Source organism: Medicago sativa, chromosome 2 (assembly GCF_051527215.1).
Source record: "Medicago sativa cultivar Bolivia chromosome 2, Bolivia_mono, whole genome shotgun sequence".
Lineage (NCBI taxonomy): Eukaryota > Viridiplantae > Streptophyta > Magnoliopsida > Fabales > Fabaceae > Medicago > Medicago sativa.
This window is the reverse complement of record NC_140750.1, coordinates 14,797,814-14,849,107: the sequence shown is the minus strand read 5'-3', so window position 1 is coordinate 14,849,107 and position 51,294 is coordinate 14,797,814. Positions and strand designations below refer to the sequence as shown.

General features: G+C 33.3%; 5 protein-coding genes, 1 long non-coding RNA gene and 1 pseudogene across 44 annotated transcripts; 3 read left to right on the top strand and 4 right to left on the bottom strand.

Annotated features, from left to right (window-relative positions):
* Positions 1-8,550: 8,550 nt before the first annotated feature.
* On the bottom strand, positions 8,551-15,631 carry LOC146944852 (uncharacterized). 34 transcript variants are annotated; one of them, XR_015026129.1, is made up of 14 exons: positions 15,406-15,631; positions 14,880-15,087; positions 14,688-14,718; positions 14,518-14,605; positions 14,290-14,435; positions 14,073-14,111; positions 13,809-13,931; positions 13,284-13,364; positions 12,916-13,064; positions 9,896-12,768; positions 9,744-9,810; positions 9,592-9,649; positions 9,405-9,517; positions 8,551-8,948 (listed from the first exon to the last, which is right to left on the bottom strand). It is a non-coding gene; the product is annotated as an uncharacterized LOC146944852 (long non-coding RNA). The 34 variants fall into 34 exon arrangements; XR_015026119.1 differs by having other exon boundaries at positions 9,377-9,517; positions 12,598-12,768; XR_015026131.1 differs by having other exon boundaries at positions 9,377-9,517; positions 12,598-12,768; positions 12,993-13,064.
* A 2,285-nt stretch (positions 15,632-17,916) lies between these two features.
* LOC146944851 (F-box/kelch-repeat protein At3g23880-like) lies at positions 17,917-19,124 on the top strand. The gene is made up of 2 exons (XM_085743196.1): positions 17,917-18,022; positions 18,060-19,124. The coding sequence occupies exons 1-2, from the start codon at positions 17,917-17,919 to the stop codon at positions 19,115-19,117; spliced, it is 1,164 nt and encodes a 387-aa protein (XP_085599322.1). The 3' UTR covers positions 19,118-19,124.
* Positions 19,125-20,038: 914 nt separating this feature from the next.
* On the bottom strand, positions 20,039-22,306 carry LOC146944850 (uncharacterized). The gene is made up of 2 exons (XM_085747994.1): positions 22,154-22,306; positions 20,039-21,004 (listed from the first exon to the last, which is right to left on the bottom strand). The coding sequence occupies exons 1-2, from the start codon at positions 22,304-22,306 to the stop codon at positions 20,039-20,041; spliced, it is 1,119 nt and encodes a 372-aa protein (XP_085604120.1).
* Positions 22,307-26,405: 4,099 nt separating this feature from the next.
* LOC146944849 (F-box/kelch-repeat protein At3g23880-like) lies at positions 26,406-27,566 on the top strand (annotated as a pseudogene).
* A 3,893-nt stretch (positions 27,567-31,459) lies between these two features.
* Positions 31,460-36,429, bottom strand: LOC146944848 (protein PHR1-LIKE 2-like). Of its 3 annotated transcripts, none has more exons than XM_085743200.1 (7): positions 36,328-36,429; positions 35,898-36,233; positions 33,401-33,477; positions 33,265-33,319; positions 32,853-32,931; positions 32,678-32,747; positions 31,460-32,170 (listed from the first exon to the last, which is right to left on the bottom strand). In XM_085743200.1, exons 2-7 carry the CDS (start codon positions 36,088-36,090, stop codon positions 31,700-31,702), a joined length of 945 nt encoding a protein of 314 aa, XP_085599326.1. In that variant the 5' UTR covers positions 36,091-36,233; positions 36,328-36,429; the 3' UTR covers positions 31,460-31,699. The 3 variants fall into 3 exon arrangements, with proteins under 3 accessions (XP_085599326.1, XP_085599325.1, XP_085599327.1); XM_085743199.1 differs by having other exon boundaries at positions 36,333-36,429; XM_085743201.1 differs by having other exon boundaries at positions 33,307-33,319; positions 36,333-36,429.
* A 6,997-nt stretch (positions 36,430-43,426) lies between these two features.
* LOC146944847 (uncharacterized) lies at positions 43,427-44,714 on the top strand. 4 transcript variants are annotated; one of them, XM_085743193.1, is made up of 5 exons: positions 43,427-43,541; positions 43,735-43,774; positions 43,880-43,927; positions 44,132-44,220; positions 44,338-44,714. In XM_085743193.1, the coding sequence occupies exons 1-5, from the start codon at positions 43,533-43,535 to the stop codon at positions 44,494-44,496; spliced, it is 345 nt and encodes a 114-aa protein (XP_085599319.1). In that variant the 5' UTR covers positions 43,427-43,532; the 3' UTR covers positions 44,497-44,714. The 4 variants fall into 4 exon arrangements, with proteins under 4 accessions (XP_085599319.1, XP_085599321.1, XP_085599318.1 ...); XM_085743192.1 differs by having other exon boundaries at positions 43,455-43,541; positions 43,717-43,774; XM_085743195.1 differs by lacking the exon at positions 43,880-43,927 and having other exon boundaries at positions 43,430-43,541.
* A 1,146-nt stretch (positions 44,715-45,860) lies between these two features.
* Positions 45,861-49,841, bottom strand: LOC146944846 (putative E3 ubiquitin-protein ligase WAVH2). Its single transcript, XM_085743191.1, has 3 exons — positions 49,517-49,841; positions 48,837-48,953; positions 45,861-47,469 (listed from the first exon to the last, which is right to left on the bottom strand). Exons 1-3 carry the CDS (start codon positions 49,673-49,675, stop codon positions 46,081-46,083), a joined length of 1,665 nt encoding a protein of 554 aa, XP_085599317.1. The 5' UTR covers positions 49,676-49,841; the 3' UTR covers positions 45,861-46,080.
* Positions 49,842-51,294: the final 1,453 nt, after the last annotated feature.

Sequence of the window (51,294 nt, the reverse complement as noted above, 5' to 3'; positions counted from 1 at the left end):
TTATGAGGTGGCATTGACCTCATTTATACCAAGAGATAATTAGAAATTTAAAGGTACGAATTACCCTAATTATTAACCATCTCTTATCTTCAATGAAGCCAAGATACGATACGACATTGATACGGAAAAATTTTCAAATTTAAAATATGATACGGCTGGAACACTTTAATAAAGAATTAAATTTAAACTACAAGTTAAAACTTAAAATACAAATTATGGACTAATACTCAAAAACAAAAAATATGCGCAAAATCTAGACCAAACATATATATAACAACGATAAGGCACAACAATGAAATTGCCTTCACACAACAATCAACAATAACAACGTCTCAAAAGAACACAAAATAGACAATGGGCAATAACAGACATTTAAATATAAGTAATATTGATAATAAATAAAGTAACAATTGGTTGATACATATATTATATATCCCTAAAAGAGAGCACTATTACTATTACATATCTCCCAAAAATAATAGAAATAACGTGTATCCCGCGCGTATCAATTTTCTACTGTCTATCCCTCGCGTATTTTCGATGTATCTAAAAAGTATATGACAATTATTTTTTTAAATAAAATTTAACTTTTGAATACTCTCATGATACGTATCGAAGAGTATCGGGCAGATATCAGTGCAGGATACATATCAGATACGATACGTCATCTATTTTGAAGTATATGAGCTTCAGAGCTTATCTTCTAATGATGAAGATTCAATTAGGGAGAAATATGAAGAAGACACAATTTAAAGGATACTGATGCTATGAAATGAAAATGTGGATATCTTTCTCAGGTTGATTAACTTATGCATTTTCTGTGAACATAACTCAGTTGATACGAATAATACTGAAGTTCGAACTCTAGACACCCTAATAGAAATACATGAGAATCTAATTTTACCATTATTAATGACCTCTATCAAATGACAGAGTAATTTGTTTGTTGTCTGATTCATCACTAGCTCTCCGACTGTTATCCGGTTGTTAATTGGTAACTATGATATTCCAATTCTGGTAGCAGATGTTGATTATTATTGCACACTGCTTTATTCCATGTTATAAATTTATCAAGGTGAATCTTCAATAAAAAAATAAAAGCAAGTTTCCCTTTCTAAATATTGAGAAATCTTTCATTTTGAATCTAACATTATTTGCTAGATTTTAGTCGTTTAATTGACGAAACCTATGTGAACTTTATATGATAACGTACTTATTAGAAAGTTTATTATGAAAGGGATGTATCGCAGATGGTGAAATACATTCAATATTTATTTATTTTTTTTATAACTTTTATAGGTACAAATTATTTAACTATCATTTAATAATAATATTTATTTTGAAGAAGCCAAAATGAAATTTATTCAAAACGCAAAGAATCCTAGCAAGCACAAGAAATGCTTGGCTAGGAGACTTAAATAACAACATACAAAGGAAAAGTGTTCCGTATATATGCGGAACACCCAAACAAACATCCATACATCTCAAACCAAAAACACCCTCCACTAAGGGCCCCCGAAACCAATAAAAACTAAACACCAAAATCATAAAGTCATCTCCAAAATCCAAAGTCTAAATGCCCGGGCAATAGCGAAAACAAATCTTGTGCCAAACCGTTGCAAAACACCTCTAAAATAACCAACAAACCTACCAAAAACTCGTGTAACCGCACCGTGCTTCTCTTTTGCAGAGCTCAGTTAAGCACAGGTAAATCATCACCTAGAAAACACACCATCCCACAAAACCACAATGAACAACTCAATTCTTGAAACAAGCTACAACGTCTAAGTATTTGAAAAGCAACAAAAAAAACATAACCACCACCACAAAAACCAGCACCAGCCACCACGATCACCAACACAAAAGACCTAGTATCAACACCATCATAGAAACCACCACAAAGCACCACAAACCACACAACCAAAAATCCTTACCTTTCACCACCATAACTCCAACACAAAACAACTGCCTTTCAGCACCATATCGCCATCACAGAACCACCACTCAATCACCACCACAAAATCACCTAAACACCACACTTCACCACCTCCTCACTACCATAGCAACCACCGCCCCTTCGCCACACAAGATGGACAGATACTCCTCCCAACAAAATTGTCTTCAAATGTAAGAGTAAGTATGGAATAACAGACCATTTATTTAAAGTGTTTGAATCCTCTTACACATATTTACGTTGTATTTTATATAAAAAAAAACATATTTACGTTGTATTTTACTCAATTTTCTCCCTTTTTTTCATGTTGACTTCCCCAAAACATTATATCATACTACATTTTTTCCACCCTTAATCCAAAATTAAATAAGAAAACAAAAATACGCGTGTGATTGTTTTTCTATTTTTATTTAATCAAGAAGAAATATTTATTAATTAATTATATCAATATTAAATCGAAATTGAAGAGCCTAAGAAATCTCTTCAATTCAGACTATGTTAAGCTAACTTAAAGCATAATGGGTCAGCTCACGAACTAACTTATTAGCCTCCCTCCTACTATGTGTAAACCAACATTTATCTTATATTATATCCACATTCCTAATGTCTGAAACGAAACTTCCTAGATAAGTTATGGGTGTCTCATCATCACCATTGTTCTGGCATGGGCCGAAGTTTATTAAATGATAAGTTTCAAAGGGATCATCCCTGAAGGATTATGAGGGACTAAGATATGTGAGCGAACAGACCCGCAAGAAGACAACCTAAACCATCAATAGCATTGAAGAACCTGGACCGAGGTGAACAACCGATAAGGTATGATGCACTAGAAAATGTGATTCGAGGTGAACTGCCATCATAGTCCGCTCAACTAGAGAACCCACAAGCTAAGGGTGAACAACTGATAAGGTTTGTGGAAAATGTTACTAAGATTATATTGATTACACAATTTTCAAGTTTATATATGACTTTTTCTGACTTTCAATTATAATATCTTAGTTAATACTTACCGTTCTCTCTGATATTTTGGACAAGATTTACCACTGCCCACAAACACCTTAATGAAAGTGACACTACAACGTAACGGAATAACCGCAACGCCTGCTACTGCATTGTTATAATCGATTATGAAAGCACCGACACCAAGGTTTACTTGGGCTAATAAAATTACTATTACTAGTATTATATGAAGCCTTTGATTCCTCCATTTCCATAGAAAATGACATGTATTAGCTCATATTGCATCACATTGAATGTTTTTATTCTGACAAATGTGTTCATACATATTAATGTCAAACTAATTGCTCTCACTAGCCAAGAAAAATCTGCATCGGTGCTCAATCTTAACAACCATATGTTTTCAATCATGTGAAGTTAGAGGACACTCTCTAAAAATAGGCTTAATTGCACTTTTGGCCCCCTATCTTTCCAAAACTTGCGGTTACAGCCCCCTAACTAATTTAAATACAAAACAGCCCCCTAAGTATTGAATCTTTGGCAGTTTTGGCCCTCAACGCTGACGTGGCACCCTAAATGAGGTGCCACGTGTCATTTTTATATATTTATTTTTGCCTTGGGGGGCTAAAACTGCCAAAGATTCAATACTTAGGGGGCTGTTTTGTATTTAAATTAGTTAGGGGGCTGTAACCGCAAGTTTTGGAAAGATAGGGGACCAAAAATGCAATTAAAGCCCTAAAAATATGAAGCAAAGTTTCCTCTAACTGTCCACAATTAATGCAAAAAGTACGGCCAACTATATTAGAGTGTTAAAGTTCCATTAAAAAAAGTTATAATGTCGAAAAATTATTATTCTCTTGAGTTTAATATCCATAATAAATTTCATTCTATTTTTTCAAAATTTAATTAAGGTATGCTTTCACTCCAAAATTATATATACCTTAAAAGTATATACTAATGGTTGACTTTTCACAATGATGAAAGCATACTAAATCTCAAGTAATTAAAAAAAAAAAAATGACCACATCAGGATTTGTGGTTTATAATTGAATTCAATTCGTTCTAGTGTTGGTGATTATTATGTTTTTACGGTAAATAACTTCAATCAGTGCAAATGCAAGCAGATTGAACAAGTTGTGTCGGAGTATTTCCTCGTCAACTTGAATATTACTTTGGTTTTTCTTATAAAAGAAAATTCACTTTTTAGATTCATCCAATAAGTAATAGATCTAATATATATTAGGAACTCGATATCATATTTTGAATGAATTTAAAAAAGAAGTTCTCTCATAATAGAGATGGGAGGGAGTAGCAAATAGAAACATAATACCAAGATCATAACAACCCACCTATCAATATCTTGCCGCACAATTTTGGGGTTGTGTAGCTCAACTGTTTTAAGATAAAGGAAAAGAAGTTGAAAGATTAATCTAACATATTAACTACTAATATTTACCGTTAAAAAAATCAGTCGCCATATAGAAGTAAAAGTCTGTCATTTTACCAATTTCAATTGTTATCATTTCTTTGACTTTTGTTTTTGACGATCATTTAATCTCAAAATAGTTTAATTTAAACTCTATTAATACTTGGAGGGAAAGTTGAATTTTGTGTCAGCCTCAGATAACTATTTTGCTCACAGCTGTGCCAACACACACACAAAAAAGCTGTTTAAAACGACTCAAAAACCATAAATATATATATATATATATATATATATATATATATATATATATATATATATCACACAAACACCAACATCAACATGCTACAATTAGAAATCGTGTTACTATCAGACAATAGTAATAAGAGCCAGTCATAACATTGCCACAGTGGCTTTGGAGGTGGGCAAGAGGGTTCTAAATCATGAAATGGGGACACTACCAAGGCGTTGGGAGGCCAATGCTCGAGGGCATGCATGGTAAAATCAATCCACATATTTGATGGTATGGTTGAATGATAACATATATAGTTTGAGTCTTAAAATGAAAAAATGAATAAAAATTTGAAGTGGGTCAATGAATGTGGTTCAATTAATCAACAGCTATTATGGCGAGCTTTTAGATTGACAGGCTAGAATTCAATCCACACAAAAACACATCTTTGAGGAGGGAGATGATATTTAGATTTGACTGAACTAACTTCATACCAAGAATTAGTCCTAGTCAACTCCAAGGAAAATTATATTTGTACATTTATTATCCATTATACATCAAGAGAGAGAAATAAAGAGGGTGATGCGAGAGAAAGAGAGATAAAAATAAAATGAGATATTGAATGAGTGTATCGAAAACACATGAATAAGGGACCTTCATATGTCTCACAAATATGCATTATAGCAATTTGTATATTGTCTTGCTACTAAATATATCACATTAGTTCTAAAATGGTCCTATTTTGAAAAATTCCTCCACATTGCACATGCAACCATTCTCCTTCATGATATTCCTATTGTTTATAATGTGATAATCAATTTTCTCATTTTAAAAAATAGAATAGAATATGACTACTACTGGTTGTCAACTAAGCCCTCTTCACATTTCACCTGTCCCTAGCTAGCATCACATCACATACAACCAATGCCAAAAATTCTATATTGCAATTCAAGTTGCAAATTTCGTTTTCTTTGACTCATGCCAAGATTATGCCCACAACATGTACCATATAAATTAAACATTTAATTAAAAATCCACAAAATATCAAATATAGTAAAAAAAATCAAAACGAAAGTCAAAGAACCACTACACCTAGAGCATATGAATTGGCTATAAACAAATATTTTGTTTAGGGAATGCATTGATTTTTAAGTGAAACTAGTTACAAACCCGTGCTTCGCACGGGGTGCATTGCTTTTTTCCGGATAATTTTGTTTGCAAACACGTATTTATTAATACTTAAAATTAAAGTGATTGCGAAGATAGATATTATATGCATAACGATATTCTTACATTGATATAAAACTAAAAAGCATAAATCATAGCATACCATGTTCAAGAAGGGTCTATTGTGCTGAATAGCTAAAACAAAAGTTATACAATGCAAATTCCAAAGTAATTGTTCATGACGGATTAGAAATAGAAGCACTTGTTGTGCGTGCTAGCCTACCTAGTTTCTAAGATTGTTTCGGACAATCTCAACAAATAATGACTTCGGAGGATCCTCTAGTTCAAAGAACAATCTATCTCCTTCACATAATTTGCTGTCTTTTAGAAATTTGTTCCAATCCTCTCCTATATATTTTTCATTAGGACCCCTGTTAGAAGTAATAAGCTTGCATTCATATTGTTTTCGGGTATTCCATTCCACTAATGTGATGTTGTGTTGTGTATCTGGAAGCACGTTGATGGAAATTTTATTGGGGAAGTGCTAAAGAGGGAATAATAATATGAATCAGTTAATGGTTAGAATTAGAAAAATTGAATATAAAAGTAGTAGTGTAGGTGTAACTTACCATCATCTGAGATGTCAGTCTGTTTTCCCAAGGCTTAGTGACCTTTTTTGCGAAGTGATACAAATCAGGATCATAATAGTCTTCATCGTCTTCTGAATCTGAATCAATTTCAATGACTTCCTGCTTAATAGTTTTGTTTTGAGAAGAAGCGTTGTTCTCGTTGACCACAGCTGTCTTGAACCTATTGAATTTACCGGTAAATTCGAATGTAACTTTCGTTGGTTTGTTCCACTGAAATGTTGTTGCAACATTTATACCAGATGTGATGAAATTTTGGTTTTTTGATTGTCCGAACCTTACTCTTATACTTATTTCATTTTCATGTATGAGCCATGCATAAGGATGTTTCTTTAGCTTGTTGAAGTAGTGTTCAAAGAATTCATGGCAGACACGAATTTTTCTCTGAAAATGTTCAGAGATATATAGATATTTTAGAACATAACCCTTGGAAAGAAGTAGAATGTATAAAGTAGTTTATTTCTATAAACACAATTTTTGTTGCCAATAATCTTGTATAAGTACACAGCTGAATCTAATTACCATTCATATCATATAAATATTAGAAGTGCAGCAGATGAAATGATCAATTCATACAAAAAAAATTGAACTATTACAAAAATATTTTGTCATATATAAACAGAGCAGGATCACAGTTTTCAATAATTTTGTGAATTGTCTTTAGTTGATTGCAAAAAGCTAACTCATGACATCATATGACCTCAAACACATGATAATTTTTCTTTTAAATGAGAAACTGATTTACTTAGAGATTCTATTGAGTACCTGGTATGGATAAACAATCGATTCAAAGCATCTCCTGAAAAGAAAGAGACAAAAACTTCTGGTTTTTATAAATCATATATAGTAACTTAAGAACAAATAAATAGAAACAAAAAAACATTTCTATACCCAAAAATGAGCAAATTAAGGAATATTGCACAAACATTAGAAATATTTATCAAAGCCTAACCAAGTTTTGATTCATGAAAAGAGCATATATTTTGTTCATGAGACCAGGAAAACAACGTAATAATTAAGATGAAATTACTAATTGGAACCAAGTTGAATTATTTTTTAAAAAATTTGCTCTAAAGGAGAGATGTTCAAATTACGGAATATTGTTATTCTTCGTAAATTTGAGAACGAAGGTCGCATGCTTTGCACGGGTTGAATAATGTATTTTTCAAAAATTTGGCTGTGAAGGAGAAATGTGCAAATTTTGGTAAATTGTTGTCCTTCATAAATTGTATTGTGAGAATTATGTGACTGTAATCAAGCGCAATTACCACCGAAATACAAAACCATAGCTCAGACTATCCACAGACCTGCAAAGACTCCACTGAGCACCCAAAATCGAATATTGCACAAATAAGAAGATAAAATCGAATAGCAGCTTGTCGCCCTCTTGTCGGTGATTGTCCCTAACAAATTGGAACCAACTTCCTCCCAAGGATTTTTTAGCCTTGTTACGCTCAGTGGTAATGAGGCGGCAATTGTATTTCTGACCGGTAAGCACATCAAGCAACCACATTGTCTTTCTTGTAGTTGTATTTTTCAAAAAAAAATAGCTGCATTTTTCACATTCTAGCAAATCAAGGGAAAGAGCAAAATATGAGTGAAAATGCAAACTTAATATTCATAAAAAAAAAGGTCAAAAAAAAAATGTAATGACAATTATTTTTTAATCTAATATAACAATAAAAAAAGGGTCCTTAAACGCATGGTTATTTGATTTTTTTTCTTTCAAAAATGATATAAAGGATGGAAAAAACCTAGAATAAAAGAAAATTGTCAAAGAATGGATGATAATTACTATAGCCATTTTGAACATCAAAATTTACTTGAATCTTGAAATAAAGGGGAATGGAGAGAAGTTTCTTTGTAACACTCTTTAAGGTTCTCATGCAATTTTTTTTTATGGTTCAAGCAAACGTTATAGTTCAAGTATCCGCTAATAAATACTGTTACAAACCAAGTATATGATATCTCATATAATCCATTAGATATTAAGTTGTTAACTATTAGTTACAACAAAGATGTATGATGACCAAGGTTTTTCTATATGTCCCTGCAGCCAACATCATTTTTTGTTTACCTTAAATAACAGTCCAAATTGTGTACTTTGCATTTTTAAAACTTCAATAGTCTTAGATTAATATCTAAAGAGTGCAATATTAGATGTAGTTAGTTGATTATAAGGAGTATTATCTCATCAATATGCAAGAGTACATGGTTAAACATAATTGAATGCATAGTTTGTTAGTTTAACACTCATCATAGATTCTAAAGTCGTGATACATAGACCAATTAACATTTTTTTGATATGTTGCCCTGCACTCATTTTTAAAACTATATGTGTAATTCCAATTGTACTTTGCATTTTTTCATCCGCGAATATGTCTAGATCGCTTTGTCCCGGTAAATAGTAGGGTTTGAAGTAATCCGGCAATAGTTGGTGCCTTAACCATCCTTTCAATTGCAGCTGAACCTCCACTCCGGCATAACTCGAGCAATGCTGCAACTGCATTCTCCTTACCCGTCGCCACTCCTTACTCGAGCAATGCGGTGTTCCACAACGCATCATTCCTATCAATCCAAACAAAGCAAACAAAAAGATGTAAATACAATGATATAAAATTACGTTATTCAACCCGACTCAATAGTCCTGAACAAAGAAAAAAATTGATGGTTCTAGTTAACGACACATTTATAAGAAGCACAAAAAGTTTATCACTGCAAATTAGGAATTGTCTAATTAAACAATAAGTTAGTTAAGTCCTAATACTGCACTAATGGAACATGTTTTAGAAATCTTGATTGTCTGGTATTATTCCCTCAATCTCAGCTTGCAAAAAACAAAGAGAAGAAACCAGAATACTGATCTAGGAACATAAATCATCAAAAAATTTGCTTCAAAATCAATTATAGGCAATAATGTTAATGTATTAAACCACATTTTATTAAGATCCTCTGAAATTTAAAAATGAAAGTAATTTGCTCTAAAGGAAGTATACATGGCCTTAGGTATCCATTTCGCACTACATTTTAGTGTGTTGAATTGCTATATTGGTTGAATGAATCTATTCCCTTGAAATCCATTTTAGTAACATGACTCTCACATTCATTTCCTTTATTACATCCTCTAGAGCAGAAACCTGAAAAATAGATCATGTGTAAGTCTACTGAAACGAACAGGTCATACATTGAGAAGGACTATTGAAATCTGTACCTCGATGTCACCAGATTTTATTCTATTCAGACAAGCTGCCTCAATTTTCCAAATCCTCCTGTAAAACATTTAAAATTTGAGGAGCATAAAAATTTAGCTTCATTTATAACTACCTAAAATCAGGTTTCTCAATGCAGGCACATTAACTACACCTTTCTGAAGAGAAGTGGACGATATCTCTTACTCTGGCTCTTCTCGCCACGACGAATTTCCTTCAAACTGTCACACAAAAAAATACACCAAATCTCAATCAAATTAACACCAACAACCATAACACATCACAACAAAATTCGCGTTCACTTACTTCAAAGACCGAAAGCACACCATCACAGACTCACAGTTACATTATCTTTTGTTCTATGAGAATCCAAAGGCACAATTTCTGGATAAATTTCTGGATAAAGTTCTATGAGTATATTTATTGTCCACAAACCAATAGTTATTTTGTTCTCCCAAAGTTGATATTCAATAAAAGAAATGTTAAAATATGAGATATATTCCATGACAACAATGACAAAAATAAGCACACTAATAATAATTATTTGGAATTGTAAGCTCAATTAACTCATTTGGTCTCCAGGATAATGAGGAAAAATTCTATCACTAATAGTTCTCAAACTGTGAAAATGTAGAAAAAAACAATTAGGTTGGATTTCATTGACTATGTCTCTTCAAATATAAATTCCAACGGGAAAATTTCAGAACTAATCAACATTGATACCGAAGGAAGTGATGCATAGCACACGAAGAATGCCAAAGTTTCTGCTGCTAAGAATGAAAATGATGGAAGAAGAAAAACCATATTTGCCTAGCTTGTGATTTAAGGCAAACTCTATATCTCACAATATCAATGTGATTTAAGACAAACTCTATATTTCTCAATATCAATGTTAGCTTGAAATATAAATAAGGAATCATGCAGCAAAATATTTACCTACGATAGAAAAATAGAATGTGATATAACAAAAATAAGATTTGATAAAAAAAAAAAAGAAGGTCCGGCAATAAACTATAAACTACTCAGTCATTAATAATCAACCATGTATCAAATTTCTATGAGAGAAAGATAAGATGTGGTAAATTGTAAACTAACAGTAAACAACACAAATCCATTAAAGTCGCTTGAATATGCTGCAAATAACTACTTGAAAGTTGAACATGCATAGTGGAACTTCCACTTTGAGTCCAGTACAAATTTGAATTCTAAAAGCATTAAAGCCACTTTAATATGTTGCAATTACGTGCTTGCAAATGGAATATGCATAGTGGAACTTCCACTTTATAGTTTCTAAACCATTCACTATTAAATAAATTCTAAAAGTATCACGGGTAACAGTTCCAGCAATTGCAGAAAAATGAAGAAAACAAAGCTGATGGAACTTTCAATTGGGCTAGAATATGGTTGTGGCTGCTGCCGCATCAATATTGTGGCTGCAATCGCCGCTGCAGATCACAACTTCTAATCTTATTTAAAGGTTATGTTTCATCTCATAATAATCACATAGACTCTTAATAACAAATGCACATTTAATTTCCAATGAAAATTTCTGGAATCAATTTTAAAATAATAATTTAAATTAAGTCTCACTCATCTCTTATCTGTAACAATAGAAATTTTAAAATATGATGGCTAGAATAATACATAATGTTTTCACAAATGAATGCAAAACAATTTCTAGGTTCTGACTTTCTGATTGAAGCAAGTATTTACCAATTCACTGTCATGCAGCTTCTACTCAACTGGTGCTTCATATAAATCTTAGATCCACAACAGAAACAGATTTTACGTAGTAAATGAACATCTTACTATTTGGAAGCTGGTATTGTCAACATCTGACAAAAATAATATCTCGAAGACTATGAAACACTGACACAAACATAGACACAAAAACCAAAAACGACACTGACACATCGACACCACTAATAATTTGAAAAAATGATATGATTTAATGTAGCCACATCAACATGTGTGGTGTTGACGTGTCGTGTCCGACACTCTTCAATCGGAAGTGTCGGTACTAAATAGCTCAAAGATTTACCATTAACTAATTGGAAGACACCGTGAGCTTTGGAAGCAATGCAGGAAAATTTAATGCTTAAACATATAAACATTTATTTTTGTATAGTTTAAAATTGGAAATTTATTAGGGTCCCATATAGCATATTATCCACAAAAATGAAAATTCTGCATTTCATGAACACGACGCATTTTCACTTCTACACTTGTTTTTGGAAGCTTAAAATACCATTTAAACCATTTTTGCAGAGAAAGCGAAGGAAACCAAATGAACACAGTAATGTCTCTTGACAATTGATAAAAGCAAAGCTTCGAAGAGAATCCAAGGACACAAGCTTATCCTAGAAAGACATATCAAAACACCTACATTCTTCTTCAAGTAAATACACCAGAAAATTGTTAAGACAGCTACTTCCATAATACAGTCTACACCCGAGAAAATACTCATTTCTCACAAACCAAAAAACGAAGAAAATCATATTCAGGACTTACACAAAGAAAACTCCTTTGAGGTATCTAACAAACACTTGTAAATAGAATCTGTTCATCCCAGAAATTAAAAACATTGAAAATCATAAATTCTTGAAAAAACCTTCTACAACATGAAACAAAGAATTTGGTTATTTCCTTTTCTTATACCTTAGACAGATCAATAGCTCTTTTTCTAACCACATTTTCATATCATACGCATCAAATAATTGATTGTATAACTCTAAGGTCTGTTGAAAGCAAAATTTAAAGTTCATGCATACATCACTGTCAAATCTCCACTCTCACAACTTATTAATCAGACATATGATATGATGAAAAAGCTGGTAACTTCCCCTTTTCTTTCTTCCTAAACTAAACATTGCATCAATTAGCATCCTCAATAAAAAGCAATCACTTGTCCCTCATTCCTCAGAAAAGGTCACCAATTAAGTACTATTAAGTAATAATCTCAAAGTGTCTACACTATACATCAAACACTCATAGCAATAAAATCTTACCTATCATTGGTTCCTTTCCAAAAACAGATAAACTATCTAGTAAGATGAAGCAAATTCTCTTCTTCATACTTTTAGTACTCTTCGGTCATATCTTTTTTACCACTACTTTAGCTCATTCACCTGCTGCAGCACCTAAAGCTCCGGCAAAACCTGCCCCTGCCACACCAGCTCCTGCAACAGCACCAACAAAACCATTAGTCCCTTCATTACCTCAATCACCCTCAGTTCATGTTCAACATCAAAGAAGGACTATGCTTAAATTTTGGTGGAGGAATTTAGCACTGATAGAAATAGTGAAGGAGACTTGAATAATCATACAAAATCCTCATCACTTCACAGTTTGCTAGCTGACATATTGCTTCTAAAGAAGGCTACCACAAAATGCCAGATCAAACCTCTCCTCAGGAGGATCACCAATGAAGTCAAATACAGCGTCTGCATTTAAGAAATCTTCATCTGCCGTATACCTGCATAATGCATTTGAGATTAAGAAAAAGTCAAATGAAAAGTCACTACATGTTTAGAAGTCCCACACTACGAAGGCAGCTCGGTTGGTGAGCTAAGGGACATTGAAGGAGTTTAAAGTCAGAGATCTCGGATTTGATCCGGGAAACTAACATAACTTACTATTGTCTGCCTATAAAAAAAACATAAAGCTGCTTTCCATTCAGTAAATAGAAATATACCGGCTCTTTGTTACTATACACTTCATCCCAGCTGCTTTAGCGGCTGCTAGACCTATAGCACTGTCCTCGACCACGACACATCTGTAAATAAGAAATAACAACATTTCATATTCAAAAGTTGCACACTACATGCAGTTCAAAAACAAAATTAAGAAATCATATGATTCTAACTTGCTCTCATCCAAATAAAGTATCTGATTGGTTTATTTGTTTTTGAACTTGCACTCCATACACTTCAAATAGGGTTAATAATAAGTTGCTCTAAAATTTTGGTTCAAATAAATGCCATAAAATTCTACTGTTGGTGAATAGGTTTCAGAATGTATATAACTTTCATATCCTAGAATACTCAGCACAACTAATTAACTAATCTTGCAAACAAAATAGAATGAATTCTATTCTATAATGTCTAAATGACGATGACTTCACAAGCAGACAAGCACTATCTTACAAACTAACAGAGATTTGCCATAATCTATATCCTTCAATTCATTAAAACTATCAAGGTTTAAAATAGTTAAATACCATATCCTGCATGAAGTCCCTTCCTCTTGGCCTCCTTCATGCGCCTAGCACGGGAGAGGGAGTGAATCTTAGTTGGCTTCCTGATAATGAAGCCATCCTTAAACAACTTCCTGATGTTTTGGCCTGCAAAGAGAGAGCCACCAAACCATTTAAATAAATTGAACAAAGTTATTGTATCAGGAAAAAGTTAATGTATCAGAGCTGGAACAGGGTAACCATCATCCTCCAGGAAAGAAAATGAATAGAAAGGATGCAAGAACAAACCATCATCTTGTAGATTGCATCATGTAATGCAGCAATTCTCTGTTATATCACAGACCATGGCGCGGCCACAATTTAAAATGTTACACTACATTAGCTAGATACATGATGTTTCAATATCAAGCAAAACTATACAAATCCAATATAAACTAAACCGTACACAATTTTGTTGGTAAGTTACTTCTAAATAACTTCAGTTAAATTAAAAATAGGTTCTCACTTTTTACCAAGGAATTGACCCATTCGAGCTTCCCAACGGCCACATTTGTGCAGTGTTACTCCTCTGTACTTCGAACTCCCTCTTGAGAAAACATTGCTTTGTAGACGAAGTGTTTGCACAAACTCCTCTTTCGATAAATTCTTCGTCTAAGTAACAAAACATCGAAAAATTACATGATATAATCCATCTAGTTTCACATTCATCAAGTATACTTGAAAATTCTCTAACCTGTTAAAGATCATCATCATAATCATTCAAATTGAAATTTATGTCAGCACCAACTCCCCTGAATTTAATCGCAGGTCGATCATAGGCTCTGATATTCAAAATTTGGAATCAACTCAACCATAAAAAAAATTAATTACACAAAAAAATTGAAAATATGTTCAAAGATTTACCTAGCAGCAACATGAGCTGTGTTAAATCCACCTACAAAAATCAAATACAAATTTCAAATTTCGTCAAAAACTAAAACAATGCCTAAAATAGTAAATCATATAATATACTAATTAGTTCCAAAATCAAAGAAATTCAAAAACTCAATCATAAATTACAACCAAAACCATAAAACACATATTCAAAATAACTACCTGCCAGTCTCCGAAAATCACCAGACCGATTAAACTCATGCGGCCGTCGATTATGATGAGAAGGTGACGGTGAACCTCTCCATCTTCCTACTGATCCTAAAGACTCTGAACTCCCCTGCTTCCTCTCTCTCAATGACGAACTTTTTCGATTCAACGGTATCGGTTCCAACGACATCAATAATCAAATCCAAACAGCATATATCCACTACTGCCACAAACAACAACAACAACAACAAATAGATCAAATACACCTCAATTTCACACCAAATCTACAATCATAAACTCAAAAACCAATGCTCACTAATAATCAAAGTAACCTAGGGTTTTAAAACCAAATTCAAATCAATCTAACACCATCTACTCACTATCACCACCACCAAGGCACTAACAACAACATCAACAATAACAAAACATATGAGGACCCGTTTAAACCTCACCATCGATTAAAAACAAAGAAACTAAAAAGAATATCACAGAATATCACAGAAAAGAAACATGCATGAATTAGGTAAGTATATAATCTCACCTTCTCATTTTCGCCGATCACCTTCAATCCAATCCCACCGCCGTTGAGTTCTTCGCCGATCACTCTTCCCTAAACATGCAAGCTAATAGTTTGATGAATTGGTGACCCGTTAATCGGCGTCGACCCGTTAATCGGCGGTGATTTCTCCCTTCGTCCCTCTCCTCTCCCGTTCTTCCTCCCGTCCCCCCTTCTTCCTCCGTTCCCGTTTCTCTCTCCCTTTTCTTTTGTTTTTTTCTTTTTTTCTTACAGCTTCTTATATATAGTGGGGAGATGTTTATTTACTAATTTACAAAAATACCCCTCTAAGGGCAAAATTGTAAAAAGCACAGCCATGGATTTTCCTATTTGGTTTAGACCAGTTATAAAATACTTTTGCAATTTTCCTTGGATGTCCTACCTCTAACTTAGTGTGAGCAGTGACCCATATAATTATTTAAAAATTATAATATATAGTTGAAAAATTATTTTCATGTCTTTTTCCAAATGCGGCCATAGCTGGAAAAATGAAAAGCTACATCTTAGATTTCTTCAACGTTAGTTTTGAAATAAAAACAAAAAGCTAAAACATCAATAGTTATATTATGAAACAAAACCATAGAGTAGTTTGAATTTAATTTATAAACTGGATAACGGATTCACCTTTGTTCTCCACTAACTTACTAGACAAGAAGAGGTAAAATATGAGAGAGGAATGAAGAACAATGGATATTGAACCATGAAGTAGTTTGAATATTTATTTTTTGAGTCATGTTAACGAGTGGATTTTTTTTTTCTTCTACCCCTGTCACCAAAAAGATTGATATGTTTGCCTCTAGTTGAAAACTATTGATACAAATACCCCTCTTCTTCATTATATAGTTGGTGAGCATGCCTATTTTTTCAACATTCTCTGCAAAATTGCAGGCTTTACATTTCACTTGGCGAGCATCATATTTTTTTTAGTTTTTCTTCTTCTTCTTCTTCTGTTCTTAATATCAAATGGCGAACTAGCCATTGTTACTTTTTTTATTTAATTTTTACATGTTTGACAACTAAAATGACGAGCATGCCCATTTTTTTTGTTTTTTACGGCCTTACTTTTGTTTTTGTTTTTATTTTTATTTTTATTAAAACAACCACATTTCTTTAATTTAAAAAAACAACCTAAAATATTTTTTTATTAAGCATTTAACAAAAATACATTAAAATGAAACATTGTCACAAACTTAAAACATCTATTACCTTTATCTATTCCTAATTTTGTGAAAAAGCACCGAGAAAATGTGGATTGTGTTCCAGGACCGGTCATATTCATAGGAATTGTCTACCGTTTCTGATAGAGGCAATGTTGTATTAATAGTAGTAGATAAAACAAAAAAGGTGTACCAAAAAAAGTAAAAAAAATCAAATGGCATGTTTGCCATTTCAAATGTAGAACACAAAAAAAAAATAACTAAAAAATAAAAAATGGCATGTTCGCCATTTCAAATAAAGAACATGAAAAAAATAAAAAAAAAAAGAACATGCTCGCCATTCCATTTGTGTGACACACATATGTTCAGCTAAAAGCCTGCAAGCTTGCAGAGAAAGTGGAAAAAATGGTTATGCTCGCCAAGTAAAATGAATAACAAGGGCATTTGTATCAATAGTTTTCAAATAGGGGCAGACATATCAATTTTTTTGGTGATAGGGGTAGAAGAAAAAAAAAATTCTTAACGAGTGCCCCGAGGGCACTAGTTAAGAAAACCATAAAGAGAAAGTTTTAATTTAGAAAAGACAAGTTATTGACTTTTAAGAGATTGAAAACACAATTTCCAATGCAATACATTACTATATTTGCTTCTTAACTAGTGTCTGACCCTGGTTAACATTACCCTTATTTTTTAGGGAAGATTATTGTTGGAACTGAATCACCTGTTACCACGAGACGGTTGCCCGTGTGTTTTTTTTGAGTGAGAAGAGAGAAACCGGAAATTAATAATGAAGAGAGGAGGATTAGAGAAAGAAACGACGAAAGAGATATAAACATAAATGACGGCAGGAGATCCAAATCCAATATAATAAAAAGATGTAATCTCCTTATAAAATTTATCAATAAATAGAAAACTCCCACTTAAATGTCTAAAAAAATAAAAGAAAATGTTTTGTGTGCGGTGTATACACCTTAAAACAAAGAGAGTGAAAGAAAAACAAAATAAAATAAAGTGATGTTTATGTAAACAGATGTGATATTTTGGTGAAGTGATAGAAGAGAGATAGGAAGAAAATAAAATGTTGAATTAATGGAGAAAAATAAATAGTGTCTATATATTTATCACTGTTGAAAAATAAAATATGGCTCCTTTACAACAAAAAAAAATCGTTCCTTTCCACCTTTTGCAACTATAAAACCTAAAATTGTGCACTATTTTAGCGTCTCGCATTCAATTCACTTACAAAAGCAGCAGCAACAAATTGGAAAAATAATAATTCACTTACAAAAGCAGCAGCAACAAATTGGAAAAATAATAACCCTACAGAGATATCGCATTCATGAATCTCCCACCACCTAAGTTGCAGCTTCGGCCTAAGGCGGCATCATTGCCGATAATCCTCCCTGACGAACTTATCATAGAAGTGCTTTCTTTCCTTCAAAGAGATTGGTAAAACACGACTGCACTCTATATATTGCCGATAATCTCTATTGCGACTGAAGTGCGTGTGTAAGTCATGGAAAACCCTAATCTCTAACTCTTTTTTCATCAAATTGCACCTTCAACGATCTTTACGAAAACCCCAGCTCGCACTAGTATATATAGATGCACAATATATAGAGTGCAGTCGTGTTTTACCAATCTCTTTGAGTTGTTTGTTGGAGAGTTCGTCCATCACCCTTACCGAGGATCCTTACTATCAATTGAAGGATAAGAATTGTTATGTGGTTGTCGGTTCCTGTAATGGATTGCTATGTTTGCTCGGTCATTCTTACGAGCTTAAACATATGTGGCTCCGTCTCTGGAACCCTGCTACAAGGACAATATCAAATACATTAGGGTATCATTCTGGTATCCCACTCTATCCTTTGCAGATTACATTTGGTTATGATAACTCAACAGATACTTATAAGGTGGTGAACTTACATGAGGCGAAAGTTTTTTGTTTAGGCGATAATGTTTGGAAAAATATTCAAAGGTTTCCAGAGAATTATAATCGTCTACAGCGTGGAATGCATTTGAGTGGTAGTATTAATTGGTTGACACTTCACAATTACAAATATTGGTATGATTGCAAGTATATTAGTGTTGAACAATTTATGATTATTTCGCTTGATCTTCAAACGGAAACATACAAGGAGTTACGTCCCCCTCGAGGTTTTGATGAAGTTCCATTGATTCAACCATCTCTATGTGTGTTGATGGATTGCCTTTGTTTTTTTAATGTTGTCAAGGAAACTCATTTTGTTATATGGAAGATGACAGAGTACGGTGTTGAAGAGTCTTGGACTCAACTACTTAAGATTAATCTTCAAATTATAGATCTTAAATTGGAGAAAAAATTTAGTTCTTGGTGGGTGCCATTGCACGTTTCTAAAAATTGTGATACAATGATATTGGCAAACAATTTTGAAGTCCTACTAGTTGTTTATAATTTGAGAGATGATAATGTAGAGGGGGTTAGAATTACCAACGGTAAATACCGGTTTCGATTGCGCCATATAAAAAATTATGCTGAAAGCTTGGTTTTGAGTCATTGAAAGTAAGTTCATTTCCGCCTCTTGCCTTCGGTGTCTTATACATATGAGTCATACTTAAACAAATATTAGCTATGTTTAGAATATGGTTCTCTAATCTCTATGTATATTTTAAGCATGGCAATGTTTTTTGCAAATTCATAAATATTTTATGTCCTTCTATTTTGTTTAAATACTTGGTGGACATCCACGCTAATTTACCTAACGAGAATCATTTTATTATATTTTTGCTCTGGATAATAATGTTGCATTGCTGCTATAGAATCTAGTTTTTTATATGCATTCATTGTGTTGTTTTACTTGTGGTACAGGCTCTTATTCATGACACAACATTGTTCATAGTTGGATATGGCTGCCTGCCCTTTTGAGCATTATGCAACTTGTTTATTGTAACTACCGATTGATTCAGTTATAGAACTCATTTTATAGCCCTTTTGTTATTTATCTTTTAGGTTTCTTTGAGATTATTTGTGGCAACTGACAGCTTAATAACGTAGTATATGTTCTACTACTCTACTCTTTGTTGAACTTCAAACCTACTCTTTTATATGCAATTTAAGTGCAAATATGATAAGATTTTGTTGTGCTTGAACAAGAACCGCTTGACAATTAATTAACAATAAATCTATGGCGGGTGTTCTTTCACCTTTATTTCCCTTTTATTTGGTTTTTTTTTTTTTTTGAAACTGCATATATATTTCATAAAAGGTGCCTAGCACAAGCAGTGCTAAAGGCAGAATAGTACAAGAGGGCAAGACATGCCAAACAAAACCATGAAAATAGGCGCTACAGACAGCAGGAACCAAACAGCTGCTGCGAAACAACAAATAACACAGCACAGCTGCTAAAAACCAGAAAAACCTCCCAAAATGAAAAAACTACTGTCATGACAGCCCTAAAGCCCCACAGTCCCAGTCAAAACCATCAGTGCCTCCGGATCAAACACTCCCGAGGGTTCCAACACCACTCATAGTAAAGGCAAGATGCAATCCGAAGTCTATTTAAAGTCCAACACCAAGACAATGCCTTCACCTCGTCCACCACCTCACGAACATCCTTGTATTGGTTTTTGAAGATTCTTGCATTTCTTTCCTTCCAAATTGACCAAAGTGCGGCATGCCAAATCAGCCTAAAGGCCTTTTTAAGACGTCGCGAATTAGTCTCATCACTCCAACAAGCAAAATGAATAAACAAATTTTGCGGAATAATAAAATTAACACCTGACCAATCCAACAACATCCGCCAAAACTTCGAAGCCACCTCACAATGCAAAAAGAGATGTGTTGTAGTTTCCTCCTCATGACCACACATAACACAACTTCTAGGATCCTCTTGCGGTATAACTCGACGTAAGCCAAGATTTGATCTCGTAGGGATACGGTCTAGAAGAGCCATCCAAGAAAAGGCTATCACCTTAGATGGAGCCGAACTCATCCAAAGGTTACCAAAAACACCCTCCTCAAACACACTAAAACCACCATCCAAAAGCACAATACCCTCTAGCACCTTATAAGAGGAACTAACCGAAAAACAACCATCCTCCTCCGGTAACCAAATCCATTTATCCATTTCCGCCCCCAAACGAACCCCTTCTAAGAGAGCCAACAAATTATTAACTAAAGCAACCTCCCATTGAAAGGGTTGTCTCCGCCAACCAAAATTCCAAGTGACCATTCCATCGATGGAATTCCACAAATCTCCTATCATAGCTTCTTTGGAAGAGGAAATATTGTAGAGCCTTGGGAAGGTAGAAGCCAAAGGTTGATCTCCAATCCATCTATCCTTCCAAAAACTAGTTCCCCTACCATTTGATACCTTCCGTGCCACCCTATTGGAAAACCAACACCCTCCAACTCCTCCTCCTCCAACTCCCCCTTTTATTTGGTTTGTCTGTCAAATAAATGTCACATTTTTTAGTGGTATATTTTTATATTTTTTTTAGCTTTTATTTGATTGAGTGAAATTACACATGAAAGAAATAGAATGACAAAATTGTGTTCTGTCTACTAAAAATCTCAAAAACTCACCAAGAGTATTGCTCTATCACAATTGATTTAAATGCTAAATTCGATCAAATCTATAACATTAGTTTTAGGTTTGATCGAATTTAGGCATGACAACAAAACTCATACCCGTGGTTACCCACCCGAACCAAACTCAATTTGACGGGTTTTCCCCGTTTTGACTGAGTTTGGGTATGGGTTTGGGTTTTCCCCGATTTCAAAACACAGGTATGGGACGGGTAACGGGTATATAGGTACCCACCCCGAACCCATACCCAAACTCGTCCCGAATGAAGAAAACTACTTAATGTTGATATGCCATGTTATTTTGTTTGATAATTGCCGTGTTATAAAAACTGCCATTGATATTTAAAGGAACAACTAAATCAATCGGTCTAACAAATGTTAAAGTAAACACATTGTTGGATAATGCATTACAATATTTCTCTAGGGGTTGCAAAAAAACTTCTATTTTTCATTAAAAAAAATTATTCAATGCGGGGACGGGGATGAGGCGGAGATACCCGAACCCGTCGGGGACGGGGATGGGGTTCAATTTCTCATCCCCGTTGGGTATGGGTCGGGTAACGGGTAAGTATATGAGAATCGGGTATGGGGATGGGGAATGTAAAACCCGTCCCCACCCCGCCCCATTGTCATGCCTAATCGAATTTGGCATTTAAATCATTGAAACATCACTTGATCACTTCAATTTGTTAACCAACATTCAGAAATTGAAATTGCAAGACTAAAGATTGAAAGAAAAAAAAAATGGAATCATAAATAAGAGATCAGCTTAATAATCGTCAATAAATAGAGAACCTAATAATTAGTTACTATATTTTGCCGTTTGATCCTCTCCATTTTTATGCAGAGAACTTGTTCCTTTTGTCACATTTGCGACACACTTGGATTACACATTGCACTTTTCAAGTAAAGCCACCAAGCTTTTTAATGCTCCTTTGTTAAAGACACATTTTCGTCATCATTTCTTGAAGAACTCACCATGCATTTTCCTTCATGTTCTTTTGAAAACTGTACCAGCAAAATTAGCATAAGAGCCAACTCCTTCATTTCCACGACCAAAATTGGGTGGATATCCATGTTTATTGTAGCAAGTTTCTGTTGTGTGTCCAACCTTACCAATATGCTTACAATCTAGTATTGCCTCTTCCTTGTGAAGCCACATTTTGATGATCATCATTCAATCTTATCCAATCAAGAATTGGATTATTCTATCCTCTAATAGATACACATGAACAAGGTATTGGACAATTAAATTGAGGCATAGGCTTATACCGCTCCAATTCTTCCCAAAGACAACACAATTTAGTAAAATATCCTGTAATTTTCTGATTACCTTGTTTTAGGTTTGCCATTTCTTGCTGCAATTGCGCGAAACAAATCCTATATCCTCGCATATAGAGATCCTTAAGATTGTTCCACACATCAACTGTGTTCTCAATGAAAACAATGCTTTCTGCAACCAAAGGCGTTTTTGAATTAACAATCCAGGAGTGCACCTGATTATTGCAACTTTCCCACATAGCAAAATTGAGATCTCCTTCCTTCGGAATTTTAATTAAATCATCAACTACCTAAACTTGTTCTTCGACACATCTTCAGCACCCAAGTGTGATATATTGTCACTGGACAACGGCAACGAAACACACACCGTTCTAGGGTTTTTCGGCTAGTGATTGAGTTCTAATTAATTTGTGTTTTCTCTTCCTTTAATAAGTTATTTTATTTTATTTCACTTTGTATAATTATATTGTAACTAATCATTTGATGCTATTGGGTCTCAATCTCATAAATGGATTGTTTATTTACGTGGATCTTACTGTGTTTAACCGTGTGATTCGAATTTTCAAAATTAAGATTTGAATGAAAGAGGAAGAGGGTGTGGAAAGCGTTTTGTTGATTGATGTTTTTGGATTTTTGGTGATGTTAAATTTCACTATCAAATTGGTCCCTGATAAGTTTCACTATCAAATTGATCCTTGCATACGTGTGAGGTGACGTGGACGGACACATCATCGTTTAACAGGGCATGTCTAACGTCTCAACTGTGAACACGGGAAAGTGGTAAAGCACACTTTTGTTGAATTGATATCACATGGCAGTAAAACATGTTGGCATGTAATTTCTATGTTCACATGCAAAGTTACTATGCAAAGTTGAAAATTCACACGGTGCCATAAATGCAATTGGTTGGGGCATGACTCTTTCACTAGTATAAATAGCATGCTCTTGTACCATTGTTTCTCATCCCAAATTAGTAACAACACAACAACAAGTAAAGCTTGTTTAGAGTAGTGAGAGGAAAAATATAGAGAGGAAAAATAGTTTCTCCTATGAGGTTTCTCCTAGTTTGTGTTAGTTACTATTCTCCTATTTATAAGAGAGAGTGGTAATTGTACTCTCCTTTTATTTAGAGAGGTCATGTAATTTCTTCCACTTAGTGAAAGTTCCCTACTCTTGCCCCGTGGTTTTTTCCCCTTATTTGTTGAGGGGTTTCCACGTAAATATTATGTGTTCAGTTCCTCTTTTCTCGTCAATTATTTTAGCTGCGTGATAATATTTTGTTACTCTGGTACCCAAGATCAACTTGGCGGAGGGACCTATTTGATAGGCGTGAAACAAATTGAGGGACAAATCGGCTATTTCGTAAAATTTGAAGATCAAGTTGATCGACGGGTATAAATTCAAGGACCAACAAATCTATTCACTCCTCTTGGTTGTTAATGTTTCGATGTGAGACTTGTGTTGAGGACAAAATCCTTATTTGATGTTTTAAAGATCACAAACATTATATATGTTTTTACTTGTTATCTACTAATATGTTTTGTGAGAATTGTTTCATGAAGAATGTTCTTGTTAAAGAGAAGAACATTCTAAGCTTATAAATATCTCATCAAAGCAAAAGAGCAAAAAGACACAAGTGCACTTTCTGCCAACAACACTTGCATCATTGAAAGCAAGAAAATATTGTTCCCTTTGTCTCACTAAAAAAGGATAGAAAGATACTTTTGATAAATGACTTTAAAAAGGAAGCAATCTAATGACAAGGAAAGGCTTGACAAACAAAAAGAATATTCAATGACAAAAGGCCAAAGACTCACGTGAGTCTTAAAGGAAAGAAGAAAGAATCAAAGCTGCACAAGAAGAAGGTTCTGGTGAAGCTTACAACAAACAAAGAATGTTCTCAAGATGGTCTGCTGAAAGTACAACAAAGATAAAGACAAGTTCACATGGCCACCACATCACAGCTGGTGATCTTTTAAGTGTATGCTTGTTGTAAACAGTTGGAACTCAAAGAATGTTCTCAAGAACATTCTGCCACTCACAAAGAGTTCATTTTTTGCATCCTTGCACTTCAAAGAAGAAAACACACGCACATGGGATGTTTCATGGAAGGACAACACAGCTGGTTCTGTCCTTAATTCATGAAGCTCAAAGCTTCTATAAAAGCAAGCATGCCTCCACTTAGTTTCTCAAGAGCTTACAAACAAGAATACATAATCTCTCAAAGCAAAATCAATTGTCTCTCTCACGTGAATATAAATCAAGAATATTCATCAAAGTTTTTCAAGCTCTTCAACTACAAACAAACAAACTTCTACTCTTACATTAGATTTGGATCATAATCTTTTAAGTTTGTTTTATCATAATCTCAAACAAGTGTTGAGAAAATAGGATCCACAACCTAAACCTCTCATAAACCATTTGTATTTAGATCTCAAGTCTATTGGGCTTAATAGTTTGAGATAGGACTGATCTGGTGTGATCAAGAATTGTGACTAGACTGATCTGGTGTGATCAAGAACTGTAGTGCTACTAAGGATGATTTGGTGGCTTGAAACTATAGTGGAAAAATCTCACACTAAAAGTGTGGGGACTAGACGTAGCCCACATTGGGTGAACTAGGATAAATCTCTTGTGTTCTCTCTCTTCTCTTATCTCTTATATTCTGGCCGTCACATATAACTATAACTAATCGTATTAATTTTCCAGAGTGCTCTGGTCCTTAAACTAAAATTAAATAATTAACTTACTACTTAATTAATTATCCAGAACCTTTTGGTCCTTTATCGCTTTATTTATTTCAGTTATATATCCAGAGTTTTCTGGTCCTTTACTGATTTATTTATTTCAGTCTTTTATTCCAGAACTTTCTGGTCCTTTTACTTATTTTATTATCCAGAGTTCTCTGGTCCTAATATTATAATATTTTATTATTACTCAAGTAACACTAACCAAGAACTTTCTTGAGCATACATATACTTAATTTTCTTTTCAGAATTAAAATTTAAAAAGGGTCACAATTCAAACCCCCCTTCTTGTGACGTTTATTGCTACTTCAACTTGAACTTCACTTATACTATGGTATACTCTTTGACAAGCCACTAGACACAAACATGATGTAGGGCATTAGGAAATTTTGTTCATTCTAAACAGAGTCCTATTATTTTTTTTATTGAAGGAATACCAAGGGTCTTTTGGTGTAGCTTTTTTTATAGCCATGGTATTCTTACCGGATATTAGCATGTTGTGTTTGAACTCTTTAATTAAATTGGAGAGTTTTTTAAGTGTGAGATTTTTAAGCGTTGAATATAACTTTTTTTTTGAAGGAAGCGTTGAATATAACTAAATAGCTAACATTGAGCATTGCTCAAAAAAAAAAAACTAACATTGAGCAATAACAATTTTATTTACCTTAATGGTAATCATCATAACAATTATAGACATTGTTTATAGCTTTCACGTGACATAACTTTATTATCAAAAAATACTTAAGATATTGTAAAAAAAAAAAAAAAAAACAAATAGTTAATTTGAATAGTATAAATGCAACTTAGATGCAATGAGCATATATCTATCTATATTGAGTTATCTCATCTATCTATATTGAGTTATCTCATGAATCAAACGAGTAGAATTATACTTATATCAAATTCAACTCATTTACTTAATAAGAATAATTTTTAACTCAAATTCGACTAATTTAGTTCATGAACTAAATTTAACGAATTAATTATCGAATCAAATTTCGAATTATATTCGAGTTGGATTGATTCATTGGGCACTAGTTTATATCCTTATCATTGTTGAAAAATAAAATACGGCTCTTTTAAAAATAAAAATAAAAAAATTTATTCCTTTTCCACTTTTTGCAACCGTACAACCTAAAATTGTGCACGACTTTGGCGTTTCTTTCAATTCAATTAAAAAGGCAGCAACGCAACAAATTGGAAAAATAATAGCCCTAAAGTGATATCGTTCGCATGAATCTCCCACCACCTGAGTTGCAGCTTCCACCTAAGGCGGCATCATCGCAGATAATCCTCCCTGACGAACTTATCATAGAAGTGCTTTCTTTCCTTCCCGTGAAATCTCTAATGCGACTGAAGTGCGTGTCTAAGTGATGGAAAACCCTAATCTCTAACTCTTTCTTCATCAACTTGCACCTTCAACGATCTATGCGAAAACCCCAGCTAGCACTAGTATATATCGATAAACAATATACAGGGGGTCGAAGTGTTTTACCAATCTCCTTGAGTTGTTTAATGGAAAGTTCGTCGTTCACCCTTACTGATGATCCTTATTATCAATTGAAGGATAAGAATTGTCATGTGGTTGTCGGTTCCTGCAATGGATTGCTATGTTTGCTCGGTTATAAGCATAAACAAATGTGGCTCCGTTTTTGGAACCCTGCTACAAGGACAATATCAAATACATTAGGGTATCGTTCTGGTATCCCACTCTATCCTTTGCAGATTACATTTGTTTATGATAATTCAACAGATACTTATAAGGTGGTGGACATACATGAGGCGAAAGTTTTTTGTTTAGGCGATAATGTTTGGAAAAATATTCAAAGGTTTCCTGAGAATTATAATCATCTCAATCATGGAGTGCATTTGAGTGGTAGTATCAATTGGTTGACACTTCACAATTACTACAAATATTGTTATGATTGCAAGTGTATTAGTGTTGAACAATTTATGATTATTTCGCTTGATCTGCATGCGGAAACATACAAGGAGTTACGTCCCCCTCGAGGTTTTGATGAAGTTCCATTGATTCAACCATCTCTATGTGTGTTGATGGATTGCCTTTGTTTTTTTAATGTTGTCAAGGAAACTCATTTTGTTATATGGAAGATGACAGAGTACGGCGTTGAAGAGTCTTGGACTCAACTACTTAAGATTAATCTTCAAATCATAGATCATAAATTGGAGAAAAAATTTAATTCTTGGTGGGTGCCATTGCACGTTTCTAAAAATTGTGATACAATGATATTGGTAAACTGTTTTGAAGACCTACTAGTTGTTTATAATTTGAGAGATGATAGTGTAGAGAGAGCAAGAATTACCAACGGTAAATACCGGTTGCAAGGGTATCATATAAAAAGTTATGCTGAAAGCTTGGTTTTGAGTCATTGAATGTAAGTTCCTTTCCAACTAATTGATTGAATTTTTATCAATTCTTATATGTTGCATAGTATGTTTCCGAACGAGAATCATTTTATTATATTCTTGCTCTTGATAATAATGCTGCATTGCTGCTATAAAATCTAGTTTTTAATTTACATCCATTGTGTTGCTTGTGGTACAAGCTCTATTCATGGCACATCATTGTTGAAGCTTATTTATTCCCTTGTTCATAGTTGGATATGGCTGCCTGCCCTTTTGAGCATTGTGCAACTTCTTGCTTTTGATTTATTTGTGTTTTGCTATTTCACTCTCCAATCTAAAACAAGTCATTTTTGAATTGTTGATCAGAAATCCCAACTTCAATGATATAAACGTTATTGATGGTACATGGCGGAACGAGGTAATGATAGGAAGAAAGGAAGGAAAAAGAGACTTTATTGTAGCTACAATTGATTCAGTTATAGTACTCATTTTATTTTATGGAAAATGTTAATGAGTGCCTCTGTGACACTTTTTAAGGACCATAAGCAGTAAGTACTACGAAAATGCATGTAATCAATGCATTGGAAATCGAAACATTTGAATTTTTTTGAAGAATAATTACTTATTTTGGAATGGTTAAAGAAATAATTACTTATTTTAGAATGGTTAAAGAGTGCCCTCGAGACCACCAGTTAACAAGACCTTTATTTTATAAGTGAGTAGCATATATGATGTGTTACTCCAGCGTCTAGAATTCAGCTATAATTGAAATGCAGAGAAAAAACACTTGGATTCCACATTGCTCTTTACAAGTAAAGCCACCAAGCTTTGGTAATGCTTCTTTGTTAAAGACACATTTTCTTCATCATTTCTTTAAGCACTCACCATTGATTTTCCTTAATGTTCTTCTGCGTTAGTACGTGCAAAATTAGCATAAGAACCAACTCATCCATTTTCACGACCTAAATGGGGTGGATGTCCATTTTTCTTGTAGCAAGTTTCTGTTGTGTTTCCAACCTTACCATTGTATGTATACACTCTACTATTGTCTCTTCCTTGTGATCCATCACCTTTCCCTCTGCCATAGAGTTTGGATCCATCTATTGTACTAACCAAGATACCACTCTCATCATTTACACTAGGTGATATTTCATATTGCATTTTTCGCTCTTGTTGCTTAACCATTGAGAAAACTTTGTTTATCAAGGGCATAGGTTCCATAAACAGAAATTGTGAAGCCACACTTTGATAATCACCATTCAGTCCAATCAAGAATTGGATAATTCTATCCTCTAATTGATAAACATGAAAAAGTATTGGACAATTACATTGAATCATAGGCTTATACTGCTCCAATTCTTCCCAAATATCACACAATTTTGTAAAATATCCTGTAATTTTCTAATTACCTTGTCTTAGGTTTGCAATTTTTTGTTGTAATGGCGCCACAAAAATCCTACATCCTCGCATATAGAGATCCTTATGATCGTTCCACACATCAATTGTGTCCTGAAAATGATGCTTTCTGCAACGAAAGGTGTTTTTGAATTAACAATCCTCGAATGCACCAGATTATTGCAACTTTCCCACATAGCAAAATTGAGATCTCCTGCCTTCGGAATTTCAATCGAAACATCAACTAACCTAAACTTGTTCTTCGTTGTATGAGTATGACACACCTTCAACGCCCAAGTGTGATAATTTTCACTTGACAACAACAACGAAATACACACCATCCTAGGGTTTTCCGGATGCACATAGTAAGGATCAAGCGATTGAGAATTGTCTTGAATATGAACTTGATTGTTGGTGCTATTTTGAACTCTCACCATCGTATTCAATCAATTGAAGAAAAAATCTTGAAAAATGAAGGAAATCAGAAGAGGAAACGCTATGAATCTTCCTAGAAAATTAAGGAAACGAAGAGAAAATTCAATGAAAGTTCTCGTAGCAAAGAGCAGATTGGGACGAACTTACATGAACTCACTCTGATACCATCTTAGTATTTTGGAATTTCATAATCTCGATTGATCAACGAAAACAGTATATCAAGTTTCTCAATATACAAGTGTTAGGGAAGTTCCTTTCAAAAAAAAAAAGTGTTAGGGAAGTTAACTCACTGTCTAACTGCCTAACTAACTATGCTAGCTAAGTAACTAACTCATAAAATTAGTCGGTCAATGTTTTCTTCGGTGTTTGATAGGACATATGCCAAAATTCAATCCACACAAAAACACATTTTTGAGGAGAGTATGATCTTTTTTTTCTTTCTAATATGAGAGTATGATCTTTAAATTTAAGGCTTAATAGCAGTTTTCGCCCCCTAACTTTTCCAAAGTTGCGATTTTGACCCCCTAAGAAAAAAACTACAAAACTGCCCCCTAAGTTTTGCAACTGTAGCAGTTTTGGCCCCCAAGGCAAAAAAAAAAACATGTGGCACCTCATTTAGGGTGCCACGTCAGCGTAGATCGAGTCAAAATTGGTCTTGGGGGCCAAAACTGCCACATGTGCAAAACTTAAGGGGCAGTTTTATAGTTTTTTTCTTAGGGGGTCAAAATCACAACTTTGGAAAAGTTTGAGGGTTAAAACTGTTATTAAGCCTAAATTTAACTTAGCTTCATTATAAGGATTAATTACGGTGAGTTACCAAAAGAAAATAGATTGTTGACGTTAATTCTTTTAAATAGATTGTTGACGTTAATTCTTTTAAATATTTAGTACAACAAAGTTTAGGAGGAAGATATATATTTTTTACCAATTTTTTTTTTAAGATGTATCACTTATTTAGAAAAGAAATACACTTCCAAGTTCCAACAATATATTGTATCACATTTTTTGTAAAGATAATGTATATGTAGCATCACTTGTTTAGAAATATGAGAAGAAAAAAAATTTCCTCCAAAACAAAGATATGATGGAGTAGTTGAGAATGTCGCATGCCATTGATTGATGATATCAATAAAGCTATTAGTGCCAAAATATCATTCGGCTAACTCAAAACCAAATGAATAATTGTCCTCCACATGTCTCACAAATATGTATTATAGCAATTTTTATATTGTCTTGCTACTAAATATATCACATTAGTACAAAAATGGTCCCATTTTGACAAATTCCTCCACATTGCACATGCAATCAATCTCCTTCATAATATTCCTATTGTTTATGTGATAATCAATTATCTCATTTTTAAAAATAGAATAGAATATGACTACTATTGGCTGTCAACTAAGCTCTTGTCATATTCTACCTGTCACTAGCATCATACTATCAATGGCAAAAATTCTATATTGCAATTCAAGTTGCAAATTTCAATTTGTTTGACTCATATGTAAAGACTATACCCACAGCATGTAACATATAAATTGAATATCTCATTATAAAACATCAAATATAGTTAAAAATAAAAAAGAAAGTCAAAGAACCACTCGCTACTTAACAATCATGGACGGGGTTATTTACACCATTCACTCCTAAAGCATATATCAATTGGCTGGAAAAATATTTTTGTTTAGGAAAGGTATACTTTTTAAGTCAAACTGGTTATAAAATACTTTTATTTTCATTGGATCTCCTATCTCTAAGTTAGTATGAGCAGTGACCCAAATATTGATGGTTCAAAATAATACTTATCCATACTAATTCTATATATTTAAAAATTATAAACAATATTTGTAAAATGCCTTGTTTAATCCCCTATTATTTATCATAAAGTGAATTACATTTTCATGTCTTTTTCCATATAAGGGAATAGCTGAAAAAAATGCTAAACTAGATCTTAGATTTCTATAACATTAAGAGTTTTGAAATGAAAATATAAAGCTAAAACATCAATAGTTGAAAAAAATGATCACAACTTTATGCCTAAAAACCATGCCACTTATATAATTGAAGGCCACTAATTATTCATCATGATGCAAAAAAAAAAAAACTACGATATTCATAAAAATAACCAAATGACACCATTTGTACAGCCAAGGCTAGTTTTATGAAATGTTTAAAGCCATAGAGTAGTTGTAATTTACAAAATGGATAAAATTGATTCCACCTTGGTTCTCTACTAACTTACTAGACATGAAGTAAAATACGAAAAGGAATGAAGCAGAATGGTGTATCTCTATATTATGAGATATTGAACCATGAAGTAGAACCTTCTATGCTTACATGCCATACCTAGATATTCCAAGAGGATGATTACCTTGGCCTAAATTGATGGCTTGAGTTTTCATCTTTGCTTCACTCCAAATCAAAGGCGCTGTCATAGAGTCCATACCTAGCATTCTCCTTTTCCCTCCAACTTGAGATCCTTCTAAAGTCAAACCTCCAGAACTCTCATGCGATGTTAAACAACTTTCAGTTGAACAATCGGCTCTTTGGGGTGGGATGGTTTGAGGAACTTCTTCTTCCGGAACATTCACCCCGGCCGCCTCAGTGGATGGCAAAGAATAAAAACCAAGATGGTCAACCAAGGGACCTCTTGGTGCTTTATTTTCAATTCCTTGGAATTTTTGGCTGTCTGTGTCTATAACGGTAGCACCAATAAATTGATCAGCTAGCATCTTACAAGCTCTTTCAAGCATAGCCATGTATCTTCGCTCAGCATCCTGGCGAATCTGCAAGTGCTTCTCTGCCTACAATATGATTGTTTTTTAAATTAGTATGTATTATCCATTAATTATTTTCAAAGCAATGGTACCTCTGATCCTAAACATAAGCTTCATATGAAAGAAACAAATTGTCGCTAAATATAAGCTCCATTTCAAATTGCAAGATACAGTTTTTAAAAATATATCTCTTGTACTACTGCTAATTCGTCTTGAGAGATGAGAAGTTAGAGTTTAACACATCAATACACAATGGTATTTTCGGAAAATCCATGCATAAAATAGACGCGTTAAATACAATACTACTTTTTATTTTTCTTAATATATGTGAAAATGGAAAAAGAAGCTTATAATAAGGGACTGACTACTGAGGTAGTATATTGATAATGTCACAAAATAAAAGTAACTAGTAGCAACTTGTTTCAATCACAATTGATGTGAAAATGAATTCCAATAAATTACAAATCAATGTTGTAGAAAATTCATTAAGCCATATTGGATACACACAACTTGAACTATGAAAATGAAATTTACCTCCACTTGCAAATGTAGTTTACTCTGCACTTCCATCTGTGCTCTCAACGCCTCCTTGATTTCATAACCCCTATGCATAAAATTAATTGCTCCTTTAATTTGGTTATACGCAAAACCATTAAGACATCCACAGGAAGAAGAATTCTTTTTCGCATGAATTAATGAATTTCCTTACTCGTTTGTATCGGAAGTAGGCAACTTTGGAGATGGGTTTTCAGTGCCAGGGCTTTCTAAAAGATAGGATCCTGTCATCCCTACCATAAATTTTCAAAAATCAGGCAAGACTATAACAGAAAATTTTGGTATAATTACAATTTACCAAGTCCTGGCAAGCTTTCTTCCAATTCAGGAACGGTTATCCACGTGAATTGTACAAAATCAAAGAGTAATTAGTGTATTGATCGTAAGTTAACTAGGTTATCCACTTTCCCAAAATTAGACTAATATGACACCTAATTGGAAATATAACCTAAGTTGCTAATGTATTATTATTATTATGCATTAATTTGATTCATACTTCACACAGAAAATATTCAAATGAAAGGATCGTAACTAGAAAATATATAGAGGGGGAGTGGCAAGCATACCATCTTTGCATCCCTCCCCTATATCTTTTCCGGATTGCTTACCAAGTCTGTATTTCTGCAATGCAGCAAGGAAAAGTTTAACATTCATTGCATACCTTAAAATTAGGCATAGTATTATAATGAGAATTTAACAAACCTGAAGATGACTCTTTAAATGAAATAGAGTCAAACCCTTGACGTTCATTGTCCGCATGATTGCTTTTGGTGTGGCTTCTGCAGATAACATCCAGAACCAAGTCAGAAAATTGTATTGAAGATCGATGATAATCTAAACATTATGATTTCAACTGGAACAAGGTAAGAAATGGAAAGTAGACTTCAGCAGCTACTTTATAAACATTAACAGACATAGAAGGCTCAATACACTAAACCAAAATAATTTCAACTTTGATAGCTTATGAATTTATGGAAGAGTAGCCTTGTTATATTTTCCAAAAAAAAGAGCCAAGAACAGCACGCTGTTTGTGTTGAGGATGCAATAGAACAAATCATACTATCACACACAACCCCATTCAAACCATACACAGACCCTCGTTTGGATTAACAATTTAATTAGGTGCTTATAGCATGAATGCTTATCATATAAGTTCTTTTGTATAACCTATTTGTATAAGAAAAGATAAAATAAAGTCGCTATTTTCATATATGCTATAGGCTGTTTTTATAATCCATCCTATAAAGCTTATGGAAATAAGTTGACAACAGCTTGTGAACATGACATAAGTTGCTTCCGTACATTTTCCCAAACAGACTCACAGGTGCTAATAACAGTAACTAAGTTCAAACAAATTGATCCATATTGTTCCATAGTATTTCTATATATAAGGATGAGAAATCTGGGTACAAGATGACCCCACTTAAGGTGGCAAGTAATCACTGGAAAACCTGAATTTGACACAACACAAACACATCTTACTTCCAACACAATACAATTAACCTCATTTTGAATTTACAATTATTACTACAGCAAAACCAAAATTGTATCTGTGACAAATTATAGCTAAAGTCACGAGTCCACAACTGAATCAAACAAGGTAATAAATTTACAGTTTAAGTTAGAAATTAGTCAGAATCTTCTAGTACTAAATAGCACTTAATGCGTACAAATGTATCAAACATTATAAATCTCTCAATATATCTTCTCATGCACAAGAAATTACCCAGAATCTTACAACCGCAGCATAACAATAACCCCTAAACTAATAGGAAAAAAAGGGTTTTCTCATTCAAAAAGCCACAAATCTAAATGGTGGCAGTTTAACAGCTTGACCAAATCAATTTAATAATCAAGAAGTACAGGATCTAAACACAAAATCAAGACAGATACAGAGATGTGCTTGATGCCCTACATGTTCGTCAATATGCCAACTACATTGCATGATTGCATCAATTTTCCTCTATAACAATTGGTTCCTAACAATACTTTTTATACAAGAAACTCAATGAGTTTCAACTTATAGTCAGTTTGCTTTAAATTATTGAATGGTATAAATGGCCATTTGACCAAAGGAGAAACTGTGTCCTTTTAGGAAAATTACCTCGGCACGTTTAATTTTTCTGTTTGCATGCCAAAAGCTGAAGCAAACAGACAGTTAATATCCAGTGAAAAAGGAAAATACCTAATCTTTAAATCAAACAAGTACTAAGCAGTCACATTTTAGCCACAACGGTTTTTTGATAAAAACAACTAAAGGAACTACAAGCTCGGCAACTGCCAAGATTCCTCACAGAAAACATCAAACGCAAACTCAAACCGTCCTTCAAATATTTTTACATGTTCACATAGTGGCAAATATATAGAAATCTCACCACCATTGTGATAAAAATCCAATGTCAATGGTGGGAATTGAGAAGATTCAGATCATCAACAAACAAGGAGCAGGGAATGGATCCTCAAAAAAAAATAAAAAAAATCTCTCGTGTCTCTCAATTGTTATCAATCTCACACCATTGAATGGAAAAGGAGATGAGTTATTAATATAAAAGTTGAGAGACGAGAGATTTTTTTTTTTTAGAGAATCCATTCCCCAAGGTGCACGAGGTGGAATTGAATGATAGACTCTCTAAAACACAAATTTTTTAAGCATTTTTATTTGTGGTCAAACTCAACCAATCAACCCACTGGTTGACAAGTCCATATAATCAAAATCACCTAAACAATGATAAAGTAAGAATTTCCACCTACATTGATAAAGTAACTTCTAGGAAGATCAATTGCTCGTGTTAAACAAAACTAATTCCATAGATGGGATTATTCACAACCCAGATAGCACCTAAAAAATGGAATCAAAACATTGCTTCCCAATCCCAAAGGCAAAGCATGATCATTTCAACCAAAAAAAACTCAAAGGTTGATCCGATTCGTAAATCAAATCCATCAAACAATATATAACTCATGTTCAACTCATTTATTGAACAAGCTTCATTTTCAGCTCAAAATCAGCTTATTTGATTCATGAACCAAAGTTAGCAAGTTAATTGTTGAATCACATCCACAACTAACTTCAAATAGCATTCAAACACATCACAAACAGCCAATTCAGATACTCAACCAATTTCATTCCAAGCAAACACAAAAAAAAAATATAAAAAATAGGAAATTGCAAGAAATGCTTAAATGAAGAATCACTCACTACTGGGACCTCCAAGCTGAGTAACAGCATCAACAAAACGTTCATGCAAATCTTGAGTCCAACGAAGACGAGGTTTTGGATCAGCAGTCAAAACAAGACAAGGGTCACCCTTATGATTAGAGACACCACCACCTTGCAAATCATCTTGTCCAACAACAATTCCATCATGAGGGTGTATCAATCTAGGAAACATCCTTCTTCTTCTTCTTGTTCTTATGGTGAAAACTCAATGACCCAACAAACCAAAAAGATGAAAGATTGAAACTTCGAAATGAAATTCAATGGAGAAGTAGATCCAATCGAAGATGAAGTGAGAAAGTAGTAATACCCATTTGACTGAAATGGTGAAAAAGAGAAAACTTTAGGAGAAAACAAAAGAAAGAAAGAAAAGTGATGAATGAAACTGAAAGAACAGAAAGATTAAGATTACCGTACAAGAAAGAGTGAAATTGACAATGAAGATGGCACGGCACGCCTTTCGGGGATCTTGTCCCTTTCTCCTCTTTTTGCTCAAACCAAAACCAAAGACATTAAAAAGACCAAATTTTTAAGGCTTTATTTATTGTCTCTCTCTTCTGTCTCTAACTCTGTCTTTGATATTACTATACTCTCTATGTGTATTAACATAACTATAGTTTAATTAAGATTTTCTTAATATAAATAAGGCTTAATTACACCACAGGTCCTTTAAGTTTGACGTTTGTAACATATAGGTCCTTTAAGTTTGTTTTGTAACAGATAGGTCCTTTAAGTTTGATGTTTGTAACATATAGGTCCTTTAAGTTTGTTTTGTAACAGATAGGTCCTTTAACTCTGTAACAGTGTGCAACTAAGTCCTTCTGTTAACTCACCGTAAAAAAAAAAACGCTGACGTGACTGTGAAGTCTGTCAATTTCATCTCCTTTACTACACCCAGTTTTTTTTGAAGAATCAGGAGAAGATAACCGAAGGAAAGAAGACAACAGTTCTACCACACGAAATCTAATTGTTGGACTTTATAAGTTCTTGTCCAAGATTACCAAGTACATTGCAAAGGCAATAACTGAGATGATGAAACCGATGATAAATATACTCAACTCTCTATATAAGAAATTGTTATCATCTATCCTGCGTTCTTCCCCTGCAATAATGCTGGTATTACACTTGGAAGCCATTGATTTGACGAATTCAAGCTTTGGTATGAATAAAAATGGAGTCAGGGTTTGAGAATTGGGGAAATGTAAGGGTAAAGGAGACGAAATTGACAGACTTCACAGCCACGTCAGCGTTTTTTTTACGATGAGTTAACAGAATGACTTAGTTGCACACTGTTACAAAGTTAAAGGACCTATCTGTTACAAAACAAACTTAAAGGACCTGTATGTTACAAACGTCAAACTTAAAGGACCTATCTGTTACAAAACAAACTTAAAGGACCTATATGTTACAAACGTCAAACTTAAAGGACCTGTGGTGTAATTAAGCCTATAAATAATACTGTCTCTTTGTACTAAATCCCCTTAAAAAAAGTATAGCACTAAATCATTTTATTAATTTGATTTTATTAACTAACACTTCCTCTTTGACTCTTAAAAAAAAAAAACACTCCCTCATTGTAAAAAAATACTACTCGATTCGTTTTAAGATGAGTGGTCTAGTTTGATTACGTGAATTATTTTTTGTCATATTTTTCTTTTAATATATAAAGACAAATGATAACGTATGGTGTTGAACTTGTCTCGATGAATACTTTTATAATTTTTGCTAATAGATGATTAAAAATATTAAATGTCAACATTGTGACATGTCGCTAATCACTTGGAAAGATTAATAAGTTTATAGACGAAAATTCGAATGACATATATTTACATGGACTGAATACCTATTTAAGCTTAAAATATATAACCAAAATATCACATGCATTTTTCTTCCTCCTTCCATCACATAAAAATAGTTCTAGATTCATCAATAATAATAAAGGTCATGTTAACATGTGTCGTTACTCTAAAGATACATGTTAAAGATTCCACAAATAGCAAGTATTTATTGTGAAAAAAATTATATATTAACTTTTTGAAAAATAAATTAGTACAATTTTCAAGATATTTTAGCATTTCCCTATTAATAATACCAAGAACTTCAAACAAAGAAATTACACTATTATAAAGATTTAACTATTTCAATTTCAAATAGGCAACATTTTCTTAAAAAAAAAGTCTTGTTTAAGATTATTAAATAATGGATTTAGGATCTTCATCAACATTTTTCTTTTTTGTTAAGGAGTTTAGTGGCTGGAGCTCACACATTTTAAATTTGGAAAAGTAAGATCTTTAAGGTTCGAACTTCAACTCCTACATAAAATATGTAATATCTCTATCAATTGAACTCTATGATTGTAATATTGTTTGCATACAATTGAAAATATTAATCATTTGAATTAGACTGGACCGAAATGAGTGACAAATTCTCACTCAAAATATTTAAAATCGTTGCATTCTCATAACTGGATTTAAAATCAAAGTCTTTAATTAGGTTTATTTTTTTTATTATTTTATTCAAATGCTCTTGAGTATTTTCAAAACAGTAATTTGGGAAAAGAAACATCTATGAAAGTAATATTTTTTATAAATTTTTTACTAAAACAATAGTTATTGTAGGAAATAGAAAATATTATAATATTATTGTTTGTTGTCTGTCTCTCACTTTTTCTCTTTCGCATATGGTGTCTACGTCATCCTGTCGACTGAGTGAAGAAAGGTAAAAGAAAAGTAACAATGGTGATTCTCACATACACCCTCCGGTCACTATTATAAGCAAAAATCTATATTTTAGATTCATTCATTTAATGATGTACATAGTCTTTATTATAGACCACATACATCATTAAATAAATGAACCTAAAATATAGATTTTTGCTTATATTAGTGACCGGAGGGTGCAGTAACAACACACTCAGCACTGTCACCACTGTGCCAAATTGCAATGAATCAATTCACAACTTTTCTCTTCTTTTTGTTTTTTTTAACAATTCTTTTTGCTTTCTATTTCAATTATGGTTTGATTTGAATTTGTAGGTATGGTTCATGTGGAAAAGTTAAAAATGATGGTAAATGATGTGTTTTTTGGTTGGTCAACTTCCCCCACTCTCATTATTGATGTTCTATTATTGTTCTTTGTTTTGTTTTCCTAATTAAGAAGAATATCTTGGTGTATGCGTGGTTCTATATTAAAATGGATCAAAATTATTCTAAATAAATGCGTGAAGTTGATTTTGATATATTTGATTTTTTTTTTTTTTTAGTAAAATTGATTTTGTATTTAGAATTTGAACATGCTTGATGTTATGATGTGTAGTTTTTTTTATTGTAGAATTGATTTTTATAAAAAATTATAGTTTAATTTACTTTTACATAAATATATTCAAACACAAATTATTTTACTTTTAATCGGAATCAATTTTATAAAAACAATTCTTGCCGTTGTAAAACGAAACATATGGATCATGCTAACAGATGTCTTAAAGTCATTGTTTAATAAGGAACACAAAAACAAAATTATTATCTTAAAAATACAAGTCAAACAATGTAAAAGTTATGACAAACAACTTTCAATAAAAAGGTTATTACTTTTATTTTAGATGCTAAATAATGCTTCAATTTTTCTTTTTTTACCAATTATAGTAGGAATTTGAAGAAAACGTGAGCAGGTTCACAAGCCGCCATGGCTTCCTCCAATTTTGTTTTCTCTGCCAGTAACGATACCAACATGATTCATACCAAAAAGCCACCTGATAAACAACAGCCTACCAATCCCAAGCCATCCTTCTGGGAAAAACGTTTAGGATCCTCTCATGAAATTCCTTCCCGCCCTAAAGAAGACATGATAGAGAACAAACTCGTCCGTATCGAAATGGAAATCACTTCCTCCCTAAAGTTTTTTTAGAACAACAAATATTTCAAAAAAAAAATAGTAGGAATTTCGCTCTTTACCCAACAAAAATTGTTCGCTCCCAACTGAATTGACAATTTTACCCCTACGTGAGTTAAGTCATGCTTTGTGACTTAACTCACGCTAGTTATAATTCTGCGTAACTTAAGTCACGCACCTCTAGCCGGTGACGTGAGTTAACTCACGCTGCTTTGGCCGGTGGTCTGAGCTCAAGAACATGCTTTTTGGATGCTGGTCAGTTATTCAACCTTGATTTTACACCATTTTACACGTTTTTTTGACTACATTTAGTGTAGTTTAAATCTATGTTATCATTCCCCTTCCTCACACCATCGTCTCACATTCTCTCCTTCTCACTCTCTGCCCCTATAAATCTCATTCTTTTTACCCTTTTGGGGCAAAAAGAAACCAATCTTGGGGTAAAAAGAGGTCAATCGATTTCGGGTAAAAAGAGGTCAACCATTGGGCTAAAACTAAATCCACATCTTTTTACCGAGGGTAAAAAGAATCTTCTTGGGGGTATAAACAGAACCAAATTTAGATTTACCCCAAGGGTTGATGTCTTTTTACCCCAAGAAGATTGGTCTCTTTTTACCCAAAAGGGTAAAAAGTTTTTGGGGTAAAAAAAACAAATTTAGTAAATTCGAATAAAATGTATCAATTATTGTAAATTTATCAATTATATTAATAAAATGGGATTTTATATGTATTATTTTTGTTCCCTTCTTTTTATTTATATTTGCATTTGTTTTATGATTTTGTCATCTAAATAATATAATGTCTTCGAACACTAATTAAACCTAGCGTGAATTTGAATAAAGTTGCGTTTTTAATAAATTCGAATAAAAATGCGTATTTAATAAATTCGATAAAATGTGCGTATTAAATAAATTCAAATAAAATTGCGTTATTTAATAAATTTGATAAAATTTGCGTATTAAAGAAATTCAAAATCTATTCAAAAGATAAATGTAAAAAATAAAGTCACAAGTACACATAATCAATTCAAAAAATACACAATTTTATTTAGTTTTAATTTCATCTACGTTACATTACATTCTTCCTAAATATGTGGTATCATCATGATGTTGGATTTAAATTAAATTCTTGAAAGTTTGCAGAAAATGCTGGAATTGAAGTGTCGTATACTTCGGGTAGAGATTTGCAACTTTCGTTGAAAAGTCAAAAGAATGAAGAAAACACAACACATGTATTCTATAAAATCAACTATATATGTTATCACATCGAATTCCCTCATATAAAACCTCATATAAGACAAGTCATCAAATAAAGGAATGCATTCCAAGAGGTTGCTTTGAGTTTAATCTTACTGCCCTGCCAACTGACAAGTTTCAATTGACAGAGGAGCACGATCAAACTCAAAGGAACCTCTTAGACGTACATTTCGTGACACTCATCTTATACGAAGGAATTTGATATCATAACTTATATAGTTGATTCTGCATAATACATGTTGTGTTCTCTTAATCTTTTGATTTTACATTCAATATAAGACACTTCAATACCAACATCTTCAGCAAACTAACAAGAATTTAATTTAAATTCCAACAAAATAAAGACACTACCTAAACATAGAACTTATGGGTGAATGCTTGAGAGTTGTTGTTTAATAGGTTTGACATTATCCAATTTCAGAGGTAAGACAATTGTTGTAGTTGGAAGGTGCAAACCAATACATAATAATGATGCTACCTAATCACGATCTTCTACCGGAATCAAACTGTTGAGAATATCTTCGGGCGATCTCAGCAACGTGACAAACATATCGATCCACAGGAACATGTTATGCTAAAAATCGAGAACATGCTCCTAACATCGTCGTCGTTCTTTAATTCTAGCCAACTGAACATTATTCTCCCGTCATCCAACGTTGGACGTTCATACCAAATGTATTCCACCCTCCTTGTGTCTCCGGGGTTGAGTCTTTGGTTGATTTCATCCAGTTAATCCTTGAGAACTTTTAACGTGACATTAATGTACCGAACCTTGAATATCTAAGGATTTCCACCGTTGAAGCGTATGGAAACACTGAACAAACCGGTCATTGTTTCAAACCTACACCATAAAAAAATTAAACAAATAATGAAAAACTCATTCAAACATTTCATCAAACACTTGAAGTGCAAATTATACATAAACCCTAAAACCCATTACTACAACATAAACATGCAAACATCTAACCAATTAAGCAATATAAGTCATTTACATGTAACATCGTATCATTTCTTGCAAAAAAAAATCAAAATTTAAACAAAACCCTAAAACTAAAAAAAATCTAATTTAAGAGAAAAAATCTAACATATACATGCAAACATCTAAACATCTAAACTATTAAGCAATATACGTCATTTACATGTAACATTGTATCATTTCTTGCAAAAAAAAATCAAAATTTAAACAAAACCCTAAAACTAAAAAAATCTAACATATCAACATAAAAAAGTTAATGATGTTTGATTATGAAAACTTACTTGTTATTAGAGTGTTGTTTGATTTGAAGGAGTTTTGGATTTGGGTGATTTGAGAGAGATTTTTGAGATTTTAGATGGGAAATGAGGAATGAGGTTTTGTCTGCCCTTTAAAACAGCATGCAGCGCGAGTTAAGTCACGCAGCGTGACTTAACTCACGCAACATGAGTTAACCCACGTAAATTTTACACTAGCATGAACTAATTCACGCAGAGGCATTTTAGTATTTTTAGTTGGAAGCGAACAAAAAGTGTTGAGTAAAGTGCAGAATTCTTATAGTAGAAAATAGGAACCTCCAAAAAAGAGGAATGATATTTTGACAACCAATTTTAAACAACTTTGGGTGACAACCTTTTTTCTCCCTTTTTATTGGACAATAACAATAGAGAGAGAAAAAGAAAGAGAAAGAATAAAAATACAATGAGAGTATAAGAGAGAAATTTATCACCAAAATTGTTTAAAATGATTGTTCGAATATCATTTCTCTCCAAAAAAAAATGCCCCAATGTAAAAAGCAACACCATCCCAACCCTTCCTTTCTGTCACTCTAACCTACCCATGTCCATGTGTGATTCACTCTAACCTACCCATGTGTGATGTGTCATGTGTGATGGTAGTGAATGATAGAAGAAGACACAGAAATTAGAAAATTGCTGTTGATACATATGCAAACGCTGAAAAACACATGTAAATTATTTAAATGTCCTTCGGCAGTAAACTATCGAGAAAAACTTCGGCAGTTAACTGCCGAGGAAACCTCAAACCTGTTTTTTTGACAAAAACCATAAATTGTCATTATTAATATTTATTGATTTTGAATGTTTCAATTATTATTTTGGTACGTTTCAAACAATTGCAGTATTATATTTATGCATATATATCTTAATAAGAATAGCATTTAAAACAGTGTAAAAATTAAGCATTTAAATATTGTTTTGCACATTACTTAAATAAAAATAATAATTTGTACCAAAAAAAAATCGTTAGAATAATTGTGCACAACGATTTTTTTTTTTTTTTTAAGGTTCAGTATGTTGTTATATTTTCTACATTAAAATAATTGTGCACAATGATTTTTTTTATTTAAGTAATTTGCAAAACAATATTGAAATGCTTAATGTTTACACTCATTGAAACGTTGCCGATATTCACATATCCCGGCGTTTTCAGAGTTGGTTCATTTTTTATCCCTCTCTCGTTCTTCACCGTCCTGAACATATGTTAGAGGTATTATATCATTCTTTTTTCAATTTTAGTTTTCTATCCCGAATCTGTTATCTGTGTTTGTTGGACATATTTGATTCTTCTCCAATTTATTTGTGGGATTAGGGTTTCTAACCTTTGAATTACATACACTGATTTTATTTCCTTTTTTTCGTATTATTATCAAATTAAATCGGAGCTGTCCTGTTCCCTGCAGCATAGTCTCTCCCCAATGGGTACCTCACAAGCACCAACGGGTAACTCCAACTAATCCTCTTTTCCTAATTCAGTTTGTTGCTGTTTGATGTATGCATTTTCTCAAACAAACAACCTCACCTGTTGGTTTCTTATTTCATCAACAGGAGTTTCTGGTAAGCTCGGAAGCACAAAGGAAGAGCTTCCTCATGGGGGTAAGAGCTTCACTCACCTATGAAAAAATTTACAAGCCTGAGCCTCGCTTCTGGCCTATCATAGGCCGTTTTTTCTTGGCCGGGCCTGGCCTATTTAAAAGTTTCTATCTAGTTTGTTGCTGTTTGATATGTATGCATTTTCTCAAATAACCTCACTCTCTTGATTTCTTATTTGATCAACACAATACATACATACATAAACAGAAGTTGCTCATAGTCAAACTACGGGTAGCACAGAGAATAGCTTTCCGTCTCGTCAAAGGCCGGTTTGGAAACGAAGGAAACTTAGTAAGGCAAGTTTTTCTTGAAGTCTCAACAAAGTTAATGGGGCCTTTAACAATGCTTTTGACACAAGTTTCACAATTTTAGTTTCTGTGCATATTTTAATTCTTTAGTGTCTTAACCTGCAGGAAGCACTCGCAAAGCGTGAAGTCGATCGTGCTAAATGGAGGACTTTTTGTGATAAGCTTCATGCAGATGAAAATGGTGCAGAGAAATTTAAGGACATCTATTTAGAGGTTTTCGGGGAGCCTTTTCTAGAGGTTAAGGAGGAATATGAAGAAGAATAATAAATGGAGGAGTTACTCAAGTACTTCTAAATATGTGTGTTAATTAGTGGGTTATGCAACTTATGTGTGTTATTAGCGGTTATCTTATACTTGTTATGCTTTTTTGGTGTATTCTCTTGTTTCATTCCACACAGACCTTGTTTTTCTAATCTTTGTGGCAAGTACTGTGCCCCTCATGTTTTGATTTTTTTTAATAATATATGCCTTTTTACTCTAAAGCATAGAGCAAATTTTATTTATATTTCTCTATCTATGATTATTATGCAGTGGTGTGTAAAATGGGATAAAATTTCCTACTTTATATTTGCAACATTTTAGAATAAATTCATTCTCTTTTTTAACCTACAAACTAGTTTTACAAAAACCGGTATGTACACAAGTGAACTTAGTAAAATAATGTGCCAGCTCTAGCATATAAACTAACCAACTACAAAGTACTTTATTTTACAAAACTAACCAACTAAAATTCATCCATTATTATGTTAGCTATAAACTATGATTATCCACTCTTCCAGCTATAAACTAATAATGTTTCACCAATGTATCTAGATCCTCGGAAGAGGCAGAATATCGAGCTCTAGCATCGCTCACATCAGAGTTATTGTGGAAAAACCAAGTTTTGAGATCCTTTGAAGTTCCCTTGTTATCTACCATTTCTTTTGCTATAGCAAATCTACGATACAACTTACTATGAATCCCCTAAGTCAGGAACGTTCCTTTGGTTCATGTGAAAACTACTCAGCAACTTGCAGATCCTCTTAAAAAGGCTCTTCCCAAACTTTCATTTCATCAGGTCATATCCAAGTTGGGCCTTATTAGCATCTTTTGTCCACACCTTGAGAGGGAGTATCACAATGATAATCAGTTTTGAATTTAGTTAATTTCAGTTTTGGTTAGTTAATCAGTTATAATTGAACTATAGTTTTGTAGCTGAATCACTCTTACTATGGAGTTAGTTAGGATGGGTGATTAGCAGTCATGCCTTGTATGTATATCACTAACCAATGTATTTTACACTCACTTTTTCATACTTCAATAAACAGAGATGAAATTTTCTTCTCTAATTTTCTTACAATTCTCTTTCTCAAATATGAAAATTGGCAAAGTCAATATCTTCAATGTTACGTATCCGAAGACATGAGTATTTCGGACACCTTTATTTTTGTCATATTTGTAGGCATTCTGCCTTTTTTGCTATAACCTTGAATGCTATGATTTTGTTCACAATTTATTTCATTTTTTTTAAGGACTATGAGATTTGTATTTATCTCAATATAATTTTTACCTATCTGAATGAACAGGAATAATATTTTTATATCATATATTATATAATGCTCATGGATACAAAACAAAAAACTAGCGAGTACTCCAAATATAATATAGCTCGTTCTAAAATTAAACCAAATTAAACCTTCACCGACACATTTTTTTGGGTGTTGTGAAGAAATAATCTTGTGCGTGGTGTATCATTTCAAATTGTATAACATAAGTTTAACTAAAAATAGACGACTATACTGGAGAGAACATAATAGCTTCACATGAATGAATACATTGGATCTATATAAAAATAATATAGTTTGAATTTCAAAGTCTATAACCATGCAAATACTTGGCCCATCTTCTAGCCATATAAGGATCATGAAAATCCCAGCTTTCAACACTACTACTCCTACCACCTGTGTTTGTAGTGTTCATATCCCTCTCACTCTCATTCTCTTCACCATCTTCTGAAACATCATCACCTTTATGTTCATCTTCAACACCTACAACACTTTCACCTGTCCTTCTAACACACTCATCAATTTCACCTTCAATGTAGCTATATTCTACATACACATGACTACAATCACCCAAGTCTAATACAATTCTTCTTTCTTCTCCACCTCTTATCTCTCCAATTCTTACCACTCTTCCATTTCCGCCGTCCTCGCCGGCTCCGCATATTCTTAGTTGGATTTCCCTAATAATGCCTCCTAACATCTTTGCCAAAAATTCCTCAAACTCTTGCATTACAAAACCGCTTGAAGTTCCAAAGCCGAAACCTACATGAAATCGATGAATTGGCGTAGATGGAAGCTCCATGCTGATAGCGTGGTATGGTCTCGTAGGGTTATCGGATAGGTGGAGGATACATGACTCGGGGTTCCTGTGCAATCGGTCTTCGAGTATCTTAATTCCTTTCTTCAACCCTTCGACCGGATCAGCTTGCCCCATGTAAAACAAACGGTCGATAACTTGAAGGGCGGTGCGTTTTCCATAGGTTGTCATGCGTCTTAAGGGGAAGACACGAGCTGCGGCAGAAGAGTATGTGACAATGGCAAGGCGGTCAATGTGTCTGAGGGATAAAACCACAAGAGCCATTGCTTGTTTGAGAAGCCTTAGGTGTGGTCCATTTGGACTAGCAACTAGGACTAAGTCAGTTGCCCGTTCGTGGGCAAGTTTTACTGAAAGATAAGCTCTATTAGAGGAAGGACATGTGATATAAGGCGTATGCATAGGTGAAGAATGTAACATTGATGAGGAGCTGCAAGGACATGAGGCATGATTGGTCACTTGCAAAGCCTGGTGAAAACTAGTTGGTGCATTTGGTGGAATAGGTTCAAGAGAGAAACACAGCTTGGGAGTGTCGGGTGAGTCATTTGGCTCAACAGGATCGTCATCATCATAACGAGCAGTGCGCAGAATGGAACGGCGATGAACTCGGAAGGTGGCAATAGAATCATCAAGGATTCGAAGAATGGGATCACTTTGGTTACTAGAAGCAAAAGGACCAGAAAGCGTGTTGTTAAGGTTGCGAGGGAGCTGAGTCCAATGAGCTCGGCAAATGGGGCAGGTGACACTACCGTGGCGGACATTCGAAGAGATGCAGGCAAAATGGAATGCATGAGAACACTGAGCAGTGAATATAGCTTGACCTGGACTGCTACCCTTGCTGTGGTAACTAAGAGGATCTAAGCATATAGCACACAAACCCTGCAAAAAAAATAATCACTGTTACAAAGTGACCACCACTGCAATTTAATTCTGGAATAAATGAATCAATCAAGGAAATGGTTATACTATTAGACATTAGTAAACTAACCATACTTAGGACCTATTTGAATTGACTAATCTGAACTTATATCTATTAGTATAAACACTTATAAGGCTGTTTGAGAGAGCTTATGGAATCAATTTACGACATGTCCATAAGCTATTTTTGTGTCATTTCCATAAGCATTTTAGTATAAGCTTGTGTTATCTTGTGTTATCGAAATAACTTCTACATAAGCACTTATATGATAAGCGCTCATGCTATAAGTGCTTAATTGAGCTTTTATCCAAATTGAGCTTATATATTGGAACACAAAACTTTCATTAGAAGAAGCACTTTTGAATGAAAAGAAAAGTGGCCTGCAGACAAAGTCTGGCGGAAGCCAGATGAAGATGAGAACAAATGCTAGGGACCATTTGACCTAACTTATTTTTTACTGCTCTTGTCCTTAAATGAAGTTAGGCCAAACAGTATTTTTAAAAACATCTTAATTAAAAAATGAGTTTATCTTTTAATTATTAAAACTAGATACAAGAAAATACTTTTCAGTATTTGAGAGGAGTTTTTCAAATCTTATCTCACTCTTAATCAATTGATTGAAGTAGGGGAAGATGCAGTTAAACTTTATGGACATTGAAAAAATAAGATTCCAATTTCACAAAAGTTCACTCCCTTCATTAGGAAGCTATTGAACATGTATATAAACTCTTTAATTTGTTCAGAATTGTTTTCACAATAATAGAAGGAAAAGCATGATCATGCATGTTGTGGCAGATGAAACTTCCTAATGTAGGGTATGCTTTGATAAAGAATTGATTCTTGGCTTAACTTTTGCGCCATGTGCTGGTGTATCAACATGCTAGCATCCTCTATTCACTACTTTTCTATTCTAAACAAATTTCAGAACCAAAATAAGTAATTTAACATTGTGCTTCTAACTCATAGAATGAGAGAAATATTAAAGCAAAACATTAGTTCAAAAGATAAATTAAGCATCTCATTAAAAAAAGTTCAAATAAAAAGGCAAAACCGTTCCATAAGGCCAATCATTGAGGCTCATTGGATTCTGAAGTATTAGAAGAGATTATAATAAATAAATCAAAGATGGGAATCCAAAAAAGAATAGAGTGCCAAAATGTGAAAATAGTCAAGATATACTTTTAGCAGGGAAGTTGTCTTCAATCCTAAACTAGGGAATTTGTTGATAATATTCATACATACCAAGTTACCTTTGTAGAATGTTAATAATACCAAACAAAAAGTAACTTATGGTGGTTTAACTTTTAAGGAACTATAAGTTAATTACCTTATTATGAAGCTCATTGTTGTTGATGTTAGTAGTTATACTTGAATCAGTTTCTTCAATTATCTCCCCTGAGGAGTTTTTTATTGTAGATGGAGACACAAAAGAGGAATTTGAGATCTGCAAACATATTAAAAACCAAAGTAAATATCAAACTCCCTTGTTAAGCATAGACACACACGGACACATGATATGACACGGACACAGATACGTCAACACACATAATTCAATCTAATCACATTTGATGGCGACGTGTAGACATCAGACACGTCTTTGATCAGAAGTGTTAAGTGTTTCATATGGCATATGTTATCACAATAATCACACTCAATCAGAAAGTGACTTCACAAGAAAAATTGAAAAATATAATGACAATACTATAACCACAATAAATTCATATGTGGACCAAATTACCCTTTAACTAACCACACTATCATCACCAAAATAAAAGTATTATTAATAGGAAAAAAAAACAAATGGGAAATTTTGAACATAATGGACTAAAAAACATAACTAGGAAGAAACATCATCAATTCCAAAAATTTCACATTTCAAAGACATGATAAACCCAATTAAGAAAAATTGCAGTTCATTCAAAAATGAAGGTAAAGTTTGCAACTTTATCCAAAATGCTGAAAACCCAAGAAGTAAAAAATGCATTTTGATAGAAGAATAGTACATACAGTAGCAGATAGAGAACAAGAAGTGTCAATGGTAACTGGATCCACCAATGTTTTTCTTCTTGAGAATGAACCACATGCATAGGCTGCTGCAACAACAACAACTTTCCTTGCTACTTCTCTTAGCTTTGATGTTCCTCTTCTTCCTCCACCTTCCCTCATTCTCTCTTTCTGAGCCTGAGGAGGAGTGAGAAGCTTTTGTATTTGTAGAGAGAGAAAGAGGGGACAAAGGGGTCAGCAGAGTTCAGGAAAGAGCAGCTAGTGTTACCATCGATGGTGTTACTTTTTAAAGTGACTATTATTATTGTTGTTGTAGTGTTCTTTTCATTCTTCATCAAATACCACACACGTTTATATATATATATATATAGGGAAATGTTAACTTGTGCCCTTGAGGCATAAGTTAAGGAACCAAACGTAGAAACTTTTTCTTAAAAGTTGTGCATTCAATATTTTGAAAGTTTCAAAAATTATCATTTAAATATAAAATTTATTTATTAATTCTATTTTAAGCTCCTTAACTTGTGCCCTAAGGGCACAAGTTAACATGACCCATATATATAACGCAAGTACATTTTACATTCAACTGCTATCAAACCACTGCCACATATTTCTTCAAAAAAAAAAACCACTGCCACATATATACATTATTATATATATGTGTGGCCTTGAACACATTTACCAATAAAATGTTACCATTGAGTTGGACAGTTACTTTTATTTTACCTTCTTATGCTAGATGCATGTTTTTTTATCCAAAAACTAAGCGGTAAACAATGCATAAAACTTACGCACATCAGTGAAATTCTAGGTTGAAAATGAATAAAGATGTTCAACTTAATAATATCGACATTGTATGTTGAGTTAAGTTGTACTTCCTCCGGTCTCAAATGTAAGAAATAAAAAAAAATGCACATATATTAAGAAAGTTGATTGACCACATTTAAGTCATTATAAAAAGTGATATTTTTCTAATTTTACCCTTGTCTTGGAGTAGTAAAGACATTAATGAGGTGGGTTTAATGAGGGTAAATTTGGAATTGTGGCATTTAATAAGTTCATTTTACTATACTTTTTCTTATATTTGAGACCACCAATTTTATATTTTTGTTTCTTACATTTGAGATCGGAGGGAGTACTAACATATTTTCGGTATATGTTTAGAGTTAATGTGTTTTAGACAAATACTTTAGTTGTAGAATGACACTGACTTATTATAATTTTGTGAAATTCAAACATGTACTTGAATTAACAAACCAGCCCAATTTTATTAATATGATACTTTGTTGATGTAGGGTTTAGTGAGTCGAATTGATCAATAGTACTCAAAATCTATCCAATGACTAAAATTAAATTTATTTATATTCCGATCGAATTTTTAATTACTAAAATTCTAAAAACAGAGATAAGATGAAGAAAAAAAAAACTAACTAATGAGATGGTAAGTACACACTATTTTCTCTTGTTGTTCTTGTGAGCAACCCTTTCCTTGTAAAACAGGCCATGGTAAATATTAATTAGTCTACAGCATCAAACATCAATGTTATTTGTTTGTACTATGTAATAAGGAAGAAATAAAAGAAAAGAAAATATAGGTTTGTTGAAATTGATGAAATAGTAACATAAAATGAGGAGGAACGAGGAGTGTGAGGACCAATTTGGCCCTTTCCAAAGACAATGATACTAAGGGGCCATCCCACCCAAATTTCATTGTCAAATTGTCAAATTTTAGTTGCTTACAGCAATAGTGTGATCCCTCCACTTGGAATTGGACCACACTT

Bases quoted from the DNA above. Each gene is read 5' to 3' on its own strand.
- LOC146944851 (XM_085743196.1), top strand. From the start codon at position 17,917: ATGAATCTCCCACCACCTAAGTTGCAGCTTCGGCCTAAGGCGGCATCA. The intron at 18,023-18,059 runs ATTGGTAAAACA...TATATTGCCGAT, and splicing joins GCTTTCTTTCCTTCAAAGAG to AATCTCTATTGCGACTGAAG.
- LOC146944850 (XM_085747994.1), bottom strand. From the start codon at position 22,306: ATGTGGCTTCACAAGGAAGAGGCAATACTAGATTGTAAGCATATTGGT. The intron at 21,005-22,153 runs GTTTTCAAAAGA...TTTATTTGACAG, and splicing joins ATGCTAATTTTGCTGGTACA to ACAAACCAAATAAAAGGGGG.
- LOC146944848 (XM_085743200.1), bottom strand. From the start codon at position 36,090: ATGTTTCCTAGATTGATACACCCTCATGATGGAATTGTTGTTGGACAA. The intron at 32,932-33,264 runs GTATGCTTGCCA...AATTTATGGTAG, and splicing joins AGGGGAGGGATGCAAAGATG to GGATGACAGGATCCTATCTT. The intron at 32,171-32,677 runs GTAAATTTCATT...ATCATATTGTAG, and splicing joins AACTACATTTGCAAGTGGAG to GCAGAGAAGCACTTGCAGAT.
- LOC146944847 (XM_085743192.1), top strand. The intron at 43,775-43,879 runs GTAACTCCAACT...TTTCATCAACAG, and splicing joins TACCTCACAAGCACCAACGG to GAGTTTCTGGTAAGCTCGGA. The intron at 43,928-44,131 runs GTAAGAGCTTCA...ATACATAAACAG, and splicing joins GGAAGAGCTTCCTCATGGGG to AAGTTGCTCATAGTCAAACT.
- LOC146944846 (XM_085743191.1), bottom strand. From the start codon at position 49,675: ATGAGGGAAGGTGGAGGAAGAAGAGGAACATCAAAGCTAAGAGAAGTA. The intron at 48,954-49,516 runs GTATGTACTATT...ATATGTTTGCAG, and splicing joins CTTGTTCTCTATCTGCTACT to ATCTCAAATTCCTCTTTTGT. The intron at 47,470-48,836 runs GTAATTAACTTA...TTTTTTTTGCAG, and splicing joins ACAATGAGCTTCATAATAAG to GGTTTGTGTGCTATATGCTT.